The 72,089-nt window shown below is 35.8% G+C and overlaps 1 long non-coding RNA gene across 1 annotated transcript; it reads left to right on the plus strand.

Moving 5' to 3' along the window:
• Window positions 1-308: 308 nt before the first annotated feature.
• On the plus strand, window positions 309-56,381 carry LOC147829868 (uncharacterized). Its single transcript, XR_015446094.1, has 3 exons — window positions 309-2,934; window positions 31,468-31,535; window positions 56,245-56,381. It is a non-coding gene; the product is annotated as an uncharacterized LOC147829868 (long non-coding RNA).
• The last annotated feature ends 15,708 nt before the right edge of the window (window positions 56,382-72,089 follow it).

Consider the following 72,089-nt stretch of genomic DNA (forward strand, 5'->3'; position numbering starts at 1 on the left):
TTAAATTCAGAATATAAATGAGGTATTATATGGGAAAATTTTTTCAAAAATATGAAAAACAGGAAAATAAAAAAATAAAAGCTTATTTTATTTCTCCCTGAGAACATAAGGCAGAACCTTTCCCCAACTTTCTGAAGTTCCTTTTATTTTTTATAAAATCGCAAATAATGAAGGTATTCATACACTTAATTTTTAATAAAGTAAATCATTTATTTTTGATAACAAGCTGTAGGGAGACAGATTTTTCTCAAATTAAAAGGGGATCGAGAAATGGAGGTAAGGGGCAGGGAGGGGAAGCAAAGGGGATGAAAAAAAGAAATTGAGATGTGTTATGTACAAGTCCACACAAGGAATGTAAACATATATGCTGCAAACATATATTAATAGAAATTTTAAAAAGTTTAAATCTCAAATAATGAACCTATTTATACTATAAATTTTAATCTCTAGTAAATGATGCTACAAGGTTTCAGAATATCAATTAATTTTAATTGGTCCTGACTACAAAAGACTGTCAGCTGGAAGGAAACAGCTTGGATGGAATTGCCTGAATTTAACAATTTGAACAAAAGGACATGAAAACTAAGGACAACTGATGGAATGTGATTGAACCAAACATCCACGTAGTGTCAATACCATGTTAACCAAAGTTACATGTGAGTTAAATTAGTTATGAAGCTAAGAAGTACACTTGAGAAAGAAAAAAAGGGTCTTGAGAAAAAAACTAAGAAAATGAAGCAAATACAGTAATACCTCAGTTCATGAATACTTCTATTCATGAACAAGTCTGTTCTTGAACAGAAGTGTTCAGCAAAATTTTGGTTCTGTTCACAAACTCTGCATTGAATAACCGACACAACCATGGCCATCTTCCCCACATCAACAGGAATGTACCCATCTTCCCTGCTCTGACACATGGTCCTGGCTTCCTCTAGTTGAGATCAACCCCTAGTTGAGTTGACTTCCTCTAGTCGAGAGAAAGACTTGTGTATATTTGCTTTGAAGCTTTTTTGCATACTTTTTAGCACATACAGTACTATACATTATCATTCCATCCAGGATGGCTCTAAAGAAAGTGCAGAGCAATCATGGTGGTAAAAAGAATGTGCAGAGCTGTAATGAAGGTAACCAGAATGTGCTGAACAATAAAGAAGGCAACAAGAAAGTTCAGTGCAAGAATGGTAAGAAGAAGGTTTTGAAGAAAAGAACTATTGAATTGAAGAAGGAAATTGTAGAAAAGCATGAGCATGATATTCCTGTAACAGATCTGGCCTCAAAGTACAACATGGCAAAGTCAACAATCCAGACTATTTTGAATAACAAAAATGTCATCAAAGGAGCTAATGTGGCAAAAGGAGTAACGATGTTAACCAAGAAATGGACACAAGTGCTGAAAGAGGCGGAAAAACTTTTGTTAATGTGGTTGAATGAGAAAGAGCTGGCAGATGATAGCGTTAGTGAAGCTATAATTTGTGAAAAAGCTAGCAAATTTCACAGTGATTTACAGCAAGAAAATTCCATCCACAAGTGCAACAAGTGACCAAAAGTAATGAATTTAAAGCCAGTAGAGGGTTATTTGATAAGCTCTGCAAGAGACATGGCATGCACACTGTGATAAGACAAGGTGAGGCTTCCAGTTCTGACAAGGCTGCTGCAGAAGCCCACAGGAAAGAATTCACGGAATTCATGAAGGAAGAATACATCACACAAGTGTTCAACTATGATGAAACAAGGCTCTTCTGGAAGAAGATGCCAATCAGAATCTATATTACACAGAAGAAAAAGGTACTTCTGGAGCACAAGCCCATGATTAATTCTTCTGGTGTGTGCAAACTCAACAGCCAATCTGAAGATTAAGTCACTACTGGTGCACCATTCCCAGACCCCTCAAGCATTCAAGAACAAGAATGTGAACAAGGTCTGACTTACTGTCATGTGGAGGTCCAATGAGAAAGGTTGGGTTACAAGGCAATTGTTCATGGAATGGCTGCATGAAGTGTTTGCACACACCATTAAGAACTTTCTGACAACCATTTGCCTGAAAGCGCCTTCATTTGATGGCCAAGCCCCAGCAGTCTCCATCCTTGGTGGATGATATGAACGCTGAGTATGACCTCATAAAGGTCAAGTTCCTCCCCCCAACACAGCCCCTCTTCTCCAGCCCATGGACTAGCAAGTGGTCTGCCACTTCAAGAAGCTGTACACAAAGGTTCTCTTCACCAAGAGATTTAATGTCACTGAAGAGATATCCTTGACTCTGAAAGAGTTCTGGGAGAAACATTTCAATGTCCTCCACTGCATCAACTTCATTGGCAAAGCCTAGGAAGATGTCACATATTGGACCTTAAACTCACCCTAGAGGAAAATGGTCAGAGTGTGTCACTGAACATGATATTGAAAAGTTTGATACACAGGTAGTGGAGGAGATTATGTCCATGGGCAAGAGTAGGTGTCTGGATGCCAATGGTACAGACATAGAGGAGCTTATTGATGATCATAAGGAGGAGCTGACAACAGAAGGACTTTCTGAACTCCAGAGTGAGCAACAGAAGGCTCTTGCTAAGGAGCATTCCATCGAGGAAGAGGAAGACAGAAAAGAGGTGAGCAGTGATGTGATAAAATCCATTATGGAAAAATGGAATGAGTCCTAGGATTTCTTTGAAGGAACATCCCAACGTAGCTACAATGAACAAAGTGTTGAATCTGATGAACAATAATATGGTCTCTCAACTCTGGAAGGTCATGCAGCACAGGAAAAAAACAAGTGAGAGTAGACAGATTTTTCACCAAAATTGACCCCGCAGCTAAGCAACAAAGAAGAAAGGAAACCTCTGAAGGAGAGATCCCCAATGTCCTTATGGAAGGGGACTCTTCCTCCAAACAACTTCTTCCCCACCCACCTTCCTGTCCACACCAGAAGTCACATCAAGCAAGGTTAGTGTTCTCTCTCTTCATATAGTACTGTACTGTACTTTGCTTCATGTTATTGTAGTTAAAAATTATGTATGGTTCAGAATGGGTTAATCTTACTTACATGGAAACTTATAGGAAAATTTGATTTCATTCACTACTAATTTGGTTCCTGACCAATTCAGTTCATGACCAGAATCATGAAGCAAATTGAGTTCATGAACCGAGGTGCCACTGTAGTTAGAGAATGCCTGAGATGGGAATATCCAAAGCTCTGTGAAATACAGAGACAGCAGTCACCATTACTGACTAGCTGCTTCCTTTTCCTCAGTAGCCTTTGTATCCTTAATACAGACACCTCCTTCCCTGATACTTTATTTACTTTGATGTAGTTTGAGTAGGTGTCTGCTACAGTGGATAGTTTCAGGACCAGTTTGGTGTGTGTATGTGTATATATAGAGGAGGTTGTCTTGGGAAGTCGCCGAAAAGGGAACTTAGGAATCAGTTCATAAAAGTGGTTGGCAAAGGGGTCTCCTAATTTTTTGGAACAAATCAGTGAAAGTATTAAAGCACAGCGATAATATTTATTGAGCACTCACTAAGTACAGGGTGCTGGCTGGCACCTGGAGAGAGATGTAGCAGCCACTGAGCCAATGATGCCAGCAACCCTGGCAATCACCTAGTAGTGATCATTAATGGAAGAAAAGGTTTGCTCTCTACTAATATTTTTGAGGCCAAAGGGGAGACTTTAGATAGAACAGGTGCAGAGCATGCCTTGGCCATAGTGAATTTCATGCTGATAGGCTCAGACTGATTTTAATTTATGAGGGTCCAAAGCAATATCTTCAGAAGATAAATAGGAAATGTGGTTCATTTTGGGTGGCTCTCCAACTGACTCTTACATCCACAAAGTAACAAAATGATGAGAAACTACTTTGAAAAACACAAATTTCCAAGCTACAGTCCACTATCAAAATCCTACAAATATCAGATTTAAATCCTATTTCTTTTAGAGCACTAATTATATTATTTTTCAGGCCATTAATGTCCAGGTCTAAAACAAACATATTCATTAGCAAATATGTAAATGAAATACCTTCAATGTGCTGGTAAGTAAACCTGTGGCCAGTGGAAAGTGGAGGATGAGGGCATATTAAAGTCACAGCCACCACTCTGTGGAATGCAGAGATTCTTCTATACAGAAATAAGATCTCTATACACTCTCTTCTGAGTTCAGCAGAGCAGATGCACAGGCCTCACCATTAGGTCAAAGGGGAAAAAACATAATGTCACTTTGGCACTAGAAAGAGGATCTCTGATACTTGGTAAAGTTCAGCTTCTTACCTAAGATACAAACAAAATTTTAATAGTTATTAAATGTCAGGAAAATAGTTGTAGTATGTTATCAAATCCTGTGAAAGACTAAAGTTTGAGAGTAATCAATATAATCTGACTTCTGTCTTAGTGAATTAGGCCTAAGAGCTGGAAATCTTTCTGAAAATTAAGAGAATGCTTTGGTTCCGGAGCTAAGGGAAGGTGTTTCCACCAAATCTGGCCTTGTTAAGGAAGTTATTGGTGATAGAAAAGCTGTTTTTTATGTTGTATCATTGTTTTCCTCTTGATTCATCTATAGTAATTCTGAGAGCAAGAAAAGAAAACAGATTTGTTTAGCTTTGCACAGAAAAGATAGACCTTTACAAACATACAATTTCATTTTAATGCAACACTTTTATAAACTAAATAGTCCTCAATTTTTATAAACTAAATAGTCCCAATTTTTACCAAGCAGTCTGGCATTAATATTTCAAAATCAAAACTGCCTTCTATTTTAATCAATGAAAAACAAAGTTTAGCTTGTAAATAGATTCTTTTCCACAATTCTTTATATAAAGCACTGAAAATAGATGTTCATAATGGAAGTCCACTTGGTTCTCCATAAATCTAATTCTGGCTTGATAACTCCCTGCAGGTATTGTTCTCTTCAGCTCCTGTATAATTAATACCAAGATGCAAATATATTTCTATCTACTTAGGGGGAAGCAGGAGTAGTGAGAAAAAGAGAAAAGGAGATGATACTAGTGTCAAATGAATTCTCTAATACATTTCCTCACTAGAGGGAAAGATAAATTAAATGTGCAATAAAAATTTAATAGCAAACAGTGATTGCACTATAGGAACCCTGATAGAAATAAGCATAATGGCATAATAAATTTTCTTGTGTGAGGAATGATTATTTGGAGTTTAAGCTTTGACAATTCTTGTAAATCTTATCCGTTTGTTAGCAATTAATAATATTAAATTGCTTCAGATCTTCCTAGATAAACATCAGCAATCTTTCAAACTGTTGTTGGAGAAATGCATAATCTAGTGCATACCATTACAGAACTTTCTAAAATTTCTGAGATGTTAAATAGCACTGTTCCAAGGAGAAATAAAAGCAATTTAATCTTTACTGCTGATATAACTATATCAACAAATATTTGTTAAACACTACTTTGTGCTTAACAGAAACTGCTAACTATCCATCAAAATCCATTTTGGCCCCCTAGCATTGACACTCTTGTCTGGGAAATGGTTGCCCAGGATAGGACTCCATCCTCAAGCCCCCATGCACGTAGTGTGGTCACGTGATTCATCTCCAGTAACACTGGAGATGCTTTGTTGACTGGAAATGATGTTAACATTTGTAAGCCAAGTTTTAAGAATGGGATGCACCTCTTAGCTTTTTCAGCTTTCTAAAGCTTGATGTAGATATAGAGCACAAAATCCCGCTGAGCAAGGAGCTATAGATAGGTAGGAGCTGGTCCTGAATATAAACAAAGGAAAAAGCTTTTCATAAACATGAATCCCACTCTTGGTTAAATTAATAAGATAAACTTCTATTGCATTTAAGTCATTACAAACCCATGGCTCTATCTGTCACAGAATTTTTGCCTAGTCTGACTAATACAGTACAATTTTTGTATTAAAGATATTGTTCTTTTTACAAAAATTACCTTTACTTCAGTTAAAGATATAATACAAGCAAGCAAAATAAAATGTCACAAAAATATGTAACTATATAATATTTTAAGGGATGCCAAACAACAAAACACTAATAAATGGACAAATAATTTGCATTGGCACACAATGCTAGAAGTTCAAAAGTAAACTATAAGTATTTATTTGAAAAATATCTATAGAAAAATGGTGGATTCTGTTGGTGAGAGTTTCAAGATGTACTGATGATGATACTGAAATCAATGAGGTTTGGTCTTTTTGGAATTCTTCACTTGGAAAAATAAATTTCTGGTATCCTCTACCCTTTCATGTGTATTACACTCCTTGTCTTCACTCATCTCAGGATTTCTAGAATTTCTAATTTGCCTGTAACTGTAATCTTACTTTTTCCTGCAATGCTTACCCTTGACCTGACTAGACCACTGACTCTAATTTTTTATTGTTTCCTTAAAACAGCATCTTTTTTCTGTTTTGTATTATTTGTGGTTTTTTGGAGACAGGATCTCACTATATAGCCCAGGTTGGCCTTAAATTCATGATTCTATTGTCTCAACCTCCCAAGTTCTATAATTACAGGCAATCTTTGCCCACATAGTATAAAATTATTTCCATTCCACTGGTTATGTTTTATTTTAGCTGAAAGAAATGGAATTCAGTTTCCAGTCCAAATTAGAAGATTTCCAGAAATAAGCCCAGTGTATTCATATTATTATAAACCTATTTATTGTGTATTGAAGATTTAATAATGAGCAGCACAATGTGGTCCATGCCCTTTGGATACTTATATTCTAAGGAGGGTGACATCATATTGTATACAGAAATAACTGGTTGTATTAAATCTGGAGATGACTCAATGGTAAAAAAATTAACTATCTTTAAACGTCTAATGGTTTTTCCTATTATAACAAAGAGATTTGACTTTTTCTTTCTTATGAATTCTTACCATTGATGCATCCTGAGTGACTAAAACCATGTCTGGCATCTGTTTGGCATTCAGACAGTTATTTTGAATGAAGAAATGAATGGATAATGTCACCTTCAGCCTAGAAATTTGACTGAATTCCAAAATATTCTCATTTGCAATAGTAAGAAATAATAATTAAATCTGTCATCTACTTGCTTTGAGCCTTTGAAAATATCATTTCTTTGAGCAAGATATTGGGTAAAATCCCTAGGCAAAGAATGTGGGCTCAATATAAAAAAATTTCCAAAGATCAAAATGCTCAAATTCAAAAAGTCTTATATTCCAAAAGGACTTAGTTACTGAAGGTTTTCAAACATAGTAGAGTGAATTACTGATATGTTTTATAGGAGACAGTCAAACAGTGGAGGATCTCAAAAAAAGCTCCAGACATTCTGAGCTTTTCAGCAGACACTCCAGGTAGTTAGGATCAAGCATAACAAAGACTCTAGGCTACACAGGTGATACGATAGGAGAAAGAGCTAGACAAGGAACGAGGGCCCCATAAATAGTCCATAGGTTAGACTAGACCATAGACAAGACTATTGAACTTAATTAAAGGAGTAGAATCTTCTTCAGTGGAAAGCTTTGTCTCATGGAGAGGGCCACCCAAGGAAACAATGTGTCTGGGATCACACAGACATTGAGGAATCATCCCTAACCCCTGAATGCAAGACTGATTTGGCTGTAATACATCAGTGTGCTTGTTTTGGAGAGCAAAACCAATATTCTTAGCAGTCCTGGTTTAACCACTGGACTTTGAGCTAGGAGTTTGACTTAATTCTATGCTTCATCAGACAGAGGAAAGCAGTAAGTAGTGAAGGGTGTCCTCAAATGCTTATTAACTCTGTGACTTTGGAAGGTACTCTGACCTTCAGCTTATCAACAAAATGAGGACAACAGCATGAAATTGGTAAGGCGATCTGAGAATTAAATACAAGAATTGCTTTGAGCACACAACTTCCTTCCTAATATGGATTATGTACCTAACTGATGAGTTCTCTTTTTCCTGCAAGCCTTGAAATTATTTTTTTTCCTTCATGATACAATTCAAAATCTTTATATTTGCATTTCCTATTGGGAGATTTGTATTAGATCTGACTTGTTTATGTTTATTTTATTTAATAATAATTCATGATATCTTGCTAAGTCATTTGTCTTCAATACATTTTAATGTGTATTAGGTGATTTTATTTTTCTTTTTTACATAAACAATTATGTAAGGAGGACAATGGCAGGGCCAGAAAACAAAATAAAAAAAACAAAAAAAGAGTTGGAAAATGCACTAAAATAAAAATAGAATATCAGAGGAAAATACATTCTTAGGCACCATGTTGAGAAAAATAAAATGGTCAGCATAAAAAATAACATTGTATTTGCCTGTATTGGTAATCAGAAATGACCAAAGTCTCAAGTACCACAGAACGATTTTTACAAACATGATATTTCTGAATTTGCAATTTGGTTCATACTGAATGGCTCCCAAGTACTTTGCTCTTGGAAATCAGAATCATTTTTGAGATCCCACAAGAATTTAGTCCTTAATTCCCTAAGAAATAACTGATTTACCTGGAAATTTAACATATTGGAATTCAAAAAGGCATATTTTTACATGAAACTATATCTAAGCTGATTTGGGAGCACCTGCAATTTTTCTTCCTGGCTGTAAATGCACCTCCAAGCTCCTCATGCTATTAATGTCCATGTTGAAAGAGAACTGACAAGAGCAGGGAATGATGGAAACCCAGCCCAGTGGACCAGTGGGCACAATTAATCAACAGTAGTTGGGAGGAGTGGCACCAGCAAAGTGTGGACTGAACAGGCTCACTGCTGAGGATGGGTGGTGGGAAGGGCATGCAGTTCTTCACAAAAGAGTAAGTGGTTTTGGCATAGGATGACAGCTTAGAAGCCTAAATAATATATTACCACCAAATAGACTAATAAAACAAGTGTTTAAAAATGCACATCAAGAGGAGAATGTAGAAGAAAACAAAATCTAAGAGATAGTGAGAATGAAGAAAGCATTGCAGAAAAGAATTCCAAGAAGCATCAGCAGGGAGGCATCTTAACACCTTTTCTTGGATGTGTAGAGATTTGCAGAACTAGGTAGAGGTGACATCTCCAAATCACCATTGATGTTACCATTCATTTTTCTAATTACTCACTCTCTCTCCTTTATTGTTTCCTTCCTGTATAACCTTAGAAATGTGAAGGCAAGATTGATGGAAAGGCACCAGCTATCACAGTTAAAAGCTGCAAAAATTATTTTTGAGATGCAATATAAAGATATCTTGGAGATAATTACACAGCATGCTCCCAGATGGAAGTACAAGCTCCCCACATGGACAGGTCTTCTGTGCTGTGAACAAATAGTGTGAACATTTCACCTAGCGCAAGGAGCTCACATTTGCTATTCATGTAGTATTGTGTGTGGGAGGGATATTTATCACATTCTCCTTTTGCCATATCTCTCATCTGGAGATTCTCATTCAGTCTTCCTTTTCATCATATACAAGGAACTGCTACAAAATCACCCTAGTATGCATGTGATTGAGTAAATCCAAGAACTTTTTCAAGTACACAGTATCCTTTGAGGAATCTCCAGATCAGGCTTGTTTTAGGTCTGTTTCTGCAGAGAAGCTTGTTTATATGTTTGCTTTATATACCTATAGTTTGGATTTTCAACCAAGGCTTGTCTGGAAAAAGTTTGTGGGAATATTCTATTTGAAGATATCATTGGAATTTTTATCCAGTTTTCAGTTGGATTAATTTTAGGTCAGGATTTATTTCCTATTTTTTTCAATTTAAAAGAAGAAAACCTTATTTTGGCTCATGACTTCAGAAGTTTCAATCCATGGTTGCTTGATCCCATTGTTCTGGATTTATTTCTAATGTCTCCAGCTGATATATTCAAGTTGGCAAATGTAGACCTGAAAACTGAAAAAATTTCAGTCAGTATTTAGGATGCAGTAGCCCTGAGGGGTACAGAAAGAGCTCTGGACCATGGCTTCTAGTCAAATATGAGGACCCTTCTTTTACATTTAAAGAAACTTCATATTGATGATTGAGAAAATATATAATTAAGACATTACTGAATTCAGTGTATTTTTAAACAAATCTATTAGGCTAAAAGCATTCATGTGCATATTGATAAGTATTGCATGTGCAATTCATTTATTTAATGATGATAATAATTTGTCTGGGTATATTTCTGGGATCTGTAGCTAAATTTTAGGAACTATTTCATTTCAATGAGTTCCCAGAGACCCAGATTCTATTCTCAGCATCAATGCTACCAGCAGAGAAGATAAGCAGCTTCGTATTTCTGAGATGACTTTCTGTTTCTCATCCATGAAGTGAAGCAATTGGACTAGGTTAACATTTTTCTAAATTTTACCCTGATGTTTCTCTCCTGCTTCACCTGAGGTGTTACTGAAACATGAAGTATTATGGACAGTCTCAGACTTAGATTCAGACTCTCTGGGGAAGGAACTCAGGGTGCTTTGCTTCTAGAAAATTCTCCCAATCACTTCTCGGCCTTTTGGCTAAGATCTAGTAGAAAATTCTTCCAGGGGCACAGAAGCATACTAAAGTTTTACAACCAAATTACAGAGAGTTTGAGAGGTCCCTTCCATTGACCTTACCTGAGGACAAGGACAGAGCAACCGTCTTTATCAATGTCACTTAACTACATGAATATGACTAATGAAAACAACTTGGCCAGGATGTGTTAGGTTACCTTCATAGTGCTTTATATCAGGCAATGGAGTAGGAAAACACAAAGATACTATGGACCTTTGGGCCAAGATGACCTGGGCTCAAATTCTGCCTCATTACTCTCCAACTCTTTCCTTATCAATTTCCTGAGCTTCCACATCCTCATCTGTCCTGTGTAGGATGATAAAAATGCCTTTATCTTAGGCAGTACTGTATGGTCACAATCTCATAGGAAGTGCTAGGTGAGGGTTGGGATAGAGGATAGACCTTGAAACTTCATTTGTTTAACAAGACCCATGATGTGAGATGGTTTTGGCAAAGGTGAGGAAATGGAGACTGATTGAAATCTTCTACCACTACTCCACTACTCTTATTATAAGAATTGATAAGAAAATATAGATAGCACAAAGAGAGTTTCTGATATGTTAAAAAAAAGATCAAGGACTAACAGCTCTTATTATTAAATTAGACCATATGAAATTGGTAATATTCAACTCTTTTTGACTGTCAAAAATAGTAATTCCATATGCTTCAAATGTAATGCTTAATTTAATATTGAAATCATAGTATGACATGATCAGTTCATTTTTCCCAAATTATTCAGGTCCTTTTCAAGTAAGAAAAATGAGAAAGATATTACAGAAAATATAATGAATTTCTCCTTTCATAATGATTTTTTTCTTTTAATGAAAATTCAAAAGGTTTTATCTCAAGTCACACTACAATCATTTTTCTGAGTAATGATGTGATAAGAAGTGGGGCACCAGGTGGGAGTTTTGACAGAAAACACCCAGGGGGAAATCAGATGAGGGATTTTTATACCTTGTTCCAACTATTATTATAGCAAGCTGTCCTTCTCATGCAGCACACCCTGTATTAGTGACTATAATGATGACCCAAAACTCTCCTAATCGGGTGTTAATGTTGCTCATAGAATCCACGGGTGTGCTTAAAAAGTCACAGAACCTCAGCCTGCTGGTAATGGATGGCTCTGTATATCCTGCCTTTAGAGACCATCTTATAAACAAGTACTAGTCATATAAGGTGTAAAAATAATGAATGTTTTGACTTAGCTATTAATACTATGTTACTAACCAGACAAGTTATCAATCTAATTTAATTTGTTAATTTCATATTCATATTTTATCTAATAGCTAAAATGATGAATAAATCATTTTGATTCTCAGGTGTTTATACCTCATGTTTTCAAATCTCATAGGAGTATATTTCTTGATGGAAATTTACTTTCTGTAAGTTCTTACAGAGTACCTGGAAAGTTTGCTAAATAGAAAAATGTAAGAATAAGGTTCCCAAGCAATAACTACTCATACCAAAGATATCAGAAAACCCCAAAATATTTGTCACTACCTGAATCCTAATATTCAGGGAGTCACATAAGAACATGAAAAACAAGACAGAGAAATATAAGCATAAATATTTTATCAGAAATTTAGAATGGCAAAGAATGTAGGTCTAACTCCATGTGCCCATGATTACTACTGATCTATACTGATTCATCAGTTCCTCAAGTTGTTAAATTAAAAGAAAGTAAGGTGAAGGCAGAAATGTATACTTGACTTTTCCCCCACATTCATCACTGATTTAATCCTGGGTCACTCCTTGAAAATATCTGGGAGAAAATTTCTGTGTCTCTCCAAGTGAGTGGGGAAAGTGTTGAACTGAGAATTAAAAACAATAAACCTAGGGCTGGGGATTTAGCTCAGTGGTTCTGCCACCTGCCTCACAAGCACAAGGACCCAAGTTCAATTCCTGGTACCAAAATAAATAAATAAATAAATAAATAAATAAAAATAAACCTGAGAAAGAGACTTGAGTGCTTAAATTTCCTTTGATTGATCCAGTTTAACATGCCTCACTATCATGAATGTGATGAAGAAAACACTATGGTGATAAAGATGGAAGAAAAAGAAATAAAAAGAAAGTTCTTCAGTTCTAGTTCTGGCTCTGTTTCTGATATGCAATCATGAAATGAATAAAAAAGGAAGTTCTAACAAACAAAAAGGCTAAGGCTGAGCAACACCATAAAGATAAGCAAAAGGGCTTCTTGGCACATTCAGAGACCTGAAAGGAAGTTGTGTAGAGGATGGTGTCATGGAGAACATGGGTTGGGATTATCATTGCTAAAACAGGAGGACTGAGGAGGCTGGAACACAGGCCAGTGTACTAAAATGACCTGAGATCAACCTATGCTGTTTCATGCAACAACAGTAGAACTGAACTGAATAGTTATAACAGACCACATGGACCACAAAGCTTAAAATACTTATTACCTGACACTTCACATAAAGTTTACCAATCCCTGAGATAGTGTAATTCCAGAGGAAGGTCAGAATATCACAATAAAAGCAAAGCTTGAGAACGAATATAAAGTACTAGAAGACAAAAAACAAAAAAGAGAAATCTGCTCCAAACAGAAAATTGCAGCAGTAATGAATGGCGTAGGGGGAGGTTTGCATTGGGAAGTCCACATTATAAACAAACTTAAATTCAAGACCAAAGAATTTTCACTTTTGTAGATAGAAAAAAAAAAAAGAGCATTTGAAGGCTCTTTCATTAGTAAGTGTGAGGGTGATATTTTAGTTGAGCAATTGCATATGATATAAGCTAAATAGGAAGTCTCTGACAAATGATCCTCAGGTTGCATCACTGAGAAGATTGGGAATAAACCAGCTTGTATAGAGATTTAAGACCTATATACCCCAGTCTAGTTCAAAGATTGGTGCTTTTCTATAAAAGTGAAACATTTATCAGTATATTTTTTAAAGTGAGCCTGAACCGTTTAGGTTTTCTTAGCTCACATATTTTTCTTTGCTCTTACCTTGTTTTCCCTACATTTCACCCCTTATTTTATTGAGCATGGTTCAGCCAACTGGGATGATTCTTAAAGCATGAGGAGAGATCTGTTATTAAACTGGATTCACTGCTCAGCAACTGGCCTATAAGTTAATAATGGGGATCCTATCACAGAATAGTAACTGTTACTTCCTCCTAATGTCCCCAAGGCATTATTAAATGTGACACTTACAGCTCCTTATATGCAATTTACCTCTGTAAAAGGTCATCTGAACATACAGTACTTAAAAATATCCCACAAGGAGTTGTGAGATTTGATGCTGAGCACTTCATTATAAGCATAAAACCTATACTAAGCCACTGTCAGTTTGGTCCCCTCCACAGAAAATGCAATGAATTCTTCTTTGGTGCATCATCACTGCTGAAAGCACTCAGCCATCTTAGTTTTTAAGTGCTGTGGGCTCAGGTATGCTAACAAATCAAGGCTTACCCCAGCGAGACTTACCTTCAGTGAGTACAATTGCTGTTTTCCCATTCCTGAAAGCTATCACTGGTCTTCATGATTCCCTCAGATGACCAGGGACCCCTTGTCTAACTCTAATGTAGTGGTATTTATCCCCAGAATCTTACTCAATTATTTTGTCCTTAAAAACAGCTTGTCAAGGAAGTAAGATGGTGAATGCAAAACACAAATTTAATTGTACATTCTCTGTACTAGTCAGCTGGGGCTACTATAATAAAATACGGCAGACTGGCTGCTTTAACCAGTAGACATTTATTTTTTGCAATGCTAGGAAAACTGTGAGGCTAGAAAGCACAAGATCAAGGTGCTGGGACTTTCAGTTCCAGGTGAGGGTCTTCTTCCTGACTTGCAGACTGATCTTCTTGCTGTGCCTTCACTGGCAGAGATAAGAGTCCTGGTTTTTTATAAGGATAGTAATTTCATGATGAGGGTTGCACCTTAATGACCTCATCTATATCTACTTAATTCTGGAAAGCCTCACCTCCAAATACCAGAACATTAGAGGTTAAGGTTCCAATATGTAAATTTTGAGGAAACAAAAATATTCAGTCATGACATGCTCCCTAAATGTCTAAATTTTAAACAGGGTTAAAAAGATGTGAAGCCACAAACACAATGAGAATAGGAAAAATATTATGGAATCTGCAAAGAATACTTATGAAAGAAAACAAAAGATATTCACATTGGGAGCTGAGCCTTTCAGGTTACCTTACCACTGCCCCCAGTGCTGAGGAGCAGAGCCACCCCAGTGCCAAGGATCTGGACCTTTCAGGACTCTGTAAGACCATACCCAGTGCTGAGGACAAGAGTACCCCCTAGAGTCCAGGAGGTGAGCCATGCAGGTGCCAGCAGTACATGCCCCCCACATTGAAACAAAAAGATGCATAAATAAGTCTCAAAACCAGACTTCAGATCACCTAAGGCAACCCCAAAGGGAAACAAGATGGAACAGTCTGACTCTCAAACACCTGCACTCCCTGAACTGGCAGCAAAAGAGGATCAGCAAAACAATGAAATCAGACATAATTTCTCAGATAACAGCAGAGATTGTGTCCATACTGCAAGACATGATTAACAACTCTAGACAGGACACAGATAAAAAAATAGAGGAACTGAGGAACATGATGAAATCCCAATATAGGAAACAAATGGAATCCATAATATAGACCCAAACAGATTTCCAGGAGATTAAACACTCCATTGAAAGTTTATGCAGCAGAATGAGCCAATGTGAAGACAGAATTTCTGATATAGAAGATAAGATTGCAATTAATGACCAGGAAAAGAAAAATTGCTTTAAAATTGTAAAGGAACATGAGAAATCAATCCAGCAGTTGCTAGACAATGCAAAGAAGAATAACATAAGACTGATAGGAGTCAATGAAGAAACAGGAGACAGTGCAGATGACATAAAAAACTATTCACAGAAGTGAAGGCAGAAAACTTCCCAAGGAGGGAAAAAGAAATTGACATAGAGATAAGTGAGGCATATAGGACTCCAGCTGTCCTTGATCAAAAAAATCTACACATAGGCATATAGTAGTTAAGATTCCAGAAAACCAAGAGAAGAACAAAATTCTACAAGCACTTAGAGAAAAGAAACAAATCATATACAAAGGAAAGCCTATCAGAATCACAGCTGACACCTCAACATGAACCCACAAGGCAAGAAGAGCTTGGAGTGATGTATTTCAAGGTGTAAAAGAAAACACCCCTCAACCCAGGTTGATGTACCCTGCAAAATTATCTTTCAAAATTGATGATGGAGAAATAAGATATTTTCATGACAAAGAATAACTTGGAAATTCATGAATACCAAACCAGCACTCCAAAAAATTATAGACAAAATCCTAGGAAAAGACAATGAGGATCACAACCCCAGGAAGCCCAGCAGCATGAATCCATCAGGCATGACAAGAAATTAAATGCAACAGGGCCGGGGATATAGCTCAGCGGTTTTGCCGCCTGCTGCGCAAGCACAAGGACCCAAGTTCGATCCCTGGTACCAAAAAAAAAAGAAAGAAAGAAATTAAACACAAAGCTCCTAGGGCAGAGAACGTGAGCCAGTCCCAGCACTCTGGAGGAGGCTCCACCCACCCCATTCCATGCTCCTAGGGAAGAGAAGGTGAACCAGTCCCAGTGCCCAGGAGGAGGCTCTCCCACCATGATTCCATGCTCCTGGGGCAGAGAAGGTGAGCCAATTCCAGTGCCTGGGGGGAGGCTCCCTTGAAACCATTCCAGGCCTCTGGGGCAGAGAAGGTGAGCCAGTCCCAGTACCCAGGAAAAGGCTCACCCGCCACAATTTCACACTCTTAGGGCAGAGAATATGAGCCGCACATGCACCAGACGCAAACCCTCCCTCCTACACACCGTTGAAATGAGAAGACAGGTAAACAAGCCTCAAAAAAAAAAAAGACTCCTGGATCACCTACAGCAACTCCAAAAGGAAACGGGATGGAACAATCTGATACTCAACCACCTGGACTCTCTGAACTCACAACAAAAGAGGATCTGGGAAAAATGAAATCAGAAATAATTTCTCAGATAAGAGCAGAGATTGTGCTCATAGAGCAAGACGTGATTAATAAATCTAGAGAGGACACAGATAAAAAAATAGAGGAGCTGAGGGACATGATGGAATCCCAACATAGGAAACAAGTGGAATCCTAAAAACATGCAAACAGATTTCCAGGAGATTAAAAACTCCATTGAAAGCCTATGCAGCAGAATGAACCAATGTGAGGACAAGATTTCAGATATAGAAGATAAGATTGCAATTAGTGAGGAGGAAAAGAAAAATTGCTTTAAAATTGTAAGGGAACATGAGAAACCAATCCAGCAGCTACTAGATGATGCAAAGAAGAATAACATAAGACTGATTGGAGTCAACAAAGAAAGAGGAGAGAGTGTAAATGATATAAAAAAACTGTGCACAGATGTGATGGCAGGACACTTCCCAAGCAGGGGAAAAGAACTTGACATACAGATAAGTGAGGCATATAGGACTCCAGCTAGCCTTGATCAAAAAAAATCTACACAGAGGCATATAATAGTTAGGATTCCAGAAACCCAACAGATGAACAAAACTCTACAAGCAGTGAGAGAAAAGAAACAAATCACATACAAAGGAAAGCCCATCAGTATCACAACAGGCTTCTCAATGCAAACCCTCGAGGCAAGAAGAGCTTGGAGTGACCTATTCGAAGCCCTAAAGGAAAACAGCCTCCAACTCAGATAGATGTACACTGAAAAATTATCTTTCAAAATGGATGGAGAAATAAGATACTTTCATGATAAAGAGGACCTTAGGAACTTCATGAATACCAAACCAGCACTCCAAAAAGCTTTAGACAATATCCTAGGAAAAGATAACGAGGTTAACAGCCCCAGGAAGCCCAGCAGAAGGAATCCATTGGGCATGACAAATTAAACATAAAGGGGGAGAATCCAACAAAAAGAAAAAGTCATAACAAGGCTTTTAAAACTTTTAACTTCATCTCCCTAATGAGTGTATTCAATCTTGTTATTGTACTGATTAGTATTTTTCTGATTCCAGCATTGAACACCTTACCTTGTGCTGTACTGGCTATTTATCATCTTCCTGTGTCTACTTTTTAATTGAGTTGTCTATTAATGAGCTGTAAGAGTTCTTTATATATTCTAGTGATAGGTTATATTCATTGTAAATATGGTCTGTTTAAGGACTACTTTTCATTTTAATGATGTCATTTAAAGTTCTAAATTTTGATGGAATCTCATTTATCCATTTTTTCTTTTATACATCATGTTTTTTGTATCCTAGGTAGTTCTTGCCTACTCTAAATTCATAAACATTTTCCCTTATGCTTTCTTCTTAAAATTTTATAGTTTTAGGCTTTCATATTTAGGTTCATAAATCCTTTCAAGTTTTTTTATGTATGGAAATAAAGGGTTGAGGTTAAATTTTATATACAGATAACAGGTGTTCTAGTGCCATTTGAAGAAAACACTATCTCCTCCTTGGCTCTTGAATTGAGTTCGTATTCTATAAAATGTTAATGTTAAATAATCTTTCAAAACTCAGTGGGCTGTATATGTGTGGTTCTATTTCTAGATTCTCTGTTTTATTCCAATGATATATATGTATTTCCTTATACCAACACTGCCTTGATTACTGTAGCTTTAGAAGAAGTCTTAAAATTAGGTACTAAATGTCTTCCAACACTGTTTGTTTTTCTTTTTCTTTTTACTTTTCTAGGTCCTTTGTACTCCTACATAACTTTTAAATTTCAATATCCAATTTTTCATTTATACCAGGTATACACAGACCTGAATTTTTATATATACCTTGTGTTTTCTAATCCTGCTAAATTCAAATACAAGTTCTAGGGCCTCCTAGAGATTTCTTAGTTTTTTTCTCTGTAAATGATCATTTCATCTACATATAAAAATTTTCTTTCTACGTTGCCAATCCTATAATCATTGTGTCATTTTATTGCCAGACTATTTTGGTGGGGCCTAGGTTTCAAAGTTTAATGGACAGATAAAGAGTAAGCATATCTGCCCTTGTTCCCCACCTTAAGAAGAAAGCATTGTATCTTCTCCATTCATATAAGGCATTTTTGCTAGACGTATGGAGTACATGTCTTTAACCTGTTGAGAAGTTTCTGTTCTCCTTCTAGGCCCTGATAGCTTTTACCATGAACAGCTGTAGAATTTAGTCCAATACTTTTTCTCCAACTACTGACAGGATCATATGGCTTTTTCCTTTCCTCTGTTAAAATGATGACTTTTGGGGGTGGGTCTTCCAATGCTGAACCAACACTGGCATCCCTATAATAAAACCACTTTCTACATCCTGCCAGATCTGACTTCTAAGAGTTTGTTTTGTTAAACAAATTTCTATCTATGTTCATACTTTTTTCTTCTATTATCTTTATCCAGTTTTAGGATTAGCACAATGTTGAGTGCCTAAAATGAGGGTAGAAGTGTTCCTTTTTTTTCTGCTTTAAATGTTTGATCTAATTTATCAGTTAAAATGTATATGAGGCTGTTGTTGTCATATAGGTAGGTTTTCAAGCTAGGAATATACTTTCTTCAATAGGTGCTATTCAAATTTTATATTTCCTCCAGAGTTAGTTTCATTAATTTGTCTTCCAAGGTACTTCTTAGAAGTTGTCAAATTTATTTCCAAACAGATTTTTGAAATATGCCTTCTATATGATTTTAAATTCTGTAAAATCTGCTGTAATGTCTCCTAGCTGTTGATATTTTAATTTTAAAAATGTATGACTGATATTGTGAAATAGGAAGTAAAGGTCTAAAGGAGCAGGGGAAGTGGGAGGGATAGGGGAAAGGAAAGAAGGGAAAAGAAAAAATGTGAGAAAAGGAAATAAATGGAAATAAAGTCTTTGCAAATAGGAAAGGGTGGACGGGGTGAAGGGAGGTCAGGGGAAGGGGAAAAAAATGAACCAAGATACTCATGTAATGGTACAAGATCCTAATGATGTATGTAAATGTATTTTATACCGAAAATGTACCAATAAACTTAATGGGGGGAAAAAAGAAATTGAACAAAAAGGGGGAGAATCCAACAATAAGAAAAAGTCATGACAATGATAAGTCAATACATATCAGTTATAACCATCAATCTTAATTGTCTCAACTCATCAATCAAAAGAAATAGACTGGCAGAGTGGGTCAAGAAGCAAGATCCAACTATATGCTGCATAGAAGAAACAAACTTAATTCAAAAAGAAACTCATACACTGAAAGTTAAAGGGTGGTAAACAATACTCCATGTGACAGGAACCCAAAAAAATCAGGAGTAGCTATCCTCTTTGCAGATCAGGAGGATTTCAAACCAACACTGATTAAGAGAGTTAAAGAAAGATACTACATCCTTGTAAAGCAAACAATACAAGAGGAAGAGAAGACAGTTATAAACATATATGCACCAAACACTAGTGCACCCAACTATGTGAGACAAATACTAATGGACATGAAAAATCATATAAGCATTAATACAATAGTAGTGGGAACCTCAGTAGTCCACTGTCACAAATAGATTCATCAACTAGACAAAAATAGACAATGAAATACTAGAACTCAATCAAACTCTTGAACAAATGAACTTCATAGATGTTCACAGAGTGTTCCACCCCACAATATCAGAATACACATTATTTTCAGCTGCACATGGGTGGTCCTCCAAAATAGACCACATACTCACTAATAGAGCATGTTTAAGTGCAAAGGAATTGAAGTTATGCCCTGTATATTATCAGACTATAGTGTGATGAAATTGGAGATCTATAGCAAAATAAACTGCAAGAATTTCATAGACACATGGAAATTGAACAGCACATTTCTGAATAACCAATGAGTCACAGAGGAAATTAACGAAGAAATCAGACACTTCCTTCAATTAAATGACAGTGACAATGCAACATAAAGGAATCTATGGGACACAATGAAACCAGACTTATGAGGGAAAGTCATAGCAGTGAATACTCACATTAGGAAAACAGAGTTCAATTAAACAACCTGATGCTGAACCTCAAGCTTCTAGAAAAAGAAGAGCAGGACAGACCCAAAGCTCATACAAGGGAGGAAATTATAAAGATCAGAGCAGAAATCAATGCAATGGAGACTAGGAGAACAATACAAAAAGTCAATGAAGCCAAGAGTTGGTTCTTTGAAAGAATCAACAAAATTAACAAACCCTTAGCCAACCTTATCAGAAAAAGGAAAGAAAAGGCCCAAATCCATGCAATTAGGAATGAAAAGTTTGACATTAAAAAGGACCTAGCAGAAATCCAGAGGATCATAAATATCTACTTCAAGAACCTATATGCCATTAAGTTGGAAAATACAGAAGTAATGGACAGATTCCTAGATATGTATGAATTACCAAAGTTGAACAAAGACGATCTAAAAGTTCTAAATGACCCAATATCAATCAATGAAATTGAAAATGTAATTAAATCTTACCAACTAAGAAAAGTCCAGGTCCTGATGGCTTCACTGCTGAAGTCTACAAGACATTTAGAGAGAAACTGCTGCCACTACTGTTTAAACTTTTCAATGAAATTGAAAGGGAAGCAATACTCCCAAATTCATTCCTGGAAGCAAGCATCACCTTGATCCCCAAAGCAGAGAAAGACCCAACCGAAAAAGAAAACTATATACCAATCTCACTAATGAACATAGATGCAAAAATCCTTAATAAGATACGGGCAAATAGAGTGCCAAAGATCATCAAGAAGATCGTACATGCTGAGCAATTGAGATTCATCCCAGGGATGCAGTGATGGTTCAACATATGCAAATCAAACCATGTAATACACTATATCAATACAGCCAAGGACAAAAACCATATGATCATCTCAATAGATGCAGAAAAAGCATTTGACAAAATCCAACATGCATCTATGAATAAAAACCGTGCAAAAAATTGGAATAGTCTCTACCTCCATCTGATAAGAGCCATTTATGAAAAGCCAAAAGCCAGTGTTACACTAAATGATCAAAAACTGAAATCTTTCACACTAAAATCAGGAACAAGACAAGGATGTCCACTATCACCATTCCTGTTCAATATAGTTTTAGAAACATTAGTCATAGCAATTAGACAAGAGAAAGAAATAAAAGGAATAAAGATAGGAAATGAAGAAGTCAAATTATCATTATTTGTAGATGACGTGATGCTCTATATAGAAGACCCCAACAACTTCACCAATAGTCTTCTAGACTTAATAACCAAATTCAGTAAAATAGCTGGATACAAGGTCAACATAAAGAAATCAATAGTTTTCCTCTACACAAGCAACAGACTCACTGAGACAGAAAGAGGGCAAACAATTCCTTTCACAATAGCATCCAGGAAACTGAAATACCTGGGAATCAACCTAACAAAAGAAATCAAAGACATCTTCTCTGAAAACTATAGCACTCTGGAAAGAGATCTTGAAGATGATATCAGAAAATGGAAAGACATCCTTTCCTCCTGGGTAGGAAGAATCAAAGTGGTGAAAATGGCCATACTTTCAAAATTGCAGTATAGATTCACTCAAATGCCAATTGATATCCCAGCAGCATACATCATGGACCTTGAGAAAACAACCCAAACATTCATTTGGAACAAGAAGAAGCCTAGAATAGCATAAGCAATTCTAGGCAACAGAGACATGTCAGGGGGTATCATAACCCCCAACTTGAAACTATACTACAAAGCTACTGTGATTAAAAACAGCATTGTACTGGCAAAGAAACAGACCTGAGGACCAGTGAAACAAATTAGAAGATACAGAAACAACTCCAGACACACTTAGCCATCTTATTTTCAACAAAGGAACCAAACACTCTCCCTGGAGGAATGATAGGATGTTTAATAAATGGTGCTGGAAAAACTGGGTTTCAACTTGCCAAAGATTAAAACTATAACCGTATTTCTCATTATGCACTAAACTAAAATCAAAATGGATTCAAGATCTAAATATTAAAACAAACGCTGTACTGACTGGAACAGAGTTTAGGTAGAACTTTTGAAGACACTGGTGTAGGAAAATATTTTTTCTAATTAATTTTATTGGTACATTTGAGATATGCAATATAATGACTTTCATCATTGGAAATTTGCACCTTTATGTAATCTATCTTGGTTCTTATTTATTCCCCATTCCCCTGCCCTCCTTTCAACTGCTCCACCCCTCCCTATCTACAAACAGTTTGTTTCCATTTTTTCTTTTTCTCATATTAATTCCATTCCTTTCTTGCTTTTCCCCTACCCCTCCAATTTCCCCCTCCCCTTTGCTCCTTTTCTTCCTATTTCATATATTCCATTGTATCTTTTAATCCTTATTTACACTTTCAGTTTCTCACACTAAAGGAACTATTCAGTATTTACACATGTGTGTCCTATTTATTTCACTTAAGAGTATCACTTCAATGTGTATCAATTCAATGTGCACCAGTTGGTGTAGGAAAAGATTTTATGAACAAAACCTCAGTTGCCCGTGAACTAGCAGAATCAACATGTGGGATCTCTTCTTACTAAAAACCTTCTCCACAACAAGAGAAACCACCAACAGTGTGAAGAAACAATCCACAATATGGGAAAAAATTTTCACCTGCTGTTCCTCAGACAAAGGTCTACTATCCAGAATCTATAAAGAACTTTAAAAAATCAGATCTCCCAAATTTAAAGACCCAATTCAAAAATGGGGATCTGAAATGAACCAACATTTCTCAGACAAAGAAGTAGAAATAGCAAATAAACATATGAAAAAATATTTAACATCACTGGTCATTCAAGAGAGATGAAAATGAAAACAGCACTGAGAGTCTACCTCACTCCAGAAAGAATGGCTGATATCATGTAATCAACCAGTAACAAATTCTAGTGAGGCTATGGGGAAAGAGGAACCCTGCTCCATTGCTGCTGGGAGTTTTGACTGGTGCAGCCACTGTGGAAATCAGTATGGAGATACCTCAAAAAACTAGGACTGAAAGTCCCATTTGACCTAGCTATTCCCCTGCTGGGTATCTTCTCCAAAGAATTAAAAGAATCAGACCACAGTGAAATATGTGCACTCATGCCCATAGCAGCACAATTTGTAATAGCTAAAACTTGGAAACAGCCCAAATGCCCAACAACTGGAGACTGGATAAAGAAAATGTGTTTTTTTAAATAAAATGGAGTACTGCTCAGCCATAAAAATGAGAAAGTAGAGACATTTATAGGTAAATGGATGTACAATGAGGCCATACTCTTAAGTGAAATAAAGAGAACACACATGTGTAAATACTGAATAGTTTCTCTAGTGTGAGAAACTGAAAGTGTAAATGTGGACTACAAGGTATAATAGATAATGTGAAATAGGAAGAAAAGGGGCAAAGGGGAAGGGGAAGTGGGAGGGGTAGGTAAAGAAAGAAGGGAATGGAATTAATATGAGAAAATGAAAAATGGAAACAAAGTCTTTGTAAATAGGGAGGGATGGAGGGGTTGAAGGGAGGGCAGGGGAATGGGGAAAAAATAAGAACCAAGAGAGATTATGTAAAGGTGCAAATTTCCAATGATGAATGTCATTATATTGTATAACTAATATGTACCAATAAAATTAATGAAGAAAGAAAGTCAACAAAAAATCAAATGTGAATGAAAAGCTAAAAATCAACCTAATTCATGCCAGATCGTCCTCAAAAATCTAAGGAATAGGCAGCAACAGATATCTATTTAATTGGAATTGAATGGGAGTAGGAGGCTTAAGAAATGAGGAAGATTTGATTAAATCAGTTCCATGTGATTCACTGACAGTCACCCACAAACCAAACAGAAATCTAAAGATCACTTTTTATGAAGTAGATAAAAGACTATGTTGGTAAATTTCGAAGCAAATGAAAAAAGAATAGGATGTTATAAGAAAGAAAACTCAGAGAGGAAATTATAACAACCCTTAAAAAGTAAAAGAATTGTTACATAAATCAAAATTTACAGAGAAATATTATATAAACTTAGAGAAATTTCTAGAAAATAGAGCACAGTCAAGAGATGAATTAAGTAAAGGATGATAAACTAAGGGTCCAATCTAGAAGAATAAATTCAAAAGAGTTTCTTGAAGAGAAAGTTAACAAAGAGCAATCATGAATAAACAATCTAGAAAATTTTCCAAATTAATGGATAGTTGGCAGACTAATGAATAATTGATCAAAGCATGATAGTGTGAAGATCTAGCTTACTGAACACTCTGGAACATCTTTAGACACTTCAAGGTAGAAGAAGTGTCCTTAGATTTCTCAAAAGCAGCACCCATGTAACAGTCCCTTCAGAATTCTAAAGAAAAAACATCCCCAGAGTAGAATTTAATACCCAGTCAACTTATCAATGAAGAATAAGTAGATTGAATTTTTAACTGTTAAACTCCCTATCTATTCACCTTTTATAACATAATTTCTCAGAAAATCACTGGAAGACACTTTTCACCAAAATGAGGAAAGAAACTCAAACATAACACATCTTCAGATATAATAGGACATAGAATGCCTGGGCAAAGCAAAGGATATCTCCAAGATGATGGTGAAGAAGGATTCTAGTATAATTTCCATGTACCAAATACAGCAAGCAACCGATCCAGATTGAAGCCAGAAAAATTTTAAAACCCCATATTGACAGTCATCATTTCACCAGGGGAAGGTTGAAGTTGAGCGAAGGGTTAGTCATTGTAAAATTAAAGGAACAATCATTTCACTGATGATACCAATCATAATGACAGTGTATGGGTGAGACTAAGAGAGAAGACAATAAAGAAATATGTATATGTCAGAAATGTTCATATCCTGGAATCTCTGTTTTATTCAGTGTCCTGGTAAGAATTACATCTTTCTTGTAAGCTACAATGCAGAAGAAAATACAAATACACCTTCATAAAAGGAATTCTATACACATAATTCTTTAAATAGGGATGGAATATTTCTGTCTTTATATTTCTCTGTCATTTTTATTAGGTGAAAAGCAATCAAGAGTAATCATGGTAATAGAATGGAAATAAGATGTATGCTTTTAGAAAATGAATAGGAAAGGCATTATGGAGGACTGTTTGTCTCACTGTTACATAGTTTATTTTGTTACAATTAAAGTTACATATTTCATGTATGTACTGTCTATGCTTGTTAAAATTCCATTAACAGATATATATTTTGGAGCTTTTTTATTAGTACATGTTCCCAATACATAATAATCACATACATCATGGGGGAATTTGTACCTGTACAAAATATATCTTAATTCTTTTCTCCCATTCCCCTCACCTCTTTTCAACCCTTCTTCCTCTCCCCATTTACAAAAGCTTTGTTTCCATTTTTTCTTCCATTCTCTTTTTTTAAAAATCCCTTTTACTTTCCTTCCCTTTCCTCTCCCCCTCCCTTGTTCCCCTTCCCATCTGAACAAGTTTTTCCTACTTCTCAATATCTTTCATTTTGCTCCTTACTTAAACTTTGGGCTTCTCACATAAGAGAAACAATGCAATATTAAAACTTCTGTGTCTTATTTCACCTAAAATTATGGTCTCCTGATGCATCACTTACCTAAAAATGTCTCAAGTTTAGTCTTCTTTATGGCAGAATAGTACTCCATTATATATACATGCTGCATTTTCTTTATCCATTCATCTGTCCATGGGTGTATGGGCTGTTTCCAAGGTTTAGCTATTATAATTGTGCTGCTATAAACATGAATATGCACATATCACCTTGGTATGATACTTTTAATTCTTCAGGAAGATACCTAGAAGGGGAATAACTTGATGAGATGGAACTTCTAGTTTTAGTTGAAGAATCTCCATACTGATTTCCAAAGTGGTTGTATCAGTCTACACTCCCACCAACAATGAAAAGGCACTTCTTTTCCCCACAGCCTCACCAGCATTTGTTATTACTTGATTTCTGGATGACAGCCGTTCTTTCTAGAGTGAGATGAAATCTCAGTATTGTTTTAATTTGCATTTATTGAATGACCAGTGATGTTGAACAGTTTTTTCATGTATTTATTTGTTGTTTGTACGTCATCTGAGAAATGTCTATTCATTTCCGATGTCCATTTTTGGATTGAGTCCTCAAATTTGGGGATTTGATTTTTTTTGTTCTTTATATATTGTAGATATTAGTCCTTTGAGGGGTAGCTTGTAAAAATTTTTTCCTATTATGTGGGTTGTCTCTTCACTCTGTTGGTGATTTACTTTGCTGTGCAAAGCCTTCTTCATTTTGATGAGATTCCACTTATTGATTCTTTGTAATATTTCCTGTGCAATCGAGTTTTATTCACAAAGTCTGCCTACAGCTATATCTTCAAGAGTTTACCTATTCTATCTTCCAGCAGACTGTTTGTTTAAATGTCTTCAAAAGTTTTACCTATTTTATCTTCCAGTATATTTTTTCTGTTTTAATATTTAGATCTTTGATTCATTTCAATTTTAGGTTAGTATATGATGAGATATATGGGTCTAGATTTAATCTTTGGCATGTGGAAAGCCAGTTTTCTCACCACCATTTATTACAGAGGCTATATTTCTTCTAGTGAAGGTGTTTGGCCTCTTTGTCAAAGAAAAGGTAGCTTGGAGTTGTTTCTGCATATTCAATTGTATTCCATTAATCATCAAGTCTGTGTTTTTGCTAATACCACACTGTTTTTATCAAGGTAGCTTTATAGTATAACTTCAAGTCAGGGATTCTGATACCCCCACATTGACACTGTTGCCAAGATTTGATTTTCTATTCTAGGTCTCTTCTGGTTCAATATGAATTTTAGGATTGTTTCCTCTAGCTCAGTGAGGAATCAAAATTGGCATTTTTAATTGGGATTGCATTAAACTTCTAAAAATATGGTCATTTTTCCTATATTGGTTCAGGTATGGAATATTTTTGAAAGATCTCTTGCAAGCTGATGGAAGTATTTTAGAATTGGATAGGAAGAGAGATTGACCAAGGACTTAGTTTTCATAATTTACCTCTTTAAATGTTTTTAAAATTGTAAGATGTTCTTATATTTTCTAAAAATATCCTAAATACACATAGTTTTGATATAGCAATTTTTCTAGGATTTACCCAACATGTTCAAGATCACATAGGTGGGAGAATATTCCTTGAGACATTATAATATCAAAAGACTGGCAACAACAAAAGTAACCATCAATAACACAACAGAAACATGAATGGGAACACTATATAAAGAAATAAGACCAGACTCCTAGGTAATCCCAATAAATGTTAATTAATGAAGCACCAATTCCCAATAAGTATGTAACAAAATGCTCTGACACTGATAATTGGGAAAATATAAAGTATTGATGAGATTCATTTTTATAAATATCAGATGGACAGTCTCCTGATATCATGTGATTGTATGACATAAAAAAGAAGAAACTTTTATACCAACTCTGATTTTACCTAGGGTTGTCAATCTTTTGTTGTCAGAGTTCATATACATTGGTCCCCCGTTATCCACCACAGACAAAGTCCAAGCCCCTAAGTGAATACTTGAAATCTTGGAAAGTACCAAACCTTGTTTATATGTATCAACTTTTTTTCCATGTGTAATACTAGGATAAACTTTCCTAAAGGAAGCATCTCACCACTTGTCTTCAGCATACCCAATTTGCTGGCTACCTTTTCTTTGACAAAGAGGCCAAACACCTTCACTAGAAGAAATATAGCTTCTGTAATAAATGGTGGTGAGAAAACTGGCTTTCCACATGCCAAAGATTAAATCTAGACCCATATATCTCATCATATACTAACCTAAAATTGAAATGAATGCTTTTACAATTTGGAGCCATCACTAAGTAAAATAAATGCTATTTGGACATAAGCACTGCAGTGCCATAAGAAGCAGTCTGCTAACCGATAAGCCACTAATGACTATTGAGTGGGTAGTGCATATAGCATGAATACATGGGACAAAGTGATGATTTATTTCTTGCAAATTTTCATAGTGCTACTCAGAATGATGTGTAATTTAAAACTTACAAAATTTTTATTTCTGGAATTTTTCATTTGATATTTTCAGGCCATAGGTGACAAAGGAAACCACAGAAAGAAAAACCACTGGTAACAGGGAACTACTGTATCCTCCTATTCAATGTGGCACATCAAAAATGTTCACCCATCCTCCCACCTATCCCTAAGAAACCTGATTTAATCAGCCAAAGAACTCTGGTAACAAGAAGTGCTATTCTCACTCTGCACCCTGTGGCTCCCCTGAAGGTGGTCCTGCAGTGCATGGTCCCTTGTTTACAACCCAGAACCTTGAGCCCTACAGTTTCTGTACTTTTTCTACCTCCCAGTGCAGGAACTTTGAATTACTCCTTATATTTTTGATTAGTGAAATCTACTACATTTTGTCCACTGACCTTTAGGATTTTATCTGTCCACCTTCAATGTTTACTCACCTATGACTTTTCTGATTCTGCACTTGGTGTTTGATAATTGTACATTTCAGCAGCATGACAGTGGGATAGCACATAACATGGTTTGTAGGATATCAAATGAGAAAGAGAAGAAAGGTAGAGATTGAATGTTTATTAAGCAGTAAAAATCTGTCAAATATAGCAGCAAAATTCATAATAGCTAATTCTTGAAAGTGGCCTATAGGCCCATGAACAAATGAATGAATAAAGAAAATGTGGTGTATTACACAATGGAGCCCCACTAAGCCATAAAGAAGGACATATTTGAGTCATTTGTAGAAAAAATGGCTGTATCTTGAGACTATAATGGTAAGTGAAATAAATCAGACTTGTAATGTTAAATATTGCATGGTTTCTCTTATATGAGAAACTCAAAATATAAACAATTTGAAGTGTAAAATAAAAATAGATGATAGGAAACAGGGAGGTAGACTTTATGGAGATGGTTAGGGAATTTGGGGATAAATAAGGAACATAGAGGGGAAGTAAAAATAATTAAGTCATATATTCTTTTCTTCAAATGAATGCAATTATTTTGTATCACAAATATATACTAATAAAAAATTATAAGGCAAGGAAATATTATGGCCCCTATTTTTCAGATAAAAAGACAGATCCATAGTTTCTTTCTTCTTTTCTTTCTTTCTTTCTTTCTTTCTTTCTTTCTTTCTTTCTTTCTTTCTTTCTTTCTTTCTTTCTTTCTTTCTTTCTTTCTTTCTTTCTTTCTAATTGTGTGATTTATTGCACGAAGACAGGGAGGATCCTGAGCAAGAGTAGTGTTTCTTAGATGGCCTTGCAAGAGACAGTACTTCAAAAAAGAGTAAAACATTTTTGTGGTTAAATGTGATCTATACAACCTGCCTCTGCCTAACCTTGCTCCTAAGGTTCTTCTTCCATGCTACCTCCACCCGGCAGTCCTGGCTATCTTGGGCATCCTGATTTCCTCATCTCTCCACACCTTCCTTTCTTGTACCTGCTGCTGCTTCTGCAACCTGAACTGCCTTCTCTAGGGGCTCCCTGGCTCTCCTCCTCCAGGTCTTTGCTGCAATCTCCCCTCAGTGGTGGACACTAATTACTAACTGAATGGCAACTCCCTGTCATGGCCCTCCCTACCCTTCTTCCCTCCTTATGGTTCTCCTTTGTACAATCATCATCTGATAGGTTAAATTTTTATTTATTTGTACACTCTGTCTCTCCTACAGAGCAAAGGTATTCATATGATTGTTCAAGCACTGCCTAGACCATTTGTTCACATTATAAATACTTCAAATATTACCAAATGAAATGAATTAATAAATTTAGGAAAAGTTTAATTATTCAAAATAGATCAGTTTTTCATTGCAAGATAAAAAGACAATAGGTATTCCAATGATAATTTTAAATCATCAAGAATAGGATCCATCATACATGATTTCCCAAACTCACATGAATATCCAATCCTCTCTCCATGCTACAGGTTTTAGGAACTTGTGCTCATGTTTTGGGAAATGCTACTTTAAGGGAATTGTAGTGTTTGGATGAGAAGGAAAAGGAGGACACTAAAATCCAGTGTGTCTCAGCTGAAGGTAGAAATCCACTTCATTCATTCATACACTTTTCGGCAAATATTTCCTGAGTGCATGTTCTGGGTGTAGAACTTTTCAAGCATAGGGGAGAAAAGGCAGAGATCAAAAGCAAGTAGGGTCATCACTGTCGCAGAGCTCACATGGTCTGCAGCCTGGTGTGGCATTGCTGACTAATTTTAAGCTTACAAAATTCAGAGGCTTGTTTCAGAGGCAAAATTCAGAGGCCTCCCTCTTTTAAAGAGTTTTCTTTCTGATTAGAAAGATGCTGAAATGTAATTAACCCCTGATAGGGATGCCACATGCAGATTTGTGAGCCAGCAGGAGATATGGATTTCCTACCTGCTCTGATTTAATTCTGTCAGGATCTGTAATCAATATCCTGCCATCTAGAAAGTATGACTGAGTGGACACAGGTGACCACCATCAACAGAAGTGCATCCTCTTATGTTCTTTTAGAGCTGGGGTGATGATCGTAACACAAGACAGAGGTTGCTTTATTATCACCAGTATTCAATACAAATAAATAAATAAGTAATATTGTTTTTTAAATAAAAAAGCTCCTCTCTACCTAAACAGAATAGGGCAACAACATATTGTTCAGTGAGTTATAGTGGCTGAAATCGCCCTCTGAAAATTACTTGTCATGGCAACTGGCAAGCGTCACCCCTGAAGCAACAACCTGAAGCAAATAGATTGTTTCAATTATCTAATTTTCACAATGAATGAACCCTGCTTATAGGAAATCCATAGGCAGTTGACAGTAGCAAATGGTGGCTGTGACAAGTTCACAGCCATTAGATTTACATCTTTTCTCATAACACAGAGCAGGATTGTAATTTTCCGTAAATATTCATAGAAGTGAAAGAATGAAGACCAACAGGAAGGGAAGAACTCATAAAACTGTCTTTTGTCTTGATTCCTGCAATGAGCTTTTTCTTTCAGCATTGTTTCTCTGGTGTGTAGAATGTTGTGTGAAAACCTGTGGGCTTTTGGACTCTGTTTAACTGCATCTTCCCCCTCCCTCTGCACCTCTTTCAGCACTTTGGAAGTTGTATACCTGTGACCAATGAACTCCTCAGCCTCAACGGAAACTGCTGCTTTGCAAAGTAAATGTCATGTGAAATGTATGGTAAAGTTGTGTGTAAAGCTCTTTGGCTCTTTGCTAAATCAACAATTCAGTTACCCTACATTTGAAGGTGGTCAGTTGTCTAGGGCATTTGGAGAAGGGAAGATAAGGGGACATCATTTATTTCCTGCTGCACCCAGGCAGCTATCCATGGGAGATGAAGAGGAAGGAGGAGGGCTTGTGATTGGTGTATCTCACCATTTGACTCACCCACAGGGACCTGTGGTTCACTAGCATCAGCCTTGTTGCTCCCTCCCACTCTCCTATCTCAAATTGGGCTGAGATGCTCTTTTGTTATCTGCTGTTATTCCACCCCAATTTTCACCCCCTCATCTCACCAACCTGTATATACTTTGTGATTTTTTTGAGAGGTCATTTTCAACTAGAATCACTACTAAGAAATTTGATTTTCCCGAAAGTAACAGACCTTTATGGTAAATTTTAGACACTAAGAGAAATTTGTGCTATGGTGTTACTGGACTGGGGTTTTTTGTAACTAGTAAGGGTGAAACACAGAGGTGTGTCTTTTTATCACTGATACAGTCAGTGTTTGCATCCTTCCTCTGCAAGTAAAACTGCTTCTTAGTAGGTTCCTCAGTCCTGAAGAAAATTACCAGGAAGACACCTTACCCTTCCATAAGGTGACTTCTAAGCTGACAATAGTGAACAATTTCCATTCTTAGCATGTATTTTCCCCTAATAATCACATCTCCTTTTCTATATACTCTAAAAAGAAAAGAAGGTGGGAGAGGATGAGGGAAAGGATGAGGAGGAAGAATAATTTAATATCAATATGTCATATTGATTGGGTGATACCACCATTGAATAAGTTAATTTTTTCCCAAGTATGTTTACAGAATCTCAAAAATTAGCAGAGTCCAAGGACTTCAATTATGTATGCATCATTTCAATATACTCTCTTTGCACAGTTTAGTTTACAAAACAAACTTCCAAAATGATTTTCTGTTTAATAAATTGGAAGAACATCAAAGGAAAAGTTCTCCAAGGCCTGATGGGTGATGTACACTGCATTTGTCTTCAATAAATATAAAGCCATATCCCCCACCCTGCCAAAAAACGTTATTAACAAAACTGTTATTATCAGTGTTTCAAATTCTGGCTTTATGAGAATTTCTGAGCAGCCTCTTCTTTTCAGTCTTTGTTCAAAGAACACAGATCTTCAGCTCAATAGTTTAAACTCAAATGACCAAATCAGTACATGTTTATTTTGTAAATTGGCAAAAGGGAAAGTAGGAACAGGCATAGGCTTTCACTGATATTTTGTTTCCAGTGATAGAAAATGCCATCTGATAAACCAGAGAGCTTTCTTTCTAAAAAGCATATAACACCTACTAATGAAAGGATGAGAACTGTTTTTGTTTTGTTTTGTTTGGAAAAGGAAAATTGTAATGCAGTAGCAGAATTGAATGTTTCATATCACTCCCCTCTACCACATGATGTATCGAGGTGATTAATTCTTTGCCAATGTAAGTGTAAAAACGTAAAAATTTTATGGTGTAATACTAACTATAGAGTGGTTTTTTAAAATAAAATATACTGTAGGAATAAATGTTGGACTCTTTAGAGAGAAAGCATTGAATAAGGAATGTGGGGAGTGAAATATAAGTTTTCACAAATCCCACTTCTGAGTATTTAGTCAAAGGATTTTAAATCAGGAAATAAAAAAGATGTTAACACTCCCATTCATTTTACAATAGGCAAAGTGAAGAAACAACCTATTTGCTCATTGACAGATGAATGTATAAAGAAAACATGGCAGATACATACTATATTATTCAATTTTTCATCACTGTGACAAAATACCTGAGGGTTAGTAACTTTATAAAGCAAAGATCTTTATTTGGCTCCAAGTTTTAGAGGCTGCAAATCCAGACAATATAGTGCCAGTTCTGATGAGAGAGGGATGGCACCACAGTGGTGGGTGTATATGAAGGAGGAGAGGTCGTGAAGCCAGACAAGAAGCCAGAGAGGAAGAAGGGCCAGGCCTGGTTCTTCATACAAATTCTCTAATGGAAACTAAGTCAGGGTTCCAAAAGATCTAATTTCATTTGGTGTAAGGGAAGTGTCTCCTATGACCCAGGGACTTTCCACTAGACTCCTATTCTTAAAATTTTCATCACTTTCTACCACACCACAGGAGCCCTACATGAACCCTGGAGGTTCAAACTACATCCAAACCATGGCACAGACACTGCAATACTTCAAACCCAGTGGCTTCTGGGCCACCATCTGTCCCACCACTCCTGGCCCAGAAGAAGGGGCTTCTGGGCCATCATCTGTCCTGCTGATCTGGGCCGAGAGGAAGGGGCATCTTAGCCGCTGTTCTGCCACTCCTGGACCAGAGGAAGGGGCTTTCAGGCCACCATCAGTCCCACCATTCCTGACCCAGAGGAAGGGGCTTCTGGGCCACTGTCACACATCTCCCAGCTCAGAGGAGGCGAGCCATGCAAGGGTCAACAGCACCCCTCCCCAGGGTTGAAATGAGAAGACACATAAATAAGTCTCAAAACCAATATTCCAGATCACCTATAGCAACCTGAAAGGGAAATGATATGGAACACTCAGATACACAACAATCTGGACTCACTGAACTGGCAACAAAAGAGGACATGGAAATAATGAAATCAGAAATAATTTCTCAGATAACAGCACAGATTGTGCACATAGTACAAGACATGATTAATAAAACTAGAGTAGCCACAGATTAAAAAAAAATAGAGGAGCTAAGGAACATGATGGAATCCCAATATAGGAAACAAATGGAATCCATAAAAAAAGTGCAAATAGATTTCCAGGAGATGATGAACTCCATTAAAAGTCTACACAGCAGAATGAGCCAGTGTGAGGACAGAATTTCTGATATAGAAGATAAGATTGCAATTAGTGACCAGGAAAAGAAAAATTGCTTCAATCTTGTAAGGGAACATGAGAAATCAATCCAGCAGCTGCTAGATGATGCAAAGAAGAATAACATATGACTGATTGGAGTCAAAGAAGAAACAAGAGAGAGTGCAGATGACATAAAAAAAAGCTCTTCACAGAAGTAATGGCAGAAAATTTCCCAAGCAGGGGAAAAGAACTTGACATACAGAAAAGTGAGGCATATAGGACTCCAAATAGCCTTGATCAAAAAAAATCTACACATAGGCATATAACTGTTAAGATTCCAGAAACACAGCAGAAGAAAAATTTCTACAAGCAGTTAGAGAAAAGAAACAAATCACATACAAAGGAAAGCCCATCAGATCCACAGCAGAGTTCTCAACGCAAACCATCAAGGCAAGAAGAGCTTGGAGTGATGTATTTCAAGCCCTAAAGGAAAACAGCCTCCAACCCAGATTGATGTACCCCGAAAAATTATCTTTCAAAGCTGATGGAGAAATAAGATACTTTCATGACAAAGAGCACCTTAGGAACGTCATAAATACCAAACCAGCACTCTAAAAATTTTAGACAATATCCTAGGAAAAGATAATGAGGATCACAACCCCAGGAAGCAAAGCAGAATGAACCCATCTGGCATGACAAGAAATTAAATGTAAAGGGGGAGAAACCAACAAAAAGAAAAAGGCATGACTATGTTAAGTCAATAGGTTTCAGTTATAACCATCAATGTTAATGGACTCAATTCACCAATCAAAAGAAATAGACTGGCAGAATGGGTCAAGAGGCAAAATCCAACAATGTGCTGCATACAAGAAACACACTTAATTCAAAATGAAACTCATAGACTGAAAGTTAAAGGGTGGAAAAAAATACTCCAAGTGACAGGAACCAGAAAAAAAGCAGGACTAGCTATCCTCTTTGTAGACCAAGTAGATTTCAAACCAACAATGATTAAGAGAGACAAAGAAGGACATTACGTCCTTGTAAAGGGAACAATCCAAAAGGAAGAGATGACAATCATAAATATCTATGCACCAAACACAAGTGCACCCAAATATATAAAACAAAAACTAACGGACATGAAAAGTCATATATGCACTAATATAATTGCAGTGGGGAACCTTAATACCCCACTGGCACAAATAGATAAATCAACTAGGCAAAAAATAAGTAATGAAATACTAGAACTCAATCAAACTCTTGAACAAATGAACTTAACAGATGTTTTCAGAGTCTTCCACCCCACAAAATGAGAAAACACATTCTTCTCAGCTGCACATAGGTCACAATCCAAAATAGACCACATACTCCCTTATACAACATGTTTCACCAAGTGCAAAGGAATTCATGTTATCCCCTGTATATTATCAGACCATAGTGTGATGAAATTGCAGATCCATAGCAAAAGAAACTCAAAAAATTTCATAAACGTGTGGAAATTGAACTACACACTTCTGAATAACCAATGAGTCACAGAGGAAATTAAAGAGGAAATCAGACAGTTCTTTCAATTAAATGACAATGACAGTACAACATATCAGAATCTATGGGAAACAATGAAAGCAGTCTTACAAGGGAAATTCATAGCAGTGAATATGCATATTAGGAAAACAGAATGAGCCCAATGAAACAACCTGATGCTGAACCTCAAGCTTCTAGAAAAAGAAGAACAGGACAACCCTAGAACTCATACAAGGGAGGAAATTATAAAGATCACAGTAGAAATCAATGCAATGGAGGCTAAGAGAAAGATACAAAAAAATCAACGAAGCCAAGAGTGGGTTCTTCAAAAGAATCAACAAAATTGAAAAACCCTTAGCCAACCTTATGAGAAAAAGGAAAGAAAAGGCCCAAATCCATGCAATTAGGAATGAAAAGGGTGAAATTACAATAGACCCAGCAGAAATCCAGAGGATCATCAATACCTACTTCCAAAACCTATACACCAATAAGATGGAAAACACAGAAGAAATGGACAGATTCTTTGATACATATGAATTACCAAAGTTGAACGAAGAAATTCTAAACAACCCAATATCAACCAATGAAATTGAAAATCTAATTAAAAACTTATCAAATAAGAAAAGCCTGGGCTCTGATGGCTTCACTGCTGAATTCTACAAGACATTTAGAGAGGAACTACTGACACTACTGTTTAAACGCTTCAATGAAATTGAAAGGGAAGCAATACTTCCAAATTCATTCCTGGAAGCAAGCATCACCTTAATCCACAAAGCAGAGAAAGACCCAACTGAAAAGAGAACTATAGGCCAATCTCACTAATGAACATAGATGCAAAAATCCTTAATAAGATACCAGCAAATAGAATACAGAAGATCATCAAGAAGACCATAGACCCTGAACAAGTGGGATTCATGCCAGGGATGCAGGGATGGTTCAGCATATCCAAATCAATCAATGTAATACACTGTATCAATAGAGCCAAGGACAAAAACCATATGATCATCTCAATAGATGCAGAAAAAGCATTTGACAAAATCCAACATGCATTTATGATAAACATCCTACAAAAAGTTGGAGTAGATGGTCCTTACCCCAAACTGATAAAAGTCATCAATGAAAAACCAACAGCCACTATCATACTAAATGGTCAAAAACTGAAATCCTTCACAGTAAAATCAGGAAGAAGACAAGGATGTCCACTATCACTACTCTTGTTCAATATAGTTTTGGAAACATTAGCCATGTCAGTTAGGCAAGATAAAGAAATTAAAGGAATAAAGATAGGAAATGTAGAAGATAAATTGTCATTATTTGCAGATGATATATTGTCTATATAGAAGACCACAAGAACTCCACCAAAGTCTTCTAGACTTAATAACCAAATTCAGTCAAGTAGTTGGATATGAAGTCAACACACAAAAATCAATAGCTTTCCTCTACACAAACAACAGACACTCAGAGTGAAATGGGGCAAACAATTCCTCTCACAATACCATCCAAAAACTGAAATACCTAGGAATAAATCTAACAAATCAAAGACCCCTTCTCTGAAAACTATAGTACTCTAAAAAGAGAGAATAAAGACTCTATTAGAAAATGGAAAGACATCTCTTGCTCCTGGGTAGGAAAAATCAACATAGTGAAAATGGCCATACTTCCAAAACTGGTATATGGATTCAGTGTAATCCCAATTGAAATCCCAGCAGTATACTTCACAGACCTAGAGAAAACAATCCAAAAATTCATTTGGAAAAAGAGGAGACCTAGAATTACAAAAGCAATTCTAGACAACAGAGACATGGCAGAGGTATCACAACTTCCAACTTGAAACTATGCTACAAAGCTATTGTGATAACAACAGCATTGTACTGGCCAAGAAACAGACCTGAGCATCAGAGGAACAGGTTATAAGATTCAGAAACAATTCCAGAAACACTCAGCCACCTCATCTTTGGCAAAGGAGCCAAACACCGTCCCTGGAGGAACTATAGCCTCTTTAATAAATGATACTCGAAAAATTGTGTTTCAACTTTCCAAAGATTAAAACTAGAACCATATTTCTCACCATGAACTAAACTAAAATTGAAATGGATTAAAGATCTAAATAATAAAACAGAAATGGTGAACCAGCTGGGTCAGTGGTTAGATAGAACTCTTGAAGACATTGGTGTAGGAAAAGATTTATGAACAAAACCTCAGTTGCCTGTGAAGTAGCCAAAATAATCAAAAAGTGGGATAGCTTCTTATTAAAAAGCTTCTGCACACCAAGAGGAACCACAAACAGTTTCAATACACAAACCAGATTGTGGGAAAAAATTTTTACCTGCTGTTCCTCGACAAATGTCTACTATCTGGAATCTATAAAGAAGTGAAAAAAATCAGACCTCCTAAATTTAAAGAACCAATCCAAAAATGGGCATCTGAAATGAACATTCATTTCTCAGAAAAAGAAGTAGAAATAGCAAATAAACACATGAAAAAATGTTCAACATCACAGGTCTTTTGAGAGATGCAAATGAAAACAACGCTGAGATTCCACCTCACCCCAGTAAGAATGGCTGTTATCATAAAATCAACCAATAACAAATGCTGGTGGGGCTGTGGGGAAAGAGGAACCCTGCTCCACTGCTGGTGGGAGTGTAGCCTGGTGCAACCACTATGGAAATCAGTATGGAGATACCTCAAAGAACTATGATTGGAAGTTCCATTTGACCCAGCTGTTCCCCTCCTGGGTATCTTTCTGAATGAATTAAAGAATCATACCACAGTGATATATGTACATCCACGTTCATAGCAGCACAATTTTGATAACTAAAACTTGATAGCTAAAAACCCAATTGCCCATCAACTGGAGACTGGATAAAGAGCATGTGGGTTTTTTTTTTTTTAATAAAATGGAGTACAGCTCAGGTGTAAAAATGAGAAATTAGAAACATTTATAGCTAAATGGATGCACATTGAGGTGATATTCTTAAATGAAATAAATAGGGCACACATGGGTAAATACCAAACAGTTTCCCTTGTGTGAGAAACTGAAAGTGTAAATAAGGACTAAAAGGTGTAACAGATAATGTGAAATAGGAAGAAAGGGTGGAAAGTGAAGTGGGAAGTGGGAGGGGTAAGTGAAAGGAAAGAAGGGAATGGAATTAATATAAGAAAAAGAAAAAATGGAAACAAAAAGTCTTCATTGGTAAGGAGGGGTGGAGGGGTTGAAGGGAGGGCAAGGGAATGGGAAAAAAACAAGAACCAAGAGAGATTATGTAAAGGTGAAAATTTCCAATGATGAATGTCATTATATTGTATACCAAAAGTGTACCAATAAAATTAATTTTAAAAAGTTTTTATGGAATTTGAAATAAGATCCTTTTATGACAAAAGATGTATCATGACTTCAATCAATAGTAGTGGTAACGACCCCAGCAGCACAGAGGAGGCAAGCTGCTCCCAGAACACAAGAGAAGGCTTCGGGGCCACCGTGACACCCCTGCCAGCACAGAGGAGGTGAGCCACGAGGGTGCCAACAGCCCCCCCACCCCGTCAAAATGAGAAGACCTGTAAACAAATCTCGAAATCATACTTTCGGATCACCTATAGCAACCCCAAAGGGAAATGAGATGAAACGTTCTGATACTCAACCAAGTGGACTCCCTGAACTGGCAACAAAGGAGGATTTGGAAAAAAATGAAATCAGAAATAATTTCTCAGATAACAGCAGAGATTGTGCTCATAGTGCAAAACATGATTAATAAATCTAGAGAGGAGCTCAGTAACATGATGGAATCCCAAAATAGGAAACAAATGGAATGCATAAAACAGACCCAAACAGATCTCCAGGAGATTAAACACGCCATTGAAAGTCTATGCAGCAGAATGAACCAAGGTGAGGACAGGATTTCAGATATAGAAGATAAGATTGCAATTAGTGGCCAGAAAAGAAAAATTGCTTTAAAATTGTAAGGGACCATGAGAAATCAATCCAGCAGCTACTAGACGGTGCAAAGAAGAATAACATAAGACTGATTGGAGTCAATGAAGAAATGCGTGAGTGCAGATGACATAAAAAAAACTGTTCACAAAAGTAATGGCAGAAAACTTTCCAAGCAGGGGAAAAGAATTTGACATACAGATAAGTGAGGCATATAGGACTCCAAATAGCCTTGTTCAAAAAAAATATACACATAGACATATAATTGTTAAGATTCCAGAAACCCAACAGAAGAACAAAGTTCTACAAGCAGTTAAGGAAAAGAAACAAATCACATACAAAGGAAAGCCCATCAGAATCACAGCAGACTTCTCAACACAAGTCCTCAAGGCAAGAAGAGCTTGGAGTGATGTATTTCAAGCCCTAAAGGAAAACAGCCTCCAACCCAGATTGATGTAGCCTGCAAAACTATCTTTCAAAATTGATGGAGAAATAAGATATTTTCATGACAAAGAATACTTTGGAACTTCATGAATACCAAACCAGCACTCCAAAAACTTTTAGACAATATCCTAGAAAAAGACAAGGAGGATCACAACCCCAGGAAGCCCAACAGATTGAATCCATCAGGCACAACAAGAAATTAAATGCAAAGGGAGAGAATATAATAAAAAGAAAAAGTTATGACAAGGATAAGTCAATATGTATGAGTTATAGCCATCAATGTTAATGGTCTCAATTCACCAATCAAAAGAAATAGACTGGCAGAATTTGTAAAGAAGAAAGATCCAACAATATGTTGCATAAAAGAAACACATTTAATTCAAAAAGAAACTCATAGTCTGTTAAAGTTAAAGGGTGGAAAACAAAATTTTTTGTGACAGGAACCTGAAAAATAAAAGCAGTAGTAGCTATCCTCTTTGCAGATCAAGTGGATTTCAAGTGAAAACCTGAAACACTCTGGCCCCATGAATTTCAAATAAGCAATAGTCAACTTGTATGTACAAATCTGTTGTGGACATGTGTTTTCATTCCTCTCGAGTAAAAACTTAACAGGTCTGTTGGTTCTTAACAGTAACTCAAGAAATTTCTATATTGTTTTCCAAAAGGGTTTCATCATCTTACATTCACATTAGCAGTATTAGAAAGTTCTATCTGGTTCACACATAAGGTGACATTTGTTCTTTTAAAACTTTAACTTCATCTCCCTAGTGAGTGTATAATACAATCTTGTTATTGCACTTATTAGAATTTTTCTGATTCTAGTGTTGAACACTTTCCTTGGGCTTTACTGGCTGTTTATCATCTTCTTGTGTCTCCTTTTTAGTTGGATCATCTATTAATGAACTGTAAGTGTTCTTTATATATTCTGGTCATAAGTTATATGAATTATAAATATGTTCTGTTTAAGAACTACTTTTCACTTTCTTAATGATGTCATTTAAAGTTCTAAATTTTGATGGAATCTCATTTATCAATTTTTTTCTTTCATACATCATGTTTTTTATATCTTAGGAAATTCTTGCCTACCCTAAATTCATAAACATTTTTCCCTTATAATTTCTTCTTAAAGTTTTGTAGTTTTAGTCTTTCATAAAGTTTTTTCTTTTAAGTTTTTTCTTTTAGTTTTTCTTAAAGTTTTTGTAGTTTTAGGTTCATAGATCCTTTCCAGTTATATTTATGTATGGAAATAAAGGGTTGAGGTTAATTTTTTATATACGGATACCAGGTGTTCTAGTGCCATTTGCTGAAAACACTGTCTTTTCCTCTGCTCTGGAATTGAGTTTGTGTTCGATAAAATGTTAATGATAAATAACCTTTCAAAACTCAGTGAACCATGTATGTGCGGTTCTATTTCTAGATTCTCTTTTATTCCAATGATCTATATGTCTTTCCTTACACCAACACTGCCTTGGTTACTGTAGCTTTAAAGGAAGTCTTAAAATTAAGTACTAAATGTCTTCCAACACTGCTTTCTTTTTCTTTTTACTTTTCTACTTCCTTTGTACTCCTGCATATCTTTTAAATTTCAATATCCAATTCTTCATTTATACCAAGTATACATAGGCCTGGATTTTTATATATACCTTGTGCTTTCTAATCCTGCTAAATTCAAATACAAGTTCTAGGGGCTCCTAGAGATTTCTTAGTTTTTTCTCTGTAAATGATCATTTCATCTACATAAAAAGATTTTACTTCTACCTGGTGAATCCTATTCTAATTGTGTAATTTTATGGGGAGACTATTTTGGTTTGGGCCTAAGTTTCAAAGTTTAATGGTTAGATAAAGAGTAGGCATATCTGCCTTTGTTCCCCACTTTAGGGAGAAAGCATTGTATCTTCTCCGTTCCTATAAGACGTTTTCGCTGGAAGTATGGAGTACATGTCCTTGGTCTATTGAGAAGGTTCTGTTCTACTTCTAGTCTCCTGATAGCTTTTACCATGAACAGCTGTAGAATTTAGTCCAATACTTTTTCTCCAACTAGTGACAGGATCATATGGCTTTTTCCTTTCCTCTGTGAAAATAATGACTTTTGGGGGTGGATCTTCCAATGCTGAACCAACACTGCCATCCCTATAATAAAACCACTTGCTACATACTGCCAGATCTGACTTCTAAGAGTTTGTTTTGTTAAAAATATTTCTATCTATGTTCATACTTTTTCCTTCTATTGTCTTTATCCAGTTTTAGGATTAGCACAATGATGATTTCCTAAAATGAGGGTAGAAGTGTTGCTTTTTTTTCTGCTTTAAATGTTTGATATAATTTATTAGTAAAAATGTATATGAGCCTGTTGTTATCATATAGGTAAGTTTTTAAGCTAGGAATATAGTTTAATAGGTGCTATTCAAATTTTATATTTCCTCCAGAGTTAGTTTCAATAATATGTCTTCCAAGGTACTTCTTAGAAGTTTCAAAAAAGATTTTTGTAATATGCCTTCTATATCTATCTATCTATAATATGCTATCTGTAATATGCTATCTGTAATATGCTATCTATATCTATATTCTATAAAATCTGTGGTAATGTCTTCTAGATGTTGATACTGTAATTTTAAAAATGTATAATTGATATTGTGTAATAGGAAGAAAAGGTCTAAAGGAGTAGGAGAAATAGGAGGGGTATGGGAAAGGAAAGAAGGGAAAAGAAAAAATATGATAAAAGGAAAAAACTGGAAACAAATTCTTTGCCAATAGTGAAGGGTGGAGGGGGTGCAGGGAGCGGAAGGGGATAAAAATAAAAACCAAGATACTCATGTAAAGGTACAAAATCCCAATGATGAATGTAACTGTATTTTATACCTAAAATGTACCAATAAACTTTTAGTATATGAGCTGCCGAAGCAAGCACATGTACCAATAAACTTAAAGGGGGAAAAAATAGTAGTGGTAAGAGAATTATTAGATGAATACACAGTTGGTATATCCATTGCAATTTTATTTACATTTTATTTCCAAAGTGTATCATTGTTAAATTTTATGTCTTTGGAGAGTTTCAAAGTTCTAAATTATTTTGTATGTGGTACTGGAAAGTGAACCAAGGACTTCTCACTAAGCTATATCCCCAAATCTTTGTATATTTTTTTATTTTGAGATACTGTTGATACATCATTAATTTGCCCCATTTGAGCTCAGATCATTTGAGCTCAAACTTGTGATCCTCTTGCCTAATCCTTCCAAGGTACTGAGATTACACATAGGGTCTGAATTCTTATAAATTGTGACAACCATGATATATTTTTAATGTATTCTTTAAAATATTACCACTAAATACTACCTACATAGATTTGAGAATTCACTACTAGTTTCTAATATGTGGCTTTAACCCTTCAAAAAACAATGACATGGCCCTAAAATGGAAGGGTGGAAACGTTTATCCAGATTGCTGAAGAAGTAAGTTTAATGGAAAACAATTTGTCAATCTAAAGATGTTTCTTTTTACACATTTTTTATAGTTTAGGTTTTTGCAAACTTTTGATAACAACTAAGTACCAATAAGTATAATAAATAAAAAGAAAGAGGGGACAAATGTTTATGGAAAAAATATCTTAAATTTAATCATGTTTAGATTAATAACAAAAAAATTAGCAATATAATTCCAGTTGAAATCTTATGTATCATAAAGTAGTATTTCTCTTTTCTCTTTTTCTTTTTTATTATAATTATTAACACATAATAATTGAACAATTAATTAGACAATATAATTTGTGACAACCATTTTATTTTCATATTAATTTAGAAATATTTCTACTTGAAATTTATAGTTGTATAAGTCAAGACAAGTTGATTTAGGCTTGGGCTGATTCTCTTAATGCTGATATAAAGAGTTATAACTATTCTATGGAAGGTCCTATGAGAATGCTACAGCATCTTCAAAATAAGAATTTGGAAATGTCTCACTGAAACTGGCTAGGAGCAAGAGCTCTGACTACCATGTAAGGACAATTAGAGATTAGATTTAGAGCAATGAGTCTGGGCTCAGGTTTCAAGGGCTTTGTCTGGGTCAGAACATGAAGCAGATGCCCAGCAATGAGGCAGCAGACAGGAGGCCCCCATGACAAGGATGGAGGAACACAAGGCCCCAACAAGGGTGAGCCCACTGACCTCTAGGCTAACATAACATATCCTAAACTGTGCATTTAAAAATGAAAATAGTTAAACTTCACAGAGGGCATAAAAAGCAAGGGGTTTTTTGGAGGGAGGTTTTTTGTGGGGTTTTCTTTTGTCTTTGGCAATGCTGGGGATTTAAACCAGGGGCTTCACACTGAGCTACATCCTATGCTTTGAAAAAATTTCTTTAGAGACAGGGTATCTCTAAGCCACTAAGTTGCCTAGGCTGGGGTCATTGCTATCCTCCTACCTCAGCTCCCCAGAGGAATGTTGGAATTACATGCATGAATAATTGGTCCAGGAGCCAGTTTGTATTTATTCAATAAATATTTGTAGCATCTCTTCTGTGTCAGGTGGTCCATTAGGTGCTAAAGATATACTGGTGTATAAAACAAACTCCATTCTTATTTAATTGAGATTGAAACATTAACAGTGGAAATGAGGAAAGAAATAATTAAGGAAAAGGCTGGAGAAAGAAGGGAATGTCTCCTCACCTCAATACCCCCTTTTTGTGCTAGATATGAGGCATAAGGTATCTAAGAAAACAGTTGAGTAAAAAGGGAGGGCCCTCCTTGGAGACTTTTCTGGAGATAGATCCACCTTCTGAGTTAAACATTAGCCCAGGGCCAGGATGCCCAGTTCCAAACACAGTGGGAAAAGGTAGCCAGATAGCTGATGCCCAGTAAGTCTCCAGGCAAACACCACTGGTGTTTTTGCAACCCTTATCCTGACCCCAACCTAGTTACTATGTCATTGGCTAGGTGGATTTGTCTCTGCTATGGGCTTTGGATGCTATGACAATTCCTCCAAAGGCCATAAAAGCTCAGAAATGCCACTGCCCCACAGAGAGGCTAAGTCAAACTGCTCATTGGCAGTAGTCATACCTCAGACCAAACCCTTAATCCCACCCCAATCACTAAGGCTTTAAATCCTCAACACCAAAGCCCTTGATACCTTGAGCTCTTCTTGCAAGCCCACTCCGATTCAGTGGAGTGTTCCTTGTCTTTTCTTTTCAAATAAATCATTGATCTTGCTGCTACTCTTCGGTGTCCTGCTCAATTCTTTATTTAGGACATCAAGAACCTGGACAAGAACCCCAACCCAGTAGCAGGAAGACAGACATTTAACAAATCATCACATGTAAAACATACATAAACAAATTGATTGTGTCTTAAATGTTATGAAGGGAAATATAAGAAAGTGTATGAGTGTACATTTTTATTTCAGGATCAGAGAAGACTTGCTGGGGAACTAATCAACTTTAAACTGAAAGCAGAGAGATTTGTAGAACTGAAGTATTAGTAGGGACAGATAAAGAGAAGGAGGAAGAGAGTTAAGGCAGAGATACTCAAGGCCATAATATGCACAAGGCCATAATGGGGCAGAACCCAGGTCGGGGGATCTGATACAAGTCCAGTGCCACCAGAGCACAGTAAGAGACCAGGACAGTAGCATAATATATGGTAATGAGAGCATGGACATTGCAGCGCTCTATGGGCCATATAAGATTTTGGATTTTATGCCAAGTAGAATGGAAAGCTGTTGGAAGGATTCAATCCCAAAGGAAATTGTTTTCTTAAGTTTCTTGTTTAAAGGGCTCATGTTGAATTCCTAAATTGTAGCAGGGTGGGAGAATAAACAAGAACAGTTGAGAAATCACTATGTCACATCAGAGGTGATAGTGGCTTGAACTTGTCTGGGGCAGTGAAGATAGAATTTAGAGGATTTCTTTTGGCAGTGGGCCTTGCCTATGTGAAAAAGGTGAAGCCTGCTCAACCCCCACTTCTGACCCCAACTGGGACAATTCCAGATTTCTGCCACCCAGTTCCATCTAACAGGTCCATCATTAGCAGACAAGAGAACTCAGCACCACTCCCACAGTTACTTATAATAGTAATACTCATAAAGTTTTTCCTGACCAATATTCACTTGAAAAATACAATTTTCTTAGCTTCAAAGATTGCTTATAGTGAGAAAACAAACACATTGCATGGCTACTAACTCTTTTTGCATTCATTTCACAGAATATGTCTGAAATCCTAGAGCCAAACACACTAGAACTGACCTAACCACAAGAAAAGTAATGCTGCTGAATTGAAAATCTGCAAGAAACTTGTCATTTATTATTAATGTCACCATGGCATTGAAAAATTTGATATGGATGCTGGAGATACCTGCCTACTTTCAGCCAGGACAATCTTGCATTCTTTTTTCTCCTTCCCAAGAGCATTTAATTCATGGGAAGGAACTTTTACAGCAGACTGCCCTCTGGACCATCAAAATAGTAGAATTTTTGAATGCAGAAGGTAAATCCTTTCAAAGGAAGTACAGGATTTGCTCTTAGAACAGTTTGGAAAACCATAAGGTTTGATAGAAGTAGGTCCTAAAAGAAAATAAGAGCATAAAACCAGTATCCAGGGTATTGCCAGGCATCCCTGGGTAGTTTGCATTTAAAACCCACATTTTGTGGCTAAATCTAAAGTTCTTAGCTTACCTCTCAGTGACCAATAGGCAAAACCCTTTTAGGACCACGATGACTATCTCCAAATCTTGGTGGCCATATACAGAATTGCAGCACAATTTGATCATGTCAAATACCTCAGTTCATTTAGGAAGGCCCCCAACTCTGGCAAAAATGAAGGAGTGAGCAAAGCCATCCACTCAGGACTTCATGCAAAGGCTGCAGACTATGGAATAAACACTGGGAAACAGAAACACATCCCTGTACCACCTTGCCTGCCATTCATGCAAGCAACTTTATTTCGTAAGGTCCCATACACAGCCTGCTAAAGGGCATGTTTAACCCCCATGAAATGGAAATAGAAGAGCTTCCTTCATCCATCCCTTGTATTAGCTGTATTCATTCATTAATTCATCACTGAGTCAGTGAAAATTTGAGTGGTAGACACTGGGCCCCACAGACATGTTTGCTTAAACTATCAGAGCTCCAGAGGTCTTATTTGTAGGTTGGGGACTATAACTTCATTACCAAATGCCTGCAACAATTTAAAAAAGATAATATTTTGGAATCACCAAGCACAGTATCTGACAAGTAGTAGCTGCTCCATTTTTTCTCCCTTTCTCTTGCTTGCACTTGCCAATCCTTTAAGTTACTTTTTCTTGTTGCAGAACTTTTTCCCACCTTAGAATACCAGGTAGGTGCACAGCCTTGGAGCTTCCAGGAGAGGTTCTATATTGAATATTCAAGAGCCATCTCTCTGTTCATGAGAAAATAAAAAGGAAACACACAGTTCTTTCTAGTCTCAAAGAGACATGGAATGCAACTGGTCTGTTCACACATCTCTATGGTGGTGGAATGCAGTTATTGATACCATTGTGATTTCTAATGCATGGCTTTAGGGGAATCAGAGAAGTCTCATTTCACAGGCAGGAAAATTGGGCATGTTCTGTGTTTGCTGAGGAAAGAGCTTTCTTGGATGACTTCTGAACTACCTACAAAGGAACCATGCTCTGTGGAACAGAGGCTCATGTTATTTGAAAAGGTATCATAAAATATCAAGCAAGGCCAACCACAGAGCAATTGAGAAAAAATAAAATATTCATTAGAGGACATTACTGGGAAAGAAACAGCACAGTTAATTTCACCAAACCTCTAGCATAACAGAGGAACAAAATTAATCATGCAATAGTGTTATGATTCCTGAGCCTCAAAGCTAACATAAAATAGAGAAAAAAGAAAATAAAACAAATATGTGTCCTAAATGTAGAGGAGGAAATAATAGAAACTGATCGAAAAATATGTGCAGTTTTAAACCATGCACAGTGATGACCGAAGTCTGTTCATTTTTTAGGAAGATAAATCTTAACACATTCCACCAATGTAAATGTTAATTGCCATATCTTACTTGACTATATTTGACTGTAACACTAGTGAAATAAGAAGAAATGAAGCCTAAAAGCAAAAAGTTAGCAAGATCATAATGGTGCTAGTTTTGCTAGTTTTAGTTGCTGAATTTTGCAGACTCCATAGTTTGTATTTTTTAAATATAGTGTTTCATAAGTCCAATTTTTAACTCCTCACTCAACAAGTGCTCACAATAGAGAATGAGACCTAAAAGGAAGTAGCTAAACCTAAAGAAGTAGCTGCCATTCACTGAGAATCTACTTTATTCTATACCCTACATATTTGATGTAAATGCTCATCTGAAGCCACCTGTGTCAATAAATGAGGACCCATGAAGTAAATAAGCAGCAGAAACTGTCAAAGAGAAACTTCAAGGTTTAGTTCTGCCTCAGTGAAACATCGTTGTGTGACATTACCCAAGTCATGTAATCTTTCTCTACCTCAGATACCTTCTAATAAACAGAGGAAATAATCCTTGTGCTGTCAGATGGTTGATGAGAGAAAGACATAAAATAACAAAGAGTACAAAACAAATGTATCACAAATGTCAAAGGTTTTTTATTGTTTGGCTTTATTTTACTTTTAAAATCTTTGAACTTAAAATTCTGATCAAAGAAATAAATTCTCTAAAGCCATGGAGAGATGGTTTCAGCCTGCTGCTATGGTTTTTGCAAGAAGTAAGGGATTAAATTTCTCCTGCTTTTATGATTGATCTGACCTTGCAGAACTCCTCACTGTTCATACCTTACTCTAATTGTGATGTTCCCAGGACAAAAGGAAGTTAAGCAAACGGTTTTGTTATTTTTTTCCTTACAAAACTTGGAGTCTCCAGGTATTTTTAAAGAGATGGGATTTGTGGGATAAACCTCCTATTTATTTCTTCAACTCCAGTAACACACAAGGATTTTCACATCTTTATATTTCAGGATTTGGTAACACAAATTTTATTGCTTCTACATTTTCCCTGTCCACCTCTCCCTTGTTTCAAACACGGTACAGGGACATCTCTATGAATTCTTAGACATATTTGCCAACTAGTGGTGTGAGACAGAGGCCATGAATAATCTGATATCATTTGATTGGGCAACTCCAAGAATAACATCAATGACATTGTTCCCCCATTTTCACAGAATCTGAACCTTTTTTTATTTCTAATGGCTCTTATCATTTACCTGGTTTGACATCCTGTTTAGGTAGATGAGGAAAATTTGTGCAAAGGATGCTAAAAACCTGCTTGATATTTGGACTGGAAAGTGTGTCACTTGTCTCTGCTTTTCTTCCCCTTCTAAGTCAGGAGTCTTCCAACTGGGTGACAAGGAGCTGAGCCAGGGGAGTGTTTATGCAGGCTGATGAGAGAAGTAGGAGGAAGGCTCAAAAACCAATTTACTGATCCAGAAACAGGGTTACCCATACTCCCCAGGCAGAATCTATGAGAAACAGAAAAGGAGAAACAGTCCTCAACGCAAAATCTTTCAACTTATGCTTTTTCTTCTGCTTTATAATAGTACTAAAGCAATATGTAATCAGTAGAAACTGTACAAGGTCTAATCAAAAATACAGTAAATGTTTAAATCAATTTTTAAAAATATTACAATAAAAGATACACTGTCACTAATCCCCCTTAAAATACTCCCCTTCACTTAGAACATCCTTATTGCCACTGTCTGAAGGAGTTTTGGAAGTCCTCTTTCCTAGTTAATTTTTTGTGGTTGGTTGGATGTCTTGAATTGATACAAAATATTCAGGGCAATTTCAGTCAAAAAATATTACATTGTGTCTCCATCCCCTTTATTCACCGGGTCTGAAACCATTTAGCTTCTAGCTGTTCCACAGAGTTAAAATGACCATGAAAGATAAAAAATTTGAATTGGTTCAAGACATTCAGGCAGTCACAAGAGCACAACTAAGAATATTCAAAAGGAGGACTCTCAGAACTGTCTCAGAAAGAAGATAGCACAAATGATGCAATAGGTGTATTCAATGCAAGGGGGAATATTTTTAAATTAATTTTATCGGTACATTTTAGGAATACAATATAATGACACTCATGATTGGAAATTTGCACCTTTACATAACCTCTCTTGGTTCTTATCTTTACCCCAGTCCCCTGCCCTCCTTTCAACCCCTCCACCTCTCCCTTTTTACAAAGTCTTTGTTTCCATTTTTTCATTTTCTCATATTAATTCCATTCCCTTCTTTCCTTTTGCCTACCCCTGCCACTTCCCCTTCCCCTTTGCCCCTTTCTGCATCTTCTAATCTGTCCCACTGGTCCTCAGGTCTGTTTATTTGCAAGTACCTTGCTGTTTTTGTCACAGTATGGTTGAGGTATAGTTTCAAGTTGGGGATTGTGATACCCCTACCGTGTCTTTATTGCCTAGAATTGCTTTTGTAATTCTAGTTCTCCTCTTTTTCCAAATGAATTTTTGGATTGTTTTCTCAAGGTCTGTGAAGTATGCTGCTGGGATTTCAATTGGGATTGCACTGAATCCATACAGCATTTTTGGAAGTATGGCCATTTTTACTATGTTGATTCTTCCTACCCAGGAGCAAGAGATAGCTTTCCATTTTCTGATATTGTCTTCAATCTCTCCTTTCAGAGTACTATTATTTTCAGAGAAGAGATCTTTGACTTCTTTTGTTAGGTTGATTCCTAGGAATATCAGTTTTTTGGATGCTATTGTGAAAGGAATTATTTGCCCTATTTTTCTCTCAGTGAATCTGTTGTTCATGTAGAGGAAAGCTATTGAATTTGTGTGTTGACCTTGTATCCAGCTATTTTACGGAATTTGGTTATTAAGTCTAGAAGAATTTTGGTAGAGTTCTTAGGGTCTTTTATAGAGAGTATCATGTCATCTGCAAATAATGACAATTTGACTTCATTTCCTGTCTTTATTCCTTTTATTTCTTTCTGTTGTCTAATTGCTATGGCTAATGTTTCCAAAACTATATTGAACAGGAGTGGTGATAGTGGACATCCTTGTCTTGTTCCTGATTTTACTGTGAAGGATTTCAGTTTTTGTCCATTTAGTATGGTACTAGCTGTTGATTTTTCATAGATGGCTTTTATCAGATTGAGGTAGAGACCATCTATTCCAACTTTTTGTAGGGTTTTTACCATAAATGCATGTTCTATTTTGTCAAATGCTTTTTCTTCATCTATGGAGATAATCATATGGTTTTTGTCCTTGGCTCTATTGATATCATGAATTACATTGTTTGATTTGTGGATGTTGAACCCTGGGATGAATCCCACTTGGTAAGGGTGTATGATCTTGATGATTTTCTGCATTCTATTTGCCAGTATCTTAGTCAGAATTTTTGCATCTATGTTCATTAGTGTGATTGGCCTACAGTTCTCTTTTTTGGTTGGGTCTTTCTCTGCTTTGGGTATCAAGGTGATGCTTGCATCCAGAAATGAATTTGGGAGTATTGCTTCCCTTTCAAATTCATTGAAAAGTTTAAACAGTACTGGCAGTAGTTCCTCTCTAATAGTCTTGCAGAATTCAGCAGTGAAGCTATCAGGACCTGGGCCTTTCTTACTCAGTAAGTTTTTAATTACATTTTCAATTTCATTGATTGATATTGGGTTGTTTAGAATTTTTAGGTCTTCTTCCTTCAATTTTGCTAATTCATACATATCTAGGAATTTCTTCTGTATTTTCCATCTTATTGGCATATAAATTCTTGAAGTAGGTATTGATGATCCTCCGGATTTCTGCTGGATCCATTAAAATGTCATCCTTTTCATACCTAATTGCATGGATTTGGGCCTTTTCTTTCTTTTTTTTTTTGATGAGGTTGGCTAGAAGTTTGTCAATTTTCTTTATTCTTTTGAAGAACCACCTCTTAGCTTCATTGATTTTTTTTGTATCATTCTCTTAGTCTCCATTGAATTGATTTCTGCTTTGATTTTTATCATTTCCTCCCTTGTATGAGCTTTGGGTTTGTCCTAATCTTTTTCTAGAAGGTTGAGGTTCAGCATCAGGATGTTTAATTGGGCTCGCTCTGTTTTCCTTATATGAGTATTCACTGCTATGAATTTCCCTTGTAAGACTGCTTTCATTTTGTCCCATAGATTCTGATATGTTGTAGTGTCATTGTCATTTATTTGTAGGAACTATCTGATTTCCTCTTTAATTTCCTCTGTGACCCATTGGTTATTCAGAAATGTGTTGTTTAATTTCCATGTGTTTATGAAATTCTTGCAGTTTCTTTTGCTATTGATGTCAAATTTCATTGCACTATTGTCTGATAATATACAGGGGATAAATTCAATTCATTTGCAGTTACTTAAACATGTTCTATGATCAAATATGAGGTCTATTTTTGAGAATGAGCCATGTGCAGCTGAAAAGAATGTGTATTCTGATTTTGTGGTGTGGAACACTCTGTAAACATCTGTTAAGTTCATTTATTTAAGAGTTTGATTGAGTTCTAGTATTTCATTTCTTATTTTTTGTCTGGTTGATCTATTTGTGACAGTGGGGTGTTGAGGTCCCTCACTAGTATTGTATTAGTGCTTATTTGATTTTTCATGTCTGTTAGTATTTGTTTTATGTGGTTGAGCACACTAGTGTTTGGTGCATATATATTTATAATTGTCATCTCTTCCTCTTGCATTGTTCCTTTTACAAGGATGTAGTGTCCTTCTTTGTCTCTCTTAATCAATGTTGGTTTGAAATCCACTTGATCTACAAAGAGAATACTACTCCTGCTTTTTTGTTTTGTAGTTCCTGTCACATGGAGTATTGTTTTACACCCTTAACTTTCAGTCTATGAGTTTTTTTTAAATTAAGTGTGTTTCTTGTATGCAGCTTATTGTTGGATCTTGCCTCTTGACCCATTCTGCCAGTCTATTTCTTTTGATTGATGAATTGAGACCATTAACATTGATGCTTATAACTGATATGTATTGATTTATACTTGTCATAACTTTTTCTTTTGTTGAATTCTCCCCCTTTCCATTTAATTTCTTGTCATGCCCCATGGATTGATTCTGCTGGGCTCCCTGTGGTTGTGATCTTCATTGTCTTTTCCTAGGATATGGTCTAAAATTTTTTGAAGTGCTGGTTTGGTATTCATGAAGTTCCTAAGGTGCACTTTGTCATGCAAGAATCTTATTTCTCCATCAATTTTGAAAGATAGTTTTTCAGGGTACATCAATCTGGGTTGGAGGCTGTTTTCCTTTAGGGCTTCGAATAGGTCACTCCAAGCTCTTCTTGCCTTGAGGGTTTGTGTTGAGAAGTCAGTTTTGATGCTGGTAGGCTTTCCTTTGTATGTGATTTGTTTCTTTTCACTAACTGCTTGTAGAATTTTGTTCTTCTGTTGGGTTTGTGGAATCTTAACTATTATATGCCTATGTGTAGTTTTGGTTTTTCTTTTTATCAAGGCTAGTTGGAGTCCTCTATGCCTCACTTATCTGTATGTTAAATTCTTTTCCCCTGCTTGCGAAGTTTCCAGCCATTACTTCTGTGAACATTTTTTTTTATATTGTCTGCACTCTCTCCTGTTTCTTCATTGACTCTGATCAGTCTTATATTATTCTTCTTTGTATTGTCTAGCAGCTGCTGGATTGATTTCTCATGGTCCCTTACTGTTTTAAAGAAATTTTTCTTTTCCTGGTCACTAATTGCAATCTTATCTTCTATATTTGAAATTCTGTCTCACATTGGTTCATTCTGCTGCATAAACTTTCTACGGAGTTTTTAATCTCCTGGAAATCTGTTTGCATCTGTTTTATGGATTCCATTTGTTTCCTGTGTTGCTATTCCATCATGTTCCTCAGCTCCTCTATTTTTTTTTTATCTGTGTCCTCTCTAGATTTATTAATCATGTCTTGCAGTGTGGGCACAATCTCTGCTGTTATCTGAGAAATTATTTCTGATTTTTTTTTCCAGGTCCTCTTTTGTTGCCAGTTCAGGGAGTCCAGGTGGTTCAGTATAAGATTGTTCCACTCTTTGCCCTTTGGGGTTGCATTAGGTGATCTGGAAGTCTGGTTTTGAGATTTGTTCACATTTCTTCTCATTTTAATGGTTATGGGGGTGTTGTGCTGCTGGCACATGCATGGCTGACCACCTCAGCACTGGGGTAACTCTGCTTCTTGGCACTGAGTGTGGTGGTATTGCTGCTTGGATGGCTCCTCTTTTGGTGCTGGGGCAGCTCTGCTCCTCACCACCGGGGGTGGCTTTGCCTCAAGGAGGAATATTTTGAAGGAGTTTAATGACAATGTGTCTCACTGTAATAAATTTTTTAAATTTAAGGATTCACTTAGTTTTTGGTCACACTTCCTACTGCAAATTGTGACCTCTTCTCAGGTTTGGTAGTTAAGCTTAAGCACATCAGATTCATTGGCCTGGGAGTCCCTGAGGAGATTAGTAAAATCAGTGAGTGATCTTGGTATTACATCTCATCCCTGGCCCTTTGTCTGTTTCACTGTGCCCCTGGTCTTCTTCCCAACCGCCAGGAACTGAGCACCTTTGACTTACAACACTCTTCTGTCACCAAGTTTCTGCCTTGGAGGCTGCTGACCATGTACTTAATCCCCTAAACTGTGAGCCCAATTAAACCTCTCCTCCTTAAGGTGTGGGCATTGGGTATCATGTCTTAGTGATGGAAAAGTGACAAGTATCCCAGACTAATGATATGTGTGAGACCTGGTGGTGTTGGATAGGGCAGTGAGCTGCAGCACACAGTAAGTTTCTCCATTTCATGTAAACAACTGACAGTGTAGAGCATTCTGCTGCTAAGCTATATTAAAAAGTCAGTAGGTGAGGTATATTCAATGCAATTTTTTACTCTATGATGTTTATGACATATGATGGATTGATTTTTTAGGATATAGTCATCTTGTAAGTTGAGAAGCATCTTTATTTGGTGATAGCAGCCCTCTGAGAGAACTGAGCAGATGTGCTTTGGGGTAAAATTGGTGAGAAAGGTTTTGGGAAGAGCACACCTGGGCTTAATTTTCCCTGCTGGTTCACTTCCCCAGCCTCTGATATTCTAGACAAAAGCTAGCTCCCAAGTCATCCTACACAAATACAGTGTACAATAGATTGGGGTTCAGCATAGATAAAGAAAGTAAAAAGAAGGAAAACAATAAAAGAAACAAAAAGTAAATAAAGACTCCCTTTGAGATGATACCAGAAAGGAGAACATTTTAAAGGCTTTTTTATGACATCAAATAAATTATAGAAAATACAATCTCTTCAAAATCATTATATAGTTAAAGGATAACCAAATTTTATAATATAGAAGATATAGCAGGAAAGTTAAAAATAAGCTGGTGGATCTCAGTGAAGAGCTGGACAGTATAATAAAACAATCCAGGGAATGAAAAACAAATTATAAACAGTACAAAGTAGAATCAAGGCTCCTGAAAACAGTCAGGGACAGTAGGGACAAGTTTTAAACAACTGAATTGATAAAATTGGAAAAAGTATTTATAATAGTTTCAGTGAGAATTATGTATGCATAACAGGCAATCAAAAGCATAATAGGCATTTCAAAATAAAAAAAAGAAAATTTTCAAAATACTATAAAAGAAACATTTTTAAGAACTAAAAATTGATTTGAATAAATATGTTTTTCAAAGAAGCTTTTCTATCATTCTTTGGAAAACTTTTGTTCCATTGTTATGGGTATACAGTACATGTATGTGTGTATAAGTTCCTAGAAAATGAATAGAACAATTAACAGTGAAATGCACACTATTTTGATGGGAAATGCTAATGATGGAACCCATGGCATCTTGCAAGTTAAGTAAGCACGCTACCTCTTACCTCTAAGCTACACCTCCAACTCAAGATGTACACTTTTAAAGGAATTACCAAACTTCAAGGATAAAACAAAGGTCCCTTCAGAGGAAGCATCTGGAAAAAAATTATTTCTGTTCAAAACTACAATTTTTCTGTTTTCCAGAGTTGTGTTCAGTGCTAGGAGAAATGGAGCAATATGTACATACATGTGTATGTGACCTAGAAGATGATCTTTAGAGATAATACATAAAGTTGATACACTGGATGTCTTTGAAGAATGTACTAGAATTGGGAAGATAACCAAAGGTAAGAGTTTCTTGTTAAGTAAATTTTTAAAATAGATCACAAACATAATATTAACTACCACACAAACAACAGTGAATCAACTTCTATAAAGTTGTGAGAGGAAACAGTATAATCCAAAAAGTTACAACCAACCAAGTTCATTTTCAAGCAAAAAGACCAAATAACATTTTCAAATATACAAGGAGTGAGTTGCTTTATAAAGTAACTTTGAAAAAACAATGTGTAACAGTAGAAAAAAATGATTTTTAAAAACTGATAGTAAGCAACCAATATATTATAGAGCTATTAAACAACTATAAAATTATAAGGCATAATCACATGTTTTAAACTTTGAAAAGATATTGGGAAAGAGGTGTGGGTGTAGGCCAATGGTATAAAACTTTCCTCGGATGATTGAGGCTCCTGGCTGGATCCTCAGCACATACACACATGACACAAACACACACAAGCACACATGCACACACAAAGATAGGGGAGAAAAATCATCTTTTTAATGAATCAGACTCAAGGAGTAATATGTTGAGTGAATCCTTATATATGTGCCACTGATCAATAGGAAATAAAATTATGTAAAAGAGACAGGATTCTTTACATAGAATACCCAAAAATCCACCAAAAGACTTCCAGAATCAATAACCAACTTCACCAATGTAATAGGATGCAAAATCAACACACAAAAATCAATAATGTTTCTCTTCACTCTCTCAGAACTCACTCAAAAAGAAATTAAAAACAATACCATTCACAATAGCATTAAGAAAACTTAAGTACTTAAGGATTAACCTAACAAAGGAAATGAAAGACATCTACAACAAAAACTAGAGTACTCTTCGAAGGGACATTGAAGAAGACATTGGAAAATAGAAATATATCCTTTGTTCCTGAATAGGCAGAACCAATATAGTCAAAATGGCCATACCTCCAAAACTGACATACAGATTTAATGCAATCCCAAACAAAATGCCAACAGCATTCCTCACAGAAAAGGAGAAAACAATCCTAAAACTCATATGGAGCCAGAAGACATCCAGAATAACAAAAGCCATCCTGGGTAACAAGAACATAGCAGGAAACATCACGATACCAGATTTCCACTTATATTACAAAGCTATAGATAGAACAACAGAATGGTACTGCCACAACCCCCCCCCCCCAAAAACAGATATGTAGACCAGTGGAGTAGAATAGAGGACACAGAATCAACCCAGACATATTTAACCACCAGATCTTTGATAAAAGACCAAAAACATACTCTGGAGGAAAGATAGCCTCTTTAGCCAATGCTTTGGGAAAATTGGCTATCCACATACAGAAGATTGGATCTAGACCTATATCTCTTATCATGTATTAAACTAAAATCAAAATGCATCAAATACCTAAATATTAAAACAGAAATATTCAACCTTCTAGAAGATAAAGTAGGTAAAACTCTTAAAGTCATAGGTGTATACAAGGACTTCCTGAACAAAACCTTAATTGCACAAGAAATAACAAAAGAATCAACAAACAGGATTATATCAAATAGGGAGAAAAAGTCTAAAGGAGTTGGGGAAGTGGGAAGGGCAGGGGAAAGGAAAGAAGGAAAATGAAAAATATAAGAAAAGGAAAAATGGAAACAAAGTCTCTGTAAATAGGGAAGGGTGGAGGGGATAAAGGGAAGGCAGGGAAATGGGGAAAAAATAAGAACTAAGATACATCATGTAAATAAAAGATCCCAATGATGAATGTAACTGTATTTTATACCTAAAATGTGCCAATAAATTTAATGAAAAATATTAAAAGACATCTGCATACCAAATGAAACAATCAACAAAGCAAAGAGACAAACTACAGAAGGGGAAAAAGTTTTTACCAGCTACACTCAGAAGATGAATATCTAGAATATACAAAGAAACCCTCCCCCCAGAATAAAAGATCCAATCAAAAACTGGGGAATTGAAGTGTGTAGACACTTCACTGAAGAAGAAGTACAAATGGTCAATAAATACTTTTAAAATGTTCAATATCCCAGGCCATTAGAGAAATGAAAATTAAAATAACAATGAGATTTCGTCTCCAGAGAGAATGGCCATTATCAAGAAATCAAACTATAAAAAATTCTGGTTAGGCTGTAGGGGGAAAATGAACCCTTCTACACTGTAAGTGAGAAATCAGTATGGAGAAATCAGAGCATCCAAGAAGGAAGGAAATCAGTATGGAGATCTCTCAAAAAACTTAAAATGGAAATTCTTTTCAACCCATGTATTTTCCTTCTGAGTATCTTCCAGAAAGAGTTAAAGGAAGAAATAAAATAAAGATAGGGAATTTTTAGGCCGATAAAACTGTTTTGTATACTACGGTAATGAAGTATATATGTCTATCAAAATATATATGTCTATCAAAATTCATAGAACTTTATAACACAATAATGCATCTTAATGTGTGCAAATTTTGAAAATTCACTTAGCAAACAGTGGCATTTTAAAACAGATTGCAAAATGTGATAAGAGAACCTAACTATATTTCAAATATACAAAACAATTTCACAGGAGAGGGTTGGGGTAAATGTGTGCTGATCAAAGTAGCATTGGAAGAGTTAAATCTATTAGTCTAAAGGCAAAAGAAACTGCATCCAAGAACGCAAACTTGTGGTTGATAAAAATCACTTCCTACGGGGTTTGGGTGAACAGTAAACAGCAAAGTAAGTGGAAGGTGGATGATGTTCTCATGGGTGCAGTGAGAAGTTACAGACAAAGCCAAGAGAATGAGCCTGATTGATTCATGTGGTAATGGAGACATCAGTATCCATTCATATTTAATTAATATAACATTCATTACATACATTAATATTTACAGATATGTGAATAAATATGGATTACTAGACACACACACACACACATCACACCAACCACACTTTTTCCCTGTCAACTGACAGAACCAATAAGAAATGACTCCACAGTAGCAATGAGCACACTTAGAACTCAGATCTTGGTTTCTAATTTTATTTTCCTTAAAGAAATGGAGTCTCTTTGAGAAATGGTTGATTCTAAAGACCAGAGTGGCAAGAAAAATACAAGATAGTCCTAGACCATCCAAGAAGGAAGGAAATGGTGACATAAAATACATACATGCATACCTACACACACACACACACACACACACACAACCCCACTAACAAAGGTTTGAAAAGGAGGAAAAGAGGAAAATAAAAGAATTTCCAATTACTAAGTTGGAATAATGTAAACAATAACATAAAGTAGTTTTGCATTTTAACTTGACATGTAAAATAAGTTCACAAGTCCATATTGATATAAATGATTGAATAAATTAAAAATGAGAGGAGAACAAATCTCAAATACATTGTGCAGACACTGCACCCTGAAGGAAGGGAGCATTACTCCATACTCAAGTGCGTGCTGCACAAAAGGTACTGTGTCAAATGTGGAAAAAGGGTACCATGTGAAAAAGAGGGGAGAAAGAGTGAATATATAGTGAAGAAAACTGACACACACTAGTTCAACCATATGATCAAGATAAATAATCAACCAATCAATGATCATAAGTCATATTGATGATAGTACAGACTTTTGATGTCATTTGATGAAAGTCACACTTTATCTCTGTGATCTTCTGCACTCAAACCTGTAACCTCAATATAATCATGAGCAAAACATCAAAAAATTTCCAATAGAAGTACTTCCTCAAAACACCTGAGCAGGACTCCTCAAAACTGTCAAGGTCATTGAAAATAAGAAAATTCTAAAAAATAGTCATAGTCAAAAAAAGCCCAAGAAGATATGACAACTAGTAAAACCTAAATAAAAATCTGGGTAAACTATAAACATCAATTAATAGCAGGGTATCAATTTTAGTTAATTAATTGTGCTAAATGTACTATGCTAATATAAAAGATAACTGGGGAAACTATGCAAGAGTGAGGAGTAGTATATAGGAACTCTTGGTATTGCTTTTGTAAATCTAAAATTATTCTAAAATATGAAGTCTATTACAAAAATTGAAAATATTAGGAAAACTGGAGGTCAAATCCAAATGAGGAAAGCCAATCCAGACAGAAGTTAACCAGCCAGCCTAAATCACAGAACTAGAAGAGGCTGGAAATTCCTAAAATTCCTGAAATTAAGAACACATAACCTCAATTTTGCTAAAAAAAAATATTAAATTTCTCCTAAAAACAGTTCTATAGTTCTATTTAAACACTCATAAAATACATGAGCTTTTTAAAAATTTTTTGCTTTTTATTGTTCTTTGGAGACAAGCTGTCACTATGTAGTTCAGGCTAGCCTTGAACTCACTATGTAGCACATGTAGGTCTTGAATTCATGATGATCCTCCTGCCTCAGCCTCCCAAGTGCTGAGATTATAAGCATGTGTCACCACATCACCCAAACACATAAGCTTTTATTCTAACAACAGCCGGAGCATTTTAAAATTTGCTCATCTAACAGGTATGGTAGTTTCTTCTCTGAATTTACATGTCAGTGATTTTTACTAAAGGTGGACTTCTTTCACCAATAAACATCCCAGTAGGCATGTCAACATACAAGGCTTTTTTAAAAAATGTAACTCAATTTATCATGAAATTAACAATTCCTTTATAACATCTTAATATCAAGTTCAATTGTTATTTGATTATTAAAATATCTTTAAAGTTAATTTGTTTTTATCAGAATTCAATCAGGATCCATGTATTGATTTGGATTACATATAAGTTTCTTGTAATGTGTAGCAATGCTTCCTTTTTTGTTTTTATATTGTTCTTTGAAGTAACTAAATAATCTGTGTTATGGGATATCTTGGTTTGGTTGACTACAGCATTTGATGTCAACTAATGTGACTTTGCAGCCCTCTATTTTCAGGAAAATGAGATATCTAGAAGGCTTGTTAAATACAGGATATTTCATATTAACATTTTAAAAATTATCTGGACATGCTTTCTATTGCCTTAAAAAAGAAAATGTTCTGTTTGTCGCTCTTTTAGTGATGAAAGATTAATCACTGAGTTCAGATCATGTCTGTTTGACCCATCGATATAAAATTTTACATCTAAAGTTTCTTATCTAATGGTTTCAACAACTACAGATGACCATCGTCCAGGTCCATTAAGGTTTTCAAATGTGGTTTTCTATTTCTATTGTTTCTTTTCATTTAACTTTCCCACACTAATTGTTTTGCTGCTCTGAAATGTAATCTATACAGGAAAAATGACTAATCTTTCCCATTTGAAGCACAAACTGTCTGAACCTGGGAGATACTGCAACCCCTTCTCTGCCAGTGGACAAGATCTGACTGGAGAAGTTCAGTGTAAGAATTTCTCTGGTTGTAAACCCTTTTCCAGGGCAATTATTTCAGCGTGGGATGCTTCACTTCAGCCCTCCTTGTGTTCACCCTCTGAGTCATCTTAATGAGGACTTCTGCCAAGGCTCCATCTGGAGAGTACCAGACACTATCTCTGCCAGACAGACTGGGCAAGAATCACTGTGGCAGGAGGAGCGCCATTGCTCTGTCCTCTGATATTATTGATCAACTTTAATTGCCTTTGGGCAACATTTTATTGTCAGAGACTAGAAGCGATATGTGGTTACACTTGGTATATTTTCACTTGGCATGACTTTTTCTCTGACATATATGTTAGAACTGATAAGAAAGACATGCAATAATCTTTACAAGTCAAGCCAAAGGTTATATTAACACTTTATTTGCCATTAAGATATCTGCTGCATATATCAAGACAAGCTGCACTGAATAAATCCCTTTGAGGTTGGATAGGCATAGATTGCCTCCAGCGCCACTAACAGGAAATAGCTTCCATTTGTCACTCCCGTATCATGTATGACTACGATGCCAAGTGCTCAGAAATACATGATTTAATTTTGACTTCATAAAACTTCTGCAAGTTTGGTTTTTTTCAGGTTTTAAAATTTATTAGTATATGTTTGTGATACATAACAATTAAATTCATTTTGGGGAATATATGTATACAATTTTTGTCCTCTTTCTCTCCCCCACCTTCTACACTCCTTCCTCTGCATAGCCCCTTCCCCATTTTGAGAAAATCTACTTCCCTCTTTCCTACCATCTCTCCTTTATTTTTCTCTATTTATATTTTATGTTTCTCACATAAGAGAAACTGTCCACATCTAACATTATGGTCTCAAGATCCATCCATTTTCCTTCAAATGACTCAAATGTATCCTTATTTATGCTTGAGTAATACTCCATTGTGTAAAGAAAAATGTAATTTCAGTATTATTTTTAATTTTCATTCCTAATGGCCAGAGATGCTGAATATTTCTTTTCATGCCCTTATTGTCCATTTGTAATTCATCTTTTGAGGATTTTTCTATTTTTATCTATTCCCCGTTTTTGGATTGGGCCTTCTGTTTTATGGGTATCTAATATTATTGAGTTATTTTTATATTCTAGACACTAGTCCTCTATCAGAAGAGTAGTTGACAAAATAATTTCCCTATTTTATAGGTTGTTTCTTCAGTTGGTTGATTGTTTCCTTTGTTATTCCAAAGATTTTTAATTTGAGATAATCTCATGTGTTGATTCTTAGTATTATTTCTTATACTACTGGGGTTCTCTTCAGGAAGTCCTTGCCCATACCTATGTCTTCAAGTGTTTTACTTTTCTTATCTTCCAGCAGAATCAATGTTTCCATTTTTATAAAATGGGACCTTTGATCAAGTTTGATTTTATTTTAGTACAGGGTAAAAGATACAGGTCCAAATTCATTCTTCTACACATCATTAGCCACTTTTCCCAGTACTATTTGTTAAGGAGGCTATCTTTTCTCCAGTATTTGTTTTTAGCCTCTTTGTCAAAAGATCAGATGGCTAAAGGTGTATTGGGTTGTTTCTGTGATTTCTATTCTAGTCCATTGGTCTAGTTTTGTTTCAGTATCATGCCATTTTTATTATTGTAGTTTTGTAGTATAACTTGAAATCAAAGATTGTAATGCCTCCCATTTTGCTCTATTTGCTCAGGATTGCTTTGGCGATTCTGGGTCTCTTCTAGTTCCATATAGATTTTAGAGTTGTTCTCTAGTTCTGTGAAGAATGCTGTTTTTATTTTGACTGGGGTTCCATTAAATCTATACATCACATTTGGTTATATGAACATTTTGATGATATTCATTCTACCTATCCACAAATAGGGGATGTCTTTCCATTTTCTAATGTTCTCTTTTATCTCTTCAGAGTACTACAGTTTTGTTACAGAGGTCTTCTTCTACTTTAGTTAGGTTGATTCCTAGGTATTTAATTTTTATCTGAAGCAACCATGATGGGATTGCTTTTCTGATTTTCTTCTTGGTAGGTTCATTATTGGTGTACAGGAACATTTTTTATGTTTGTGTGTTGATTTTGTATCTTGCCAGTTTACTGAATGTGTTTCTTAGTTTTAAAAGTCTTCTGGTCGAGGTTTTTAGGTCTTCTAAGTGAAGGATCTCATCATCTACAAGTAAAGATAGTTTGACTTCTTCCCTTCCTTTTTGTATCACCTTTATTCTTTTCTCTCATCTGATTGCTCTGGTTAAAATTTCAAGTACTATATTCAAGAGGAGTGGTAATAGTGGACACCCTTGTCTTGTTCCTGATGTTAGAGGTAATGTTTTCAGGTTTTTTCATGTAGTATGATTTGGGCAGTGGGTTTGTCATAGTGGCTTTTACAATTTTGAGGTAAAGATCTTCTATGCCTATTTTCATATAAGTCTTTATCATGAATGGATGTTGGTTTTATTTAAAGATTTTATTTTTCATCTATTGAGATAATCATGTGATTTTTATCCTTACTTCCATTTATATATCATGTTTATTGATTTATGTATGTGATGCCATTCTTGCCTCCCTGGGATGAAGCTGACATGGTCATAATATCTGATCTTTTTTTTAAATGATCTGTTGAGTTCTGTTTACAAGTATTGAGAATTTTTACATCTATGTTCATTAAGTATATTGGCTTGCAATTTTCTTTTTTTTTCTTTCTAAATTCTCAACTGGTTGTAATATTAGGGTAATTCTGGCTCTAAGGAATGGATTTGATAGTGTTTCTTCCCTTTCAATTTCATGGAAGAGTTGAAAATTATTGGTATTAGTTTTCTCTATTGTTCTTAAAAATTCGGCAGTGAATCTAATTGGGTTCTAGGATTTTCTCAGTTGGCTCAATTTCATTGTATGTTATTGATCTATTTAAGGTTTTTATATCTTCTTGGTTCACATTTGGTAAGTCATGTATATCTAGAAATTTTCCATTGTTTCTACAGTCTCTTATTAGAATACAAGTTTGCAATATATTTCTGTTTAATTCTCTGGATTTCAGCAATATCTGTTGTGATTTTGCTTTTTTCCATTCTAATTGCATTGATATGAGTGTTTTCTTCTTTGGCTAAGGGTTTAACAATCTTATTTACCCTTTTTTAAAAAAAAATCACTTCTTTGATACATTGATACTTTGTATTACTTTTTTAGTCTCCATTTCATTGATCTCCACACTGATTTTCATGATTTCTTTCTTTCCACAATTTTTGGATTTGGATTGGTCTTTTTCTCTAGAACCTTGTGATCAGCAAGTAATTTATTTGGGATCACTCTGTTTTTGTATAAAACTATTCACAACTATAAGCTTTCCTCTTAGAGCTTCTTTTATTGTATTGCACATTTCTTCCCAGATAACTTCTATGACCTACTGATTATCCAAGAATGCATTTTAATCTCTATGTGTTCGTATAATTTCTGTGATATCTTTTATTGTTAATTTCTAGTTTCATTCCATCATGATCTAGTAGGATGCAAGAAATTATTTTAATTATTTTATATGTTTTTAAGCATACTTTATGACCTAAGATATGGCCTATTTTGGAGAAAGTTTTATGGACTACTGAGGAGAATCTGAACTCTGCTATGGTTGGATGAAGCACTCTGCAGATATCTGTTACATACAATTGTTGAATTTTTGCTGGGTTATCCTATTTTATGAGAGTGGGATATTAAAATCCCTCACTATGACTGTATTGCTGTTTATCTGTCCTTTTATGTTAAGAAGCTTTTCATTTGTGAAATTGGGTGTGTCAACCTTTGATGCATATATATTTATATGTTATCTCTTGGTGAATTGCTCCTTTCACCAATTTGTAGTGACTTTCTTTGTCTATTCTGATCAGTTTTAGTTTGAAGTCCACTTTGTCTGAAATTTGCATAGCTATTCCTGCTTGCTTTCAGAATCCAGATTATCATTTTCCATGATTTTATTTACAGCCTATGTCTTTTTATATGGATAAGGTGTGTTTCTTGCAGGCATCATATATCTTTTTTAAATACAATCTTCCAATAATCTGTGTCTTTCAATTTGAGCATTAAGACAATTTACATTGTGTTACTACTGAAAGGCACTTACTGATTCATGTCATTATATTATTTTTTCAGGGCAATTTTTTTTTTTTTTCCTATGATTTAATGACTCTCCCAGTTAGATGTATTCTTCCCTTTGGGCTCTTTGGTGATGTTAGCCTCATTGTCTGTTTAGAAATCCTTGAAGTATTTTCTGCAAGGCTGGCATGTGATCATAAATTGCTTTAAATCATTGTAGAAAGTTTTTCTTTTTCCACCAATTTTGAGGGTAATTTTGCAAGATATTACAATCTGGATTGGCAATTACTCTCTTTTAGAGCTTGAAAAATTTCACTCCAAGCGCTTGGCCTTTAAGGTTTGTGTTACTAATATTCTTATATACTTGCTTTATTAATTTGACTTTTTCTGTAGTGGTTTTTAGTATTTTCTCTTTCTTATGAATTTCTGGAGTTTTGGCTATGACTTATCATAGAAAGTTTCTTTTCTAATTGTGTTGATATAGGGTTCTAAATGTCTAATTCACCTGAGTATCTACATTAGTCTTTACTTTTGGAAAGTTTTCTGCAGTCATTATAGTGAATAAATTGTTTAGACCTTTGGCTTCCTTCCTCAGCCCCTTTCTGAAACCTGTAATTCTTAGACTAGTTCTTTTGTGGTCATCTAGGAGGTCTTGAGTTACTGTTTTGTGATTTCTTGTTTTTTTAAATATCACTAAACAACATACTACATCATCCTTATCCCAAATCCTAATATCCTCTCCTCTGATTAGTTATGTCTACCTGAAGGGCTTTTAATTGCACTTTTCATTTTCAGGATTTCTGCTTGCTTGCTTTTCATAATCTCTAATTCTTTACTAATGTGGTCGTTCGTGTCCTGCATTGTCTCTTTTAATTCGTTCGCTATTTGTTTATGTTATCTTTAAGTATGTTGAACATCTTATTAATTAAATTCTTTTTCTGCTTATTCCTTTTGGAGATCCTTGAACATTTTAGTAATTCCTTCATTCATTTGCTTATTTATTTCTTCTTTTACCTTTCCAAACACTTTAACCATTTGGATTTTGAGTTCTTTGACTAAAACTTCCTCTACTTCAGTGCCTATGATACCAGCTTTTGAGGAGTTATGGATGTTTTTCAAGCATCTTATTGCCTTATTTCCTCATGATTCTTCTGTTTTTGTGATGAATATTGTAGATCAGTTGGGCTAGAAAGCTCTGCCACTATAGTAGGAATCCCTTGCATTGAACTGCAAGGAGAGAACAACTACTAGCAATATCAACATCCAAAGAGCCAATCATATATAAGTATATAATTTAGAGCTTGCTTAGAAAAATTTCTATTCTTTCAATAACCCAGGAATACTAAGGACTTCAAATGGTGGAGAAAGGAATGGAAGACATAAAATGATAAAAGGAAAAATGATTTTAAAATATAAATGAAATAGGAAAAATTGCGAGATACAGACACTAAGAGAAGAAAAGAACTAGCAGAACCCCTATGCTACCTGGGGATTTAGCTCAGTGGTTTTGCCACCTGGTATGCAAGCACAAGGACCCGAGTTCCATCTCCAGTACCAAAAAAACAAACAAACAAAACAAAACAAAACAAAAAACAACAACAACAAAAAAACAAATGAAAAGAAACCCTATGCTAGAACACCTAAGCAGTGACTTTTTTTTTTTTGTACCAGAGATCAAACTTGGGACCTTGTGCGTTACCACTGAACTAAATAAATCCCTGGCTCCTAGAAGTGACTTTTGAGGAGGGAGAATCTGACAGGTAATGGAAAACACCTCAGAAACAAAAATAACTGCACTCATATGCAGTTATTTATAAATATATGCCTCTGATATCCACTCTAAAAATGAAAAAATAAGTTTTTACAATACTTTTTATGTACTAGAAAAGAAGGGGAGGGTGAGGAGACTTATGAAAGCGTGAGAGGGAAAGTGAGGGAAGAGAATGGGGACTGGAAATGGACACTGGAAGAGGATACAGGGAGACTGAGTTCAGTTTGTGACCTAACAAAAGCACTAACCTTAGAAACCCTGTGAAGCACCCTTTGCTGAGGCAGAATCTAATGTGGTACTTAGGTTTGATAATTTCTAGGTATGTTTGGGATGGTGTTACCTTGAGCAGGTAGATTTACCCATTACCTTCCAAAACCTTGACTGGTGTGCCTACAAAACATAGGTCCACTGGTCCACTTTGAATAAATGTTCATACAGAATTAATTTCTTTAAGAGATTAGGGAACCACAGATATTTTATTACACAGATAGATATATGATGACCAGTATTTAAGAATATTTTCTTAAAATACTGTTGTAAAATAAAATTACTTGACAAAAGACATAAATATTTTAAGGCTAAACTGATATTCAAAAAGGATATTCCTTTCAGTAATACACTGGTCTAGAAAATCTGCATCCGAAGAAGGTGGGTTTCAAAGTGGGTTGTAGGTGAAAAACAAATAACTGCTAAAATATAATTGTCACTTCACACACTTTATTTCTAATCATCACCACAGCCTTTAAGGGATATATTATTATTGCCACATTACAGATAAACAAACTTATCTGGAAGGCTGTGAGGGTAACAATAGCTATTCCCAAAGTCACATGGCTACTAAATGTTGGATCTAGAATTTAAAAGGACTCTTAAATCTCCAAAATCTATACTCTAACTTTATATAAAAACACCTCCTTTGCCATATATATATATATGCATACAAATATATATATCTTCCTCTGCTTCAATGCCTATGATATCAGCTTTCGGGGAGTTATGATTTTTGAAGCATCTTCTTTTAGGCATATATATATATATATCATATAACATGTAACATAACATATCATATGTTATATATGTGTATATATAACATATTCAACATGTGTTATATATGTTATGCAACATGGTACATGTGTGTATATGTAACATATATGCTATATATGTACTATACATATATATAACAAATCACTGTCGCTGTTTTACTATATCTCATACTGTTATGGGTCAGAAATTTGGGCAGGTATAGTTGGGCAATTGTTCCTCTCCATGTGGCATTAGCCATGGAGGTGCACGTAGAGTTGGAGTGTCCATATCCAAGGTTATTCATTCCCTCAGATGACTAGGAGTTAGCTCTGAATGCTGCTGGCAGTACATGAAGCTGGGATGTCAGCTCAGATCCTTGTTTGTTTTCATTGTTGTTTGATTTCTTTAGTGTCTTTACAGGAACCTCTCTGCTGGGATAGTTGAGTTTTCTCACAGTATGACAACTGGGTTCTATCAGTATGCACTGCAAGAAGCAGGAAGTAGAAATTTAAAATATCTGAATCCCCAAACTACAGTGCCTGTGATAAATACTTCTGGCATATTCAGAAAAGTCACAGAGCCCACCCAGATCTAAAGAGAAGAGAAATAATTGGAGAAACTAACCCCACAATTAGCAATCATCATGCTGAACATAAAGATACATCCATCCAACCAAATTCAGTAGAGTAGCTGGATACAAGGTCAACACACAAAAATTAATAGCTTTTCTCTACACGAACAACAGACTCACTGAGACAGAAATAGGGCAAACAATTCCTTTCACAATAGCAACCAAAATACTGAAATACCTGGGAGTCAATCTAACAAAAGAAATCAGAGACCTCTTTTCTGAAAATGATAGAACACTGAAAAGAGAGATTGAAGATGATATCAGAAAATAGAAAGACAACCCCTGGTCCTGGGTAGGAAGGATCAACATAATGAAAATGGCCATACTTCTAAAACTGCTATATAGATTCAATGCAATCCTGATTGAAATTCCAGCAGCATACTTCACAGACCTTGTGAAAACAATCCAAAAATTCATTTGGAACAAGAAGAAACCCAGAATAGCAAAAGCAATTCTAGGCAACAGAGACATGGCAGGGGGTATCACAACTCCCAACTTGAAACTATAGTACAAAGCTAATGTGATAAAAACAGCATGGTAATGGCAAAGAAACAGACCTGAGGACCAGTGGAAAAGATTAGAAGATGCAGAAACAACTCCAGACACACCTCATCTTCAACAAAGGAGCCAAACACCTTCAGTGGAGGAAAGATAGCCTCTTTAATAAATGGTGCTGGAAAAATTGGGTTTCAACTTCCCAAAGATTAAAACTAGACCTATCTCTCTCACCATGCACTAAATTAAAATCAAAATGGATTAAGGATCTAAATATTAAAATAGAAACTCTGAACCAGCTGGAGCAGATGTTAGGTAGAACTCTTCAAGACATTGGTGTAGGAAAAGATTTTACGAACAAAACCTCAGTTGCCCATGATCTAGCCTAAACAATCAACAAGTGGGATCTCTTCTCACTAAAAAGATTCTGCACAGCAAGAGAAACCATCAACAGTTTGAAGAGACATCCCACAATGTGGGAAAATATTTTCACCTGCTGTTCCTCAGACAAAGGTCTTCTATCTAGAATCTATAAAGAATTTAAAAAAAATCAGACCCCCCCCATATTTAAAGACCCAATTGAAAAATGGGCATCTGAAATGAATAGACATTTCTCACACAAAGAAGTAGAAATAGAAAATAAACATATAATAAAAGGTTCAACAACACTGGTCATTTGAGAGATGCAAATGAAAACAATACTGAGAGTCCACCTCATCCCAGTAAGAATGGCTGCTCTCATGAACCAACCAATAACAAATGCTGGCAGGGTTGTGGGGAAAGAGGAACCATGCTCCACTGCTGGTGGGAGTGTAGACTGGTGCAACCACTGTGGAAATCAGTATGGAGATACCTCAAAGAACTAGGACTGGAAGTCCCATTTGACCCAGCTATTTCCCTGCTAGGTATCTTTCCCAAAGAATTAAAAGAATCATACCACAGTTTTAAATGTTCACCCATGTTCATACCAGCACAGTTTGTAATAGCTAAAACTTGGAAACAGCCCAACTGCCCATCAACTGGAGACTGGATCAAGAAAATGTGATTTTTTTAATAAAATGGAGTACTACTCAGCCATAAAATATGAGAAATTAGAGACATTTATAGTTACATGGATGCACATTGAAGTGATACTCTTAAGTGAAATAAATAGGACACACATGTATAAATACCGAATAGTTTCTCTGGTGTGACAAACTGAAAGTGTAAATAGGACTAAAAGGTATAATAGATGATGTGAAATAGGAAGAAAAGGGGCAAAGGGGAAGGGGAAGTGGGAGGGGTAGGGGAAAAAAAAGAAGGGAATGGAATTAATATGAGAAAATAAAAAAATGGAAACAAAATCTTTGTAAATAGGGAGGGATGGAGGAGTTGAAGGGAGGGCAGGGGAAGGGGGAAAAACAAGAACCAAGAGAGTTTATGTAAAGGTGCAAATTCCAATGATGAATGTCATTATATTGAACACCTAAATTGTACCAATACAATAAAATTTAGAAGAAAAACTTACATACATCCAAGTTATGTATGATATACAATTATTCTATAAGAGCTCACAAGCTCTAATACCTCAAAAATGTTATTTTCAAGACATTTCATACTTTTCTATTTTCTGTAATTATATTCAGAAAATTTACTTTTCAAAAAATCCTTTCTCTTAAGATTTTACCCTAAAGTTTCTGTTTTAGAAACTAAAAGTGGTTGGAAAGAAAATGTTGAATTATGGAAAAGGAGTTATTAGCTTTTAGTTTTTCTTCCTTTTGTTTTATGACCTGTCACTTTAAGTAACCAGCAGGAAGCTGCAATTGGAGCAGTGAAAACTCTGGATTCAAAACATGGTTTCGAGGATAACAACATTTAAATAAATATTATGTCTCCTTCAATTAAGCCTTACAAAGCATTGTGCTTCACTGAAGAGAGTCACCATTTCTCAATTACGGATAAAACTGACCTGTCTTCATCAGTGTCTTATCTAGTTAGAATTCAGATGAGGTTTCCATTTGCAAATTCATGCAGACTTCACTCCAAGCCAACACGGGTGTTTTTGGCTCATTGGCAACCATAAGCATGGTTGAAGCATTTCCACTCTGTTAAAAATTTCTCCTCCTCGCACATATGTGCTGAGACCCCACACTCATAGTTGGCTAAGCACACTAACTTTAGAAGTTACCCAATTCATCACATAATTGATTTTCCCAGTTTAAGTAAAAAATTGAATTCTAATATAATTCTTGTATATTCACCAAATTTAACACTTTCTCATTCTTGATATTCCTGACCTAATTAAAGACTTGCTCCTGCCAGCATCTCCCTTGGAGATTCTCCAAGGAAACTGAGGCTTTCCCTTCTGCTTACTGCCCAGATAAGCCTCAGGCTTCTGACAATATGGCCTACTCAGAAGAGCAGCAACAGTGAAT

The sequence above is a fragment of the Heterocephalus glaber genome, unplaced genomic scaffold (assembly GCF_053883595.1).
Source record: "Heterocephalus glaber isolate CG9 unplaced genomic scaffold, H.glaber_assembly_v1.0 deba00000347, whole genome shotgun sequence".
Classification (NCBI taxonomy): domain Eukaryota; kingdom Metazoa; phylum Chordata; class Mammalia; order Rodentia; family Bathyergidae; genus Heterocephalus; species Heterocephalus glaber.